The sequence below is a fragment of the Marmota monax genome, unplaced genomic scaffold (assembly GCF_021218885.2).
Source record: "Marmota monax isolate L192 unplaced genomic scaffold, Marmota_monax_Labrador192_F-V1.1 WCK01_AAM20220418_F8-fsc00033, whole genome shotgun sequence".
Classification (NCBI taxonomy): domain Eukaryota; kingdom Metazoa; phylum Chordata; class Mammalia; order Rodentia; family Sciuridae; genus Marmota; species Marmota monax.
Window position 1 is genome coordinate 5,324,401 of NW_026694282.1, and position 72,089 is coordinate 5,396,489.

A 72,089-nucleotide genomic window follows, 5' to 3' on the forward strand; every position below is an offset into this window, starting at 1 on the left:
ACATGCATTTATCCTTCTATATCCCACTCAAATAAGAGTAATGGGATAAGAGGGTAAATACAAAGATGGAATTTAGAAATAATAAAATCAAATTGTTTATTCCACGGGGTACTGGGAATTGAACTCAGGGGCACTTGACCACAGAGTCACATCCCCAGCCCTATTTTGTATTTTGTTTAGAGAAAGGTCTCACCGAGATGCTAAGTGCCTCCCTGTTTCTGAGCCTGGGTTTGAACTCGCAATCCTCCTACCTCAGCCTCCCAAACTGCTGGGATAAAATCAAATTTTTAGAAGCAGAAAAACACTAGGAAGAATAACTGACTTAGCTTACTCAACAAAGCTGAATCTTTAGCCATTAGTGGAAAAAGCCAAGTAGAAGAGTTTGACCACAGAATCCTCCTAAGGGTTCGAGAATTGACAGCATCAGTCAGGTAAAACTTGCACTATAAACAAGATAAATGATTGAAGATGTTTAAGAAGCAATTTGATTCCCTCTCCAGTTCCACATTTTGGAGGTCCAACACAATGAAAATTAGGGATTCACAATTACAACTGTCATTTTCAGGACACCAGATAATAAGAAAACTGAACAAGTTTTTAGAAAGAAAAAAAAAAGGGTCAAATACAAACAAGCAGCCATCAGACTTAGAAGCTAAAAGACATGGATTAAGGCCTCCAAGACAAGGGAGCAGATTATGTCCAATCGAATGTGAGGGTAAAAGCAAACATATTTTCAGACAGGAATGTCTTGAAATAGGTACTGCCCTCACATCCCATGACCCCACCTTGGTACTGGGGTTTGAATTTAGGAGTGCTCTACTATTTATCTACATCCTCAGCTCTTTTTGAGACAGGGTCTTGCTAAGTTGAAGAGGCTGGTCTCAAAACTTGCAATCCTCCTGCTTCAGCCTTCTAAGTGGCTGTGCTCAGCCTGCTCTCATACTTTTTATCAGGAAACTATTGGAAAACATGTTCCACCAAATAAGTTAATGAGCCAAAAGTGAGAAAGGCATGGGATCAGGGAAAAAAGGGCACCCAACTTAGAAAAGAAACCCCAGAATGACAGAGAACATTCAGAGTACCTATGCAGTAGATTCAAAAGTTCTGAAGAATTGTAACCCAGGAGGTGAAACTGAATTCGAATGTATTGAAAGATTTTTCATACACTATTTTTGCATTAACTGCAGGCTTTATTTACATTTAAAAAATCAAGGACAATTTCCAACTTTTTTCCCTGCACATATTAACTGAGTGACCTACATATAGTAGGCACCAAAAATATTTTTTGAATGACTGGAAGAATGGGATACCTACACTTGTATAGCATACAATCTGAAAAGGGTGTTATGGTAGGTATGAAGTATCCTAACTTAAGAGGCTCAATATTCTGATGGTACTGATTCATTCTCTGAATAATACCGAATGGCACTAATTCATTTATCTACATGAAGACCAAAAGTAGAACTTCATTTTTAGGAAGGCAATGTGGCCTATTGTTAGGCAACCAAACTCTGCAGCTGGACTATATGAATCCAAATTCCCTTTCATTTAAAATCTGTGTGATTTGGAGTTATTGGACTTCTCTAAGCTTTGACTTTCTAACTAAGAGTTACTTATTCACACGGTTATTGTGACCAGATTATTGTGAGGTTGGTGTTCCACACGACAGTCCCCTCGAGCTTTGGAATTCTGATTACAAAGTCTGAGATTACAGGAAAATCAAATGTGAGAAAGAAACTTGCCTGGAAGTGGGAAAAAACACTTAACTAGGAGTCAGGATGTCTCCCAGTAGATATGTACTACCATCTAGCTGTGTAGCACTGGGAAATCGTTTAATTTCTCGAAATCTCCTTCTCAACTTCACAGTTCCCATTCGCCCTGCCCAGGTGATCTGAGAAGTTAGGGCTTCACTCCACTTCAGCTGTCCGCTGCCAATGCCCACAGTACCTCTCGCTTTAAGGCGAGGTGACTGTGAGTGGAGGAGTTTCAGCCACCAGGGGGGCAGCATCCTTTCCACCGATCACAAACGTACTTCTTGCAACCCTAAACCCAGCTTAAATAGAACAAAACAGTAGCCTTGGTTTTTTCCCTTCCATTTTATATCTCCCGTCGCCCATGCTTGGTTTCATTTTACTGATGAGTTCCACCGGAGATTCCGCAAAGCGTAGGGTTCGCGCGATACCGACGCCGGAAGTGGGTGGTAGCAGGAGCGCGGAACGCTCGCGATATCTCCGCGGGAAGTGGGTGGTGGCAGGGACGCAACGTCTCCTCTCTCTGGAAGACGAGCAATTCTCTCTAGCGATTGCAGCGGTCCGCCCCAGGCGCTCTCCTCTAAGGAAGAGATACCCTACTGCAGCTTTTCCAGCCCCGAGCTCGCGCTCTCGGCTTCTCCGACTGCACATCTATACATCGGTGCGAGCGGTAGCGCAGCCTGCGGAGCTCCCTCCCCAACCCTTCCTCGGTGCTGCAGTTAGGCCGCGCCCTCAGGCCCAGTCCGCGGCGGCTCCGGCGGGTGATGCCAAATACAGCCATGAAGAAAAAGGTGCTGTTGATGGGGAAAAGCGGGTCGGGGAAGACCAGCATGAGGTCCATTATCTTTGCAAATTATATCGCTCGCGATACCAGGCGCCTGGGTGCCACCATTGATGTGGAGCACTCTCACGTCCGATTCCTGGGGAATCTGGTGCTGAACCTGTGGGACTGTGGCGGTCAGGACACCTTTATGGAAAATTACTTCACCAGCCAGCGAGATAACATCTTTCGTAATGTCGAGGTTTTGATTTACGTGTTTGATGTAGAGAGCCGCGAACTGGAAAAGGACATGCATTATTATCAGTCATGTCTGGAGGCCATCCTCCAGAACTCACCTGATGCCAAAATCTTCTGCCTGGTGCACAAAATGGATCTAGTTCAGGAGGATCAGCGTGACCTGATTTTTAAAGAGCGAGAGGAAGACCTGAGGCGTTTATCTCGCCCACTGGAGTGCGCTTGTTTTCGAACATCCATCTGGGATGAAACGCTCTACAAAGCCTGGTCCAGTATCGTCTATCAGCTTATTCCCAACGTTCAGCAGCTGGAAATGAACCTAAGGAATTTTGCCCAAATTATTGAGGCTGATGAAGTTCTGCTGTTCGAGAGAGCTACGTTCTTGGTGATTTCCCATTATCAGTGCAAAGAGCAGCGTGACGTCCACCGGTTTGAGAAGATCAGCAACATCATTAAGCAGTTCAAGCTAAGCTGCAGTAAATTGGCCGCGTCTTTCCAGAGCATGGAAGTTAGGAATTCTAACTTCGCTGCTTTCATCGACATCTTCACATCGAATACATATGTGATGGTGGTTATGTCGGATCCATCCATCCCCTCTGCAGCTACTCTGATCAACATTCGCAATGCCAGGAAACACTTTGAGAAGCTAGAGAGAGTGGATGGCCCCAAGCACAGTCTCCTCATGCGTTGAATATTGCCAAATGCTCTTTATGAAAATGCTGAATTACTTTTTTTTTTTGCATCCTTTGTTGTTAATATTCATAATGTCGTGTGCTTAAAAGTGGGCTTTGAAATGTGTGCTGCTTACTACTTCATCTCTTCCCTGTTCCCTAGTCTTGAAACATTGGACACTATTTACTCAGCTATCCAGTAGAGCTTCAAGATGGCCTTTATGAAAAGTTGGTACAGTGTAACACTAAAGTAGGTGGTTTGTGTATGTTCTGATACCTGGTTATAATAGATAAGCCCATCAAAGCCTTTACCAATATTCTCCTGTATTATCAGATTGCAAAGATGGAATGTTCCTATTTTATCAGCAAGGTATTAAAATGCATTTATAAATTCTTCTTGGCTTCAATCATGAATAAACATTAACTTAGCAATTTAAAACATGGTCTTATTTGAAATAATTTGAAAGTGTGTAGAAACTAAAGATTCTGATTGCCCTCAAGTATTGCTTAACTGGAAAACTTAATTTTGTGAGATTAACCCCTATTGTTTACTGAATATGGACTCTGGAGCTAAAACACTTGAATTAGAATTCAGGGCCTTTCACATACTAACTCTAAGAACTTAAGAGAGAGCCATAATTTCACTGTGCTTGTTTCTTCATTTATGAAATGTAGACAATACCACTTTTATAGGAAAGGATTGAATTAACAAAACATTCAGAATGATGCCTAACATACTCAGTATTATTGTGTTAGCTACCATTACTATCTACTAGGCTAATTCCTCCCAAAACACTCTGAAATCTAGCTGAATATTTGAGCCTAAATGCCAGGTATTAATATTTGATGGGCATTTATCTTAACCTCACAGTCTATGAGGTATTACTGTTATCCAATTTCTAGATAAATTCAAATGTGAATAGTTTTGATCAGCCAGTAAAACTATTCCTTGAAAGAAGTCACTTAAGCATGTAAATTGAGAATTATATGAAGTAATAATCACCTAAAAGCAAGGATGTTTAACTTCTGTCCAAATGGTGGGGTATAATGGTTGGGTGGGGGGCTGGGAGACCTTGATTAAGATCATAACAGCTTTCTCATCTACTAAAATTGAGATGATATTCAAAGATTCTTAGATTGCCTGCTTTCAAGGAAAAATAGAAGTTACTAATTTGAATAAGCAATATGTTCTACTGAAATCGAAAACAGACCTAAAATGTCCCACTACAGTTTAGTAATGGCTGTTTTGTAGATTATTTTATATTAAATCTTAAGTATTTTAGAGCCAAAAGACCACTGATAACTCCAAGCTGCCTTGTTTTACATGAGGCAATAGCTTCATAAAGAATAAATATAAGTGATAGGGCTTTAGAATTTTCAAGACTTTATAAAGTTAATTAACATGTATTAAACCCTGTAGTACCAGATGTGATGACAGGGTTCTTACCCATGAAGAGTAAAAAGTGAAGATCTAGGATATAAAAATCACCTAATTACAGCCATTGGCAATAACAAAGATCTCATGAGAAAACTTAAAATCATTTTAAAATACTGCTGGGATTATAGCCATGTGCCACCATGTGCCCAGCAGCTCAGGAGGCTGAGGCAGGAGGGTCAAAAATTTGGAGCCAGCCTCAGCAACTTAGACCCTAGCTCATAATTTTTAAAAAAATTAGAAGAGTTGGGAATGTGGCTCAGTGGTTAAGCACTCCTGGGTTCAATCCCTGGTACCCTCCTCCCCCCCCAAAAAAACTTTATGTAATAAGTCTAGTCATTAAAACAACAAAATATTCTTTTAACCTGAATCACTCACTCTATGTTGCTGATCAAGTTGTTAATGTTACTTTTGTACATAATCATTTTACAGTTTGCAAGGCATGGTTCTTTTTGATATTATACAGGAAATTCCAGACAGATAGTATAATATTTAATATTTATTAAAAGATAACAGTGTATTGAACATATTTACAAGTAGTCTCACACAGGACTCACAAACAGTCTTGTCTTAGGATATGGATTTGCCAGTTTACAATAAGGAAAAAGGTTATCTTTAGAGCAACTATGTAGCTGAATTTTGTGCAAAAAAGAATTCAACTTTAGCAAATACGTTTACGTAGAAGAAAATGTCCATAAACATTTTTTATTTTAGTACATTCAGAGTAAGGAAAAAACAGGATTTTCTTTCATATAAGTCTCAAGAATTCCCACTTTTTCTTTAGAAAAAAACTGACTTCATATTTTATGGATAAGAAAAAAGTTTGAAAATAACTTTTTGTTTTGTTTTCAGCTAAATTCTTCTTCAATTATTCTTTATTCTGCTTGATAACTTTTTCATGTTCAGCAACTTTACAGGTTCGTCCTTTTTAAACATTTAAAGTAGTTAGGGGCTAATGGTGTAGGTTCAGTGGTACAGTGCATGGTTAGCATGTGCAAGGACCTGGGTTTGAACCCCAGGTCCACACACACAAACAGTAATAATTAGTACATATTACATTATCTAAAGATTAAACTTGATGTAGAAATCAATTTACATACCTTTATGTCTTGCAGAGAGTGAACAGGTACATTCTATGTAAGCTAATAATAAGAAAAAATACAGCTAAAGCCATAAGCCCTCTTTAACATTACTTTTATTCCTTTGAGTAAGAGGCAAACAATTTTAATACTTACAATTGTTAATGACAAAACATGGTCCTTGGGGTATTATGTATGCTTGTGGATGCATACACACACACATCTACGTATAGGTATGTATGTGTATAGATATAATTGTTATAATGAGCACATACAACCACAAAAAAGGTAATATACAATTAAATGAAATACTAAACAAATAACAAGATAAACCATAGATTTCAGAGAAGGGGGATAGGCATGTAGGTTTGGAAAGGACAAATTAAGCCTTCAAGGTGGAAATAAGATTTGTTCTGAACCTTAAGAGAGCTATAGCAATAATAGGCTACAACACAGCTATAGAAGGGGAAGGTAAGATACTCCAACTGCAGAATAATTGTGAATCAAAATTGCTAAAGACCAATGCTCACACATCTCAGTAAAAAAAATGGGAGATTACAGTGGAATGGGGACTAGAGGAAATTTATGTAAGAAATCTTATATGCCCTTAAATTTGAATTCATCTAGAATTAGCAATGCACTATTAATGGGCTCTTAAGCAAGGAAATGATGTAACCAAAGCAGTTCCTCATGATCAAAAGGAGAAAATGGATAGTAAAGAAGCTGAAGGCAAAAAGCTACAAGCAAGTACAATGATTTTAAAGAAATTAAAGATTTGAGCTTTTGTCATGTTGTTGGCACAGCAAGGACAAGGAGGTCAAACACTTTCAGCTTATCACAGGTAAAACTCAATATGATTTGATAAGTCCACAACATCCAGAAACATTTCATCTTTTGATTCTCAGTAATTAAGGATATCCTGCACTTTATTGGTGAACTCCAGCTTTCTGATCAGTTAGCTATCTTTACAGCAGTATATACACACTAGTGTGCCTGCTTCTTAAAGGTACTTCAGAGCTAAATATGACAATTTCTTAGCAGAGGTTCTCAAGTTTTTTACTGAACCTGTGAATTACCAGAGGAGCATATTTAAATTGCAGTTTCGAATTCCTGTTTTAGACCTGAATTACTTAAAATGTATCTGATTCCCAACACAGCTGGTCCTCAAATCCCATCTCAGACAAGTCATTTAAGCTTCCTGGCTTCAGCATAATTATCTGTAAAATAGGCATAATTGCTATCTTACACAGTTACAAAAATTAAATGAAATAACATATTAAGTGTCTAGCAATGGCCCTGGCACTTGGCAGATGCTAATATAATAGTCCTAACTTCTCCCTAATTTAGGATGCTAATTTAGGAAGTGCAGATACAGGATTTTCTCAAAGCAGACTACAGAATGGTCATGTCAGGTCCTTGTCATTTCCTTACTCAAAAAAACCATTAAGCCAGGAATGGTGATGCACACCTATAATCCCAGCAGCTCCGGAGGCTGAAGCAGGAGCCAGCCTCAGCAATTTAATGAGGAAGATGAAACTATTCAGTGGCTATTATATTAAACCACCCAGTGAAAGCACATCAAAACACATAACTTAGAGAGATCCTGTTTCAAAATAAAAGATAAAAACAGGCTGGGGATGTGGCACAGTGGCCCCTAGATTCAATACCCCATACCCAAAAAAAAAAAAAAAAAAAAAAATCAACAGGTCACTGATAATTTTTTAACAAAGTTCAAATTTAAAGGCATAGATCTCCTACATAATTTCCTTTAGTCTTCCACTATGATCTCTCATTTTTAACTAGATCTGCAGAGTTCCTAGTTTGTTATATTAACTAATAAAGACAGCACCTTGGAGGAGCTTTCCTTTCTCTTATCCACTATAAAGAAAGTACTTTTAGGGGCTGGAGATGTGGCTCAAGTGGTAGCACGCTCGCCTGGCATGCGTGAGGCCCGGGTTCGATCCTCAGCACCACATACAAACAAAGATGTTGTGTCTGCCAAAAACTAAAAATAAATAAATAAATATTAAAAAAAAAAAAAAGAAAGTACTTTTATATATGCTTTTTCCTTTTTTTTTTCCTCACAAAAAGACTGATCTTCAAACTGCGATAAGACAAAGAAAAGAGCAGTCCAAGATAAACTATTAAATAGCCCATATACTTTCAGAACTCTTCCTGTCAACTTTTCTCCTATCAATTACTTGGGGGCTGGTGGACAAAATTTTGATGGTTATGTGTCAGAATTCTACAGAAAGTACTGAAGATGATTGCCTTTCCAGTGTCTGTTCCATTCCTTCTGGTTCATGAGGTGAAGGCATGTATTCACTTGGAGGCCAGAGACAAGATCATTTCTAGGTGATGTGATCTGACAAAGTGAGGCAGAAGACTGAATGGAGTTACCAGTTACTTAAAGACAAGTTCTGTTTTCTCAGGTTATTTTGGAACTACTTTGCAGGCAGTAGGGGACTTTAATGATTTTTGAGCAATAAAGTAAAATAATCAATACTAATACAAAATAGTACCTCCCTTTCCTCCCCCCAGAAAAACCAACAATAAAACAAACTAATGAATTTTTAACTTATATTTTTGTTAAAATATAAACTAAGATTAAATTCTCAGTCTAAATTAGACTAAATATAGACTAAATATAAATACAACCCACTGAATGGATTTATAATCCACTTAAGTATTCCTTAAGTGTCCAGTCATTTTCTATTTTCTTCCATCTTCTTCCTTTTTTCTAAATATATTCTGCCCATTCTTCACTTATCATATGTAATTGATTCCATCAAACATCATTTCTCAGGATCAACCTACTTGAATAATCATGAAGCCTGCTTAGAGTTTTTGAAATCTTAAAACTTATCATCTTCACTACACATCCCAAGGCACTATTTTTATCACTTTTGGGGGGAGGGGGGTAGTACCAGAATGTTTCATAAAGAATCAAAAAAGTGGCTTATTTCCATAAAAAGGAAGATGAATATATTCAGTGGCTATTATATTAAACCACCCAGTGAAAGCACATCAAAAACTACTCATCCTTATGTTAATTAACAAAATTATAACAATAAATTCAATTACTACTTTTATCATTCACTTAATGCATACAGGATTCAAGCAATCAGAATGGCTTTCCATATTTGACATCTGCTTTCCAAACACTTCACATTTCAATCTTACATCCCTACAAAGAAATCCAAACGTATTTTCCTTACCTAAAAACACTATAAAAGACTAAAAGGCATTTAGAATTTTTTTAGACCTTGAAAAAGAGTGTTACATTTCCAACCTGTATTTATGTATTTAAGTTATAAGTTATTTTGTGACACAGCTTCAATTAAGTACATCATTGTTCAATTATCTGAATACTGCTTCATCTTGTCAAGTCAAATTCCTTCACATCAAGGCTCTTATTCAAGATTTCTTCTTCTGCAAAATTGATTTTTAAAAAAGAAAAGGGATAAACAAACATTATAAAGAAAAAGAAATTGGGAAGATTTCAAGTAGTAGCAAATTTGGGGTTTGTTGTTGTTGTTGTTCTTTTTCTTTTTCAATATTGGGGACTGAACCCAGGGGCACTTAACTACTGAGCCACATCCTCAACCCTTTTTGTTTTGAGACAGCATCCTGGAAGTTGCTTAGGGCCTCAGGAAGTTGCTGAGGCTGACTTTGAACTTGCAATTCTCCTGCCTCAGTCTCCAGAACCTCTGGGATTATAGGCATGCACCACTGTGCTTGGCTCACAAATTCCTTAATTTAACAAAGGTTTATATTTATGAAAATACTCAAACTATGATAAAATTATCTTTTTTTTTTTTCCATTAAAACACCTTACTTCCAGAAATCAATACATTTCTCCTAGGATACTCTTCAAAATACTAGTATTTAAATATCAGGAGCAAATCAGAGTGATGTGTAAATTAATCTTTATCATCAGATTCCAATCCGTCCCAACACGGTATAAGAGCAATATTTAACAATCACAAGTGAAGAGAATTATGATTAATCCAACATTATCTTCTACCAAGCTTCAATAATGATTAATGCTAACCATTATGGGTTGAATTATGTCCCCCAAAAGGTATGTGAAATTCAAACCCAACTAACTTCAGAATGTGACATTTGCAAAAAAAAAAAAACAGTCTTTAGAGATAAAATTAGCTAAGGTGAGTTCACACTGGAGTAGGGTGGGCCCTAAATTAACTGAAATGACAATGTCGATATAAAATGAGACAGACATGTAATCCCAGGGGCCAGCTTCAACAATTTAGCAAGGCCCTAAGCAACTCAAGTGAGACCCTGTCTCTAAATAAAATACAAAACAGATGTTTTTTGTATTGAGTGCCCCTAAGTTAAATCCCCAGTGCAAAAAAAAAAAAGAGAGAGAGAGAGACAGACACATAAGGGAATAAAGCTATGAAAAGATAGAGACAGTGACAGTGGCACAGGCCTATAATCCCAACAACATGGGAGGGTGAGGCAAGAGGACTACAAATTCAAGGCCAGCCTTAGCAATTTAACAAACTCTAATAGCAACTTAGATTGGGTCTCAAAATAAAAAATAAACTGCATGTAGTGATACACACCTGTAATCCCAGAGGCTTAGGGAAGCTGAGGCAGGAGGATTACAAATTCAAAGCCAGCCTCAGCAATTCAGCAAGACCCTAAGCAACTCAGTGAGATCCCCCTCTCTAAAGTAAATATTTTGAAAAGGAGGCTAGGGATGTGACTCAGTGGTTAAGCGCCCTTGGATCGAATCTCCATTTAAAAAAAGTGTTTCTAGACATTTTTAAATCCACTTTCCAGCTGGGTGCGGTGACATGTGCCTATAATCCCTGCAGCTCAGGAGGCTAAGGCAGAAGGATCACAAGTTCAAAGCCAGTCTCAGCAAATTAGTGAGGCCCTAAGAAACTTAGGAAGACCCTGTCTCAAAAAATAAAAAGGGCTAAAAAATAAAAATAAAAAGGGGCTGGTATGTAGCTCAGTGATAAAGAGCCTCTGGGTTCAATTCCAGATACAAAAATAAATAAATAAAATAAAACCATTTACAATTAGACAAGAAGATTTCAAAGAGATTTACTTTCAATAGTTTGTATTACAAAAACAGTTAAGTTTCGGGAGTTGTGAATTTTTTTCCTACCTCTGACCCTAACCAGTTGTAAACCACATATGCATAAATAGATTCTGAAAGTACCTGTAAAGTAAGGGTTCACTCTTTCAACCCCCAATTAAAGAAAACAGAACATATTTTATCACATTAACAACCAAGATTATGGAGCTGGGGTTGTGGCTCAGTGGTAGAACACTAGCCTAGCACGTTCGAGGCCCTGGTTCGATCCTCAGTACCACATAAAAATAAATAAATAAAATAAAGGTACTGTGTCCAACTACAACTTAAAAAAAAAAAAAAAAACCAAGATTATGCAGCATTCGATATGTATGATTTTTATAAAAAGTTGAGAGAAAACTTCAATAGGTGATGCAAAAATCTAGTTAAATCTTACCTTTTAAATTAGGTGGAAGTTCTCCAAGACCACATGGTACTGTGCTCTTCAATTTTTGCTCCACAGGAGAAAACTTAATTAGTGGTGATAGAGACTGTTTTCTTTCACCAAGGGACGTGCGTAAAGATGGTTTTGTATAATCAATGAGCAAATCATCAGTGTCCAAAAAGTTAAGCATATCATCTGCTTGCATATTTTTAGGTGAAGGACTTGATTCTGGTTTGTGTGTTTCAAGTGCTTCAGAATTAAAGAGGTAAGATTCTTCCCTTTTCTTGGAAAGAGATTTCTTTAGAGCTTCATAACTACTACTAATAGCCTGTAAATTGAAGTCTGATTCTGAAGTAGTCTGTCTTTCTCCCACATAATCTGGAAAAATGCCTCTGTACACAGGACTATTTGATTCCAGTTTAAAATTGGCCTCTGAACTACTAGAACTATTAAGACTTAGGTGACCAACCTCTTCTGGAAGAGTTTCATGTAATATGCCAAAATCTGTATCCTTAAGACTCTTGGAACTAATTTCACTTGCTATCTGAAAAGAGTTCCATAACATAGTCTTATGTATGGAAGGTTCATTATAAGAAGCTTGTGAGCAGTCCAATATTTTAATATACTTCTCTTCACTTTTACCTATCACATCTATTCTATTTCCCACAGTAGGGGAAAATCTCTCTATTTGGCTGATTGTTGAAAGCTTGGTTGGTAAAGGTGTACGTTCTAAATCTTGCTTACAAATTATTTTCTTATTTAACAAATCTGACTGATCTTCTACTGGGGATTCAGTTTTATGACTGGTCACATATTTCTCAGGCATACCCTTAATGCAACCTGAAACAACTTTCTCTTCAGCCAAATGAGATTGATCAAAATCTGAGAATAAACTGGCCATGCTGAATTCTTCTTGATTATGCAACACAGGTAGGGATCCCGACAATACTTCTCTATGTTCAGTATCCACTTGAATCGGTTCTGTACTTCTACTGTCTTCCACTTCAATTGCTTTTCTCCATGAGCTCCTAATTTCAGTTACTAATTAAAAGGGGGGAAAATACAATTTACTAATATTCTCAACATAAAGCCAGCAATTAAACACTTTATTTCTAATGCTGAAAATAAGGATACTGATTCAGTATATGTTCCATAAATATGCTGGTTGGATGCTAAAGTTCCACAAAATACCAAACCCCAACAACATCAGTTAACTCCATCTTCAGCTGATGAAACACAAGATGTGTAAGAAAAGATGTTCCTTAAATAGCATATAGTTTTTCACAATACATATGAGTTATATGCATTAAAAAGACAATTTCTCTTCCATCTAGGTCAGGGTGTAAACTTTTTCTATAAAGGGTCAAATAGTAACATTTTAAGTTTTGCAGCCATCTGATCAGTTCAAACTGTTCAACTCTGCAATTGAAAGTGGCTATAAACAGTATGTCAAGGGAGGGGGTAACAGGAAAAGTAAAGACAGTGGAATGAATCTGACATATCTTTCCCATGTACATATATGACTATACTACAGTGAATCTTTAAAAAAAAAAAAAAAAAAAATTTGTCAACAACTGAGCAAGTTGTGCTCAATAATTTTTTTTTTTTTTTAAACAGAACAAAGAGCAGGACCAGATTTGATTCACAGAATGTAGTTTGCTAACAACCAATCTAGGCTGTGGTTGAGTTGAACTTTAATTAAATCAGGCAGGAAAGAGAAATTGTATTTAATTACTCAACCAAGATGATTTGTTTTGGTTACATAAGAAAACCAGTATCAGAACTTTGCCAGCTGGCTGTGAAGGCAACATGTCTGTAATTCCTCCAGCTACTCAGAAGGCTGAGGCTGGGGGATCCCAAGTTTGAGACCAGCTTAGGTAGTACAGCAAGACTCTTATCTCAACAATAAATAAATAAATTAATGAAGAACTCTGCTTACGAATTATAGGGGAAAAAAGATCTGGTACTATTTGGGGAGAAGTAAAAATCTGTGCAGTTTTTGGCTAATATGCATGGTTGCTGACTGGGAAAATACAGCCTCTATACTTTCTAAATGTGGTCAGATCTGAATGCAGGAGACTTTTTAGAAAGTGGTTAAGTAAAATACTCTCCAGAAAAAAACCCAGGTAACACAACAAAAACAAAATTGTGGTATTATCACGGCAAATTATACCTCTGGAAAGTACATTAAAATCTCAAAATAATACTGATGAAAGACTGAATACTTCACTAAAATTCCCTTACATCACAACAAATAAAGAGCCATTGTCAACTAAGTTGAAAGATACAGAACAGAATTTTAAAATATGTTTCCAAAAGACAATAGGTCTAAGAGTGATAATATATAAGAAAGAGGAAATGAGATAGAAAGCATTATTAACTTACTTAAGTTTTCTGGAGTTCGGGGAATTTGTTTCCTTGTTAAGAAGGGGTTAGAAACTAGAGAGTCGATTAGTTCCTCTAATTTTACTTCTTTTCCTTCAGAGAGCTGTGGTGAATCAGATAAAACTGCTTGGGCAACCTAAAACAGAAAGAGAAAACTTAAAAAACAGCCAACCCCACTAGTCAAATGCAACAAAAACTTCTTAAGAATAGTAAAAGTGCAATGCCACTCCGCTGAGAAGCTGAAGCAGAAGTTCCAGGCCATCCTGGACAATTTAATGAGATCCTGTCTCAAAATAAAAAATAAAAAGGGTTGGGGTTGTCTAACGGTGGGAAAGTGCCACTGGGTTCAATCCCCAGTACTGAAAAATAAATAAACAAAAAATAAAAAAGAATAAGCACTTCACAGTCAGCAGATCCCCCCAAAGCAGATGGCAAAAAAAAAAAAACATGAGCCAGGTACCATGGCATACACCTGTAATTCCAGCTACTCAAAAGAGTCTGAGACCAAAGGATTGCAATTCAAGCCTACCAGCAGCTTAGGGAGACTGTCTCAAAATAAAAATTAAATTAAATTAAAAGGGCTGGAGAAGGATGGGGCTGTAGCTCAGTGGCAGAGCGCTTGCCTCACACGTGTGAGGTACTGGGTTGGATCTTCAGCACCAAATAAAAATAAACAAATATAATAAAGGCCTGCTGTCCATCTACAACTACGAAAAAAAAAATTTTTTTTTAAAATGGCAGGGGACTGAGGAGTTAGCTCAGTGTAGAGGGCCCCTAGTACCACACACAAAAAAACAACAATGAAACTCCAAGGTACTATGTATACATCATCTGGAGTGAAATAAAACATAAAACAATATTTTCATTATCTTAAATGGATAACCCACTAGAAAACAGTGTAGAAAAACAGATTCATACTTGGGAAGATTTATTAGTGGTATGGACAGTGATCTAAGTTACTATCTGCCACATCTTTGGATTTGACTACTCTATACCCACTCAAATGACTATTTTAAAGCAAACAGATTCTCCTTATAATCCATTTGCACAATAATATCTCTATTAACAAAAAGAATACATTCTGACAATATACTTCCTTGCCAAAAACCTCATTATCATATCCAAATTAGTGAGCAATAGGGATACATTCTAAAGTAAAGATAAGAAAGTGTATGAAATAGCACTCTATTAACTAAGTATCAACAAAAATAAAAAACAAAAAACATATGCTTAACTAAATCCAAATATTGCTAAGGTATGTTATGGAAAACATGTATTAAAAATAATATTAGTGAATGATCGACAAGTAATTTGTGTAAGCTGAGTTCTGTAGTACTGAGCAATAGAGGTATAATCTGTTCAATTACTAGTGAAAAGGAGAATAGAATTAAGGGGCAGGATTAGCTAGAAAACTGAGTTCATGAACAGCAATGTATGTAATCACTTTCAAAATATTTAGGAAACAAACCAAAAAAACCTCTAAATATTCCTTGTTTTAATATTAAAAAAAAAAGCAACATTAAAAAATATTTAAAACTATGTAATGGTTAATCCCTAAAATATGAAAGAAGTATTTTTATATTTTGGGGTTTTTGTTTGATTTGGTTTGGTTTGGTACTGGGGATTGAACCCAGGGTCACTCAACCACTGAGATACATTCCAACCCCATTTTATTTTTTGAGACAGGGCATTGCTAAGTTGCTTAGGGCCTCACTAAGTTGCTGCGGTGGCATTGAACTTGGGATCCTCCTACCTCAGCCTCCCAAGTCACTGTAATTACAGATATGTATCATCACCCTAGGATTTTTATACTTTTGGATGATATTTGTAGAATGGAGATGGAGTTCTAAAACATGGATGTAATCTTAGTACATTTATAAGCAATCTATTTCTACTTTTAGGATGGTATCAATTTTGCATTAACCAAGATTTTTATTATCTGTGATCTCCCTTCCCCCAACCAACCTCAGTTAACTGCAAATTAACTGTACTTCACTACTGATTCCAACATCATTGAGTGGCAAAAAGGTATTTAAGTATACTTATCAACAGTCTTTTTCTAACCTCTTCTACCAGATGATCTTGCTCTTTTTGGAAAGGATCACTTTTTGGGGGAGCCAGAGACCCTTCAAATGCTCTAGTCTCTGTATTCTTTGCAACATCTGATACTGAAGAATCTTCCACTTTAAATTCTGGTGTTTTCTTAGATAGTGTTTCATTTTTTTCTTTGGGAGTTCTCATCTTCATATCATAAAGAAAAAAGACATGTAATATTAAAACCTTAATCATGGCCGATCTTGAAGCTTTTTCTTTTTAATTTTTTTAATTTGTTCTTTTAAGATATATTGAAGCTTTTTTTCATTAAACATTCATGTGTAAAATCATGAACCCAAAAAATGTTAATAATGTCATAAAATTATATGTTCACTAGCAGAGTTAAATAATTCCAATAGTTCCACTTGGCAAAAAAACATATAAACAGAAATGGCATAAAATATACAAACACTGAGAAATTAGAAAACAGAAATTAAATTTAATAAAACTATTATAGCAACAAAAATAATATCATTTAGTACAGTCAGAATCAATTGTTTCAGAATATACCTTTTCAAGTAGTGTAACATTGTTTCTATCTGATGATGAAGCTGGCTGTAACAGGAAAGAGGCAGAACTAAAAGGAAAAAACAATAGCAAATTCAAGTTACAAGTAGAAAAAAATTCCATTCACTTGATGTATCTTAATATTTTTTAAAAACTGTCTGCCCCGTATCTGTCCGTTACGATTTCACTCAATTCGTCCCGGTCATCAAAAGGCAGTTTATTCTAGGGAGGTATGGTGACAAGTAGAGCAGTATTTCAGCCCAATTTGTGTATCAGCCTCCCAATTCACATTTTACTTACTTGCTATATATGTTTTAAGTCAATAGCATTTTTAAATATTTTTTAGATGGACACATATCTTTATTTTATTTACTTTTTTATTTATTTTCTATGTGGTGCTCAGGATCGAACCCAGTACCTCACAAGTGTGAGGCAAGCGCTCTACTACTGAGCTATTACCCCAGCCCCAAGTCAATAGCATTTTTTAAAAGGGCTAAATAACCTGATGAACACTCAAAAACTTGAAAAAGGCTTAAAACAGATTCAATTTATTAGAACAGCAATATTACAAGGTTTACAGGGTCCAGATCACAGAATTTCATTGTAGCAAAGTATTTAAGATTCTTTTGATAATTCATGTCTTCAAAATCAATTTCTCATGCTAAATATTGCTTAATTGCAAATATGTTACATATCAAGTCATGAGTTTATTCAGTTTTCATTCACTGTAATCTGTATGTTTATTCTTTAAACTTTTAGATCCCCTGCCCATTTGAATGAATACTAAAAAAAGTAACTTATTAAATTTTAAAACCTTAAAGGAAATGATAACTTTAAAGTAACCATTTGAGGGGGGATGGAGCCATGGCTCAGTGGTAGAATGCTTGCCTGTCATGTGTGAGGCCCTGGGTTTGATATAAATATAAATAAAAGATCCATTGATACTTAAAAAAAAAAAAAAAAACTAACCATTTGATCTTGACCTCAAAAGATCTTTTAAATTCAAAGGTCAAAAGCTTTTCTACCCTAGGTAATTTAAAAAACAGGATTACCAAAGAGACCACTGTCAACAGCAAGCATATAGTACTGAGCTTTTTCACAGCCGTAAGTACAAAATTAAGGGCTTTTGCAAGTATATTAGCCAATATGTGTGTGTGTCTGTGTGCGCACGCTTTTGCAGTGCTGAAGATTAAACCCAGGGACACAATACCTGAATTACAACCTCAACCCAAGCATGTTTATTTTTTTATTTTGAAACAAAATCTCACTAAATTGCCAGGTTGGCCTCAAACTTGAGATCCTCTAACTTTAGCCTCCCTTGTTGCTGGGATTACAGGTATGTAACACAATACCCAGATTAATTTTTCAAATGTTTTCATATATGCACTCTTGGAATCTTCTTGTATCCTCCAAACACAATTCAAAGTCACTACAATTGCTGAAGGTTCAATTTAGCATTAACAAGATATGATGAAGCTGGCTGTAACAGGAAAGAGGCAGGTATCAAAGGTAAAGGGCTATTATATTTCCCTAAATTTCACATTAAAATCATCAAAAAGCTCTCTGAAACAGGGCCAATAATTTATTGACCAATGTCATTAAGGTGCCAGATTGATTGAGACAAGGGGACAAAGGTTTACATTCTTCCCAAAAGCTATTCCCAGGTAGCATAGTTTAGTGTGAGATAGTGCAATACATACACATTAATTGTTTGATGGACTGACCAAATCAATGAGTAAATGTCATTTGAGGATAGGGTTCTTTGGGTGACAACAATTGTTTCTATTTAAATCACTCTTGTGGAGCCTTGTAATAGAGAACAATAGAAATGCATTTTATACCCTCCTCTCTCACATTTCTGAATTGGCAACATGCTATTAGATCTGCTAACATTATAACCAAAGACACTGCTAAAGCAGCCCTAGCTCATTCCTAATTCACTATCTATTTCCATGCCAAGCAAGACCCATAAAATCAAAGCATTGTAACAGACCAAAAGAAAGGGTATTGATCCCATCATGGCATTTATGCCAAAGAAAGAGCAATTCCCAAAAAAAAAAAAAAAAAAAGCAGCATTCTTTTTATAAGAATTTTTTTTCAAAGGGAGAAATAAATATAAACGTCTAAAAACAAACATAATGGTACAAAGCATTAAGTGGAAATTAGTTAACATAATGCTCATTAAAATATAGAGACAAACACAAAACTGTTTACACTATACTAATATTATATAAACTTTGTATTTTAGAACATGACAGTATCCATTCTTTGTTAGAACTAAATTTATATGATTCCATATAAACTCTAGAAAAGAAATTCAAAGGAAAAAAATGTGACAAGTGATTTCATAGAAATTTTAGGCAATTTTTTTCACTTTAATTTACTATTGTTGCTACATTATATCTAGATAGCTGAGAAATAATAGAAATTATTACAAGAAGAAAGGTGAGATTGAAATTCAATTCTAACACTAACAATGTTCAGCTGACATCTTAATATTATACTACCCTATCTTCAAAGTTAACTAAAGGAGAAAATGTAGACATTAAGGGTCAAGAACAGCATCATCATCACCACTAGAAACAACATGGAAACTTCCCCAAAACCATTGTAAAGAAAAATAGTGACCATAGTGACAGAGAAGGAATCACCAATCACTGAACTTCAGTTTTAAGTATGGTGCAGCCTCCATAAGCTCACTACGTCAAAACCAGCAATGACATTTATGGAGAAGACTGTTTTGATACGTGTAAATGATAACTGCATATGAAAGGGCCAACAACATATTCTAAATCTACATTCTTTCCAGATTTTTAATTGAATAGTTATATCAACCATATTCACATATAAATTTCCCAATAATGTAAGATGATAGTATTACAAACTTAAAATTTTGAGTAAATGCTGAACTATTCAGAAAAGGGGATTTTCTTTTCATTCAATAAGCATAGTCTATCCATATTACACATGAACAAAGTACAGGGATTGAATCCAGGAGTGATTAACCTCTGAGCTAAACCTCCAGCCCTTTTTTAATATTTTATTTAAAGACAAGATCTCAATGAATTGCTTAGTGCATCACTAAGTTGCTGAGCCTGGTTTTGAACTTGCCGTCCTCCTGTCTCAGCCTCCCAAGCCACTGGGATTTACAGGCATGAGTCACCACACGCAGCCTCACAAATACCTTTAAGAGTGAAGAATTCTAAGCAATATAATTTATTCTACATCCTAGAAACTCAACTCCTCACAGGTCTTCTGTTCTGCTAACAATACTAACTTTTCACATCCCATTAAGCATTTTACTCCTCACCATGAAAAGCCTTCCCTAGCAGAGTGTGGTGGCATATGCCTATAATGCCAGGGACTTGGGTAGCTGAGGTAGGAGAACTGCAAGTACAAAGCTAGCCTCAGCAACTAAGCGAGGCCCTGAGCAACTCAGCAAGACCCTGTCTCAAAATAAAAAGGGCTTAGGGATATAGCTCAGAACCACAGTCTGAGTTCAATCACCAGAACCAATAAGTGAAGAAAGGAAGAAAGAGAGAGAGAGAGAGAGGGAGGAATCCTTTGCCTAAACACCCTTCAATATCCCAAACCTATAATTTTTAAAAGTATCAAAGTAATTTAAAGACCCAGGAGATTAAAAGAGGAAAAATGTGAACATCAAAGAATACTTAATATGTCTCCTTTTTTCTATATTAAAAGACTACATTCGAACTACCTTTTAAGGGTTGAATGTCTATCTCCTGTATAGAATTGATAGTATATATTACTATACAATTTTCTAAAAAGGAATCAAGGTTCAATAACATTCATGAATAAAACTCAATTTATGTATTAATCTAGTACCTCCATCAATCTATAGTTCAACAAAAGACTTTAATTGAAATACTTAATTTGCCCTCTCAAAGGAAGACAAACCAAGAAAATAACTAAGATTGATAAGTACCAAATATACCCTCCTGGCATGCTATAAGAAAATTGTGACATGAGGATAAATTGGGCAAGCTAATACTCTACTATCAACACTAGATCTTCAGAGATTTTATTATTTTTCCTTAAGTATTCAGAGAATCAACAACAAATCCAAACTTAAGAAAAAAGAGATAGGGCTGGAAATATAGCTCAGTTGGTAGAGTGCTTGCCTCAAATGCACAAGGCCCTGGGTTCTATCCCAAGCACCACCAAAAAAAAAAAAAAAAAAATTCCACAACTAACACTGACCTCCTATGAACAAGAAAGTTATTACAGAGGCAACTGCAAATGGCTCAATTTCACACAAAAGTTTTGACTCTAGTTATAGTATTTCAACTTTCTAAAAATATATATAATGAAAACTACTTCATGTGAAATTTAGAATTATTTTTTTCCCCACAATAATGGAAATTGAACCCAGAGATACTCTACTCCCGATCACCATCTCCAGCCCTTTTTAATGTTATTTTGAGACAAGGTCTCTCTAACTTCCCAAGCTGGCCTGTAGTCACCGGAATTACAGATAGGTGCCAACGCACACAACTTATAGAGCTTTCTGATTTAACTTTCCTAATAATTTTATTTTCATATCTATCCCTCATCTACTTGGAGAAGGTGAACTGAAAGATACCCATTAAAGTCAAATGTCCAGGTGTGGTGGCATGCACGCCATCAGTCCCAGTGAATCAGGAGGCTGAAGCAGGAGGATCACAGGGTTGAGGCCAGCCTCTAAAACTTAGCAAGACCTAAGCAACTTAGCAAGACCTTGTCTCAAATCATAAAAAGGGCTAGAGATGTGGCTCAGTGGTTAAGCACCCCTGGATTCAATCCCCAATACCAAAAAAAAAAAAAAAACCCACAGTCATATGGCAATAAAAATAATAATAAATAATCTATTCAGTATGTCTTAATTCTATTGCTCCTTTACAATGCTTAATAATCTCAATAAAGACCAAATATATTCCACTAGTAAATTACATACACTTAGGGATTTATATATATGTAACCTGGCATCAGTTTTAAGAGCCAAAATGAGATAACAGAGAAAATGGGCAATAAAGAAAATAGGACTACTCCTGAAGGAAACTAACAAAGTAAGTTTAGGATTTTCATATGTTAAATTTGGGGGTGAGAGTAAATCAGAGTCTCCCAATATTTTCTGAAACCATAGAAAAATTTTTAGCAAGTGGTTTGTCAAAAGCCTCAGTACACAATATAGATAACTGAACAAGCTGAAATGGGAAACAGCTGAACGAACCAAAGCCTGAATTAAATTCAGTTATCAAACTAGATGATCTCAAAGATTCCCAAATTCTTGACTTCTAGTTAAGTTTTTACAGAATGTTTTCAAAAGTTCACAAGTACAAAAAAATGGCAAAATTTCCAAAACTTACATTAGATAATTTCTATATACATTTTTTTCTTTAATATCAGATTATCCCCATGAAATACAATATTTAAACTACAGATGGAGAAAAAAAATGCCCATGCATCATAAATGCTAAATCTTTTCTGAAAATGTGGGTCTACTATAAAGTATAAATACTGCCTGGTTAAGATAGGGCAGTTATATAGTAAAGTTTGGAAACTTAGTAGAAAAGTTTCGAAATTAGCTTAAGATGGGACTAAAATTACTATAGAAAATCTTTGCCACCTGCACTTCAGATAGAGCATTAATCTCCAAGATATATAAAGAACTCAAAACACTTAACACCAAAAAAATCAACTAACCCAAATCAATAAATGGGCAAAGGCATTTCACAGAATAGGCACTTCACAAAAGAGGAAATAAAATCCATCAAGAAATATAAAAAATGTTCAACATCTCTACCAATTAGAGAAATGCAAGTTAAAACTACACTGAGATCTCATCTTACTCTAGTCAGAATGACAATTATCAAGAATACAAACAATAATAAGTGTTGGCAAAGATGTGGGGGAAAAGGTACAGTCATACTTTGCTGGTGGGACTGCAAATTGGTGCAACCACTCTGGAAAGCAGTATGGAGATTCCTCAGAAAACTCGGAATGTAACCACTATTTGATCCAGTTATCCCACTCCTCGGTTTATACCTAAAGGACTGAAAATCATCAAACTACACTACTACACTGACGCAGTCACATCAATGTTTATGGCAGCTCAGTTCACAATAGCTAAGTTATGGAACCAACGTAGGTGCCCTTCAACAGAAGAATGGATAAAGAATATGGTGTATATATGTGCACAATGGAATACTACTCAGCCATGAAAAAGAATGACTTTATGTCTTTCATGGGAAAATGGATGGCCTGGAGATTATCATGCTAAGTGAAATAAGTCAATCTCCCCAAAAAACAAAGGCCAAATGTTCTCTCTGATATTCGGATGCTAACACACAAAAAGGTGTGGAGAGGGAAGAATAGAAATTCAGTGGATTAGACAAAGGACCATGAAGGGAAAAGAGAAGACAGGAATAAGAAAGACAGTAGAATGAATTGGATATAATTTTCCTATGTTTGGATATGCATATTTGACCATGTAACTCCACATCATGTACAACCACAAGAATGGGTATACTCCATGTACATATGTCAAAACATACTCTACTATCATGTAGATCTAAAAAGAACAAATCTTTTTAAAAAATATATAGAAAGTCAATATAAATATCAAATTTGTTTTACCTGTTAGCTAGATCACACACAGCTATCAAGGTATCAATGTCTGCTTTGTGATCCTTTTCTTCATTATGTTGCTTAGGTATATCTAAAGTAGAAAAAATAATTACTTATGTTCATACATGTTCAAGTATTTCTTGAAATTCTAAAACCTTTTTATTTTTTTGTACAGTTCTGGGGATTAAACCCCAGTCTTCACACCTATTAGATAAGTAGTCTCTTAGCCCCAGAACAGAAGAAATCAGAAGATAACAAACACTTAATAAGAAAAGAATTATCCAATTGTTAAGGTAAAGTGATAGGCACAAAAGTAATACAGCACATCTAAATAGTAAGCTTTTATAAAAAGATTGCTACATGTGCAAGGCTATGACCTTGATACACAGTCATGCAAAAAACAAACAAAACAGACAACTGAACCGGAAACTCATACTAAAACAAAATTTCCAAAAGCTGACAGTCCATAAATTTTCCAGTGTTATATAACTATGTTTCCTGTTTAAGTACACAAATCATGTAATAGCACATAAGCCAGCAAGGCCAAAAAGCTAGTGTTTAGCATACTTGGCACAGTTTTTATGCAGCAATCAATCTAAATATTTACTCATCATCTTATCATTGAATAACTATGTGCCACTACTGTACTAACAATGGGAAAAAGAAAGGAGAGACCATGCTTCTAGTGAGTCAGTCAAGTGATGAATGAAGTGTGATACTACTAAGTGTTAGTATACAGAAGTATGTACAAAAAGCAAGAAGTCAGAAGAGACACCTGGCCCAAACTGGGGAGAGGGAAGAGGTATGAAGGCATTGAGAGAATATGGTACTGTAGCATGGGGATTATGCCCTATAGCACTGGGTTAGGGGATATATACCACGGAGGCATAAAGGGAAATGAGACTAGTGAAGAAAGCCAGGGTTATGCTACATAGGATTTGATATTGCAGGGACTACTCCTCTTTCAACATGTTAGTTTCCAAAAGGCTTCCCTATTTGCACATGTGTCCCAAATGTCACTGTATCAGAAGCCAATGTAAATACTATGCAAAGTTTTCCTCTTAATCCATCATTATAAACATGCCATTTCTTATAACATTTTCACCTTCAGGCACCTACTAATTGTAACGAAACTGCGCTAATGCTTATAAACATCCCCAAAATAAGCACAAATACAACTCTACTACAAAACTGGTAGAAAAATCATGAACAAAAATTATTATACACCACTATAAACACCATCTATTGTAGGGAGCCAGAGTTGAAACATTTATTCTGGCATGTAAGAAAGCTTGAAAGGTAAAAATTGGTAAGCATTTCAAATTCTTCCCCCTAATGATAAGAAGCTATTAATGTGTTTTATATCAGAAAATGAAAGGGACCATATTTATGTTAAAGTAAGACCACTGACAGCCATTGTGTATATGGAACAAATTGAATATTGGAGATAGCATAACTAGACTGAATATAATTTCAAGTAAGAAATGATGTGCTGGGGGTGTAGCCCAGTGGTAAAGCTCTTGCCTAACATGCATGAGGTCCTGGGTTCAATTACTAGCACTAATATTTAAACAAAAAAAAAAGAAAGAAAGAAATGAGAACTAGATGTGAAAATAGAAAATGTGAGGATAAGACATTTGAAAGATAAAAAAATAAAACTGAACTCATAAGAGGGCAAACCAAACAGAAACAGACACTAATTGGTACCCTACCATAAGTACACTAGAACTGCTGAATTCAATTAAGAAAAATAAAGGAACTAAAAGAACAAATAAATATCAACATAAGACAGAAAGTCTGATCAGAATGGCAAGCTCAAACTAAGAAAGGGCATCTGATAAAAGCAGGCAGGCTCTAGGGTCTGGACACTGGAAAATTTATGCCTATCTGGCTAAATTCTGAAGCCACTCAAGCTGGGATCTGAAATGAGAGACTGACATAAAGCCAGGATACTGAAAGAGCTGCTCTCTAATCCTCAAAAGGGATTATAAAAATTCTGCCACCTGGACTGAAGAAGTATAAAGATTCTTGCTATACCTGAGTTGGGGGGAGGGAATGAAAGAAATTTAAAACCTTTACTACTCAAAAGGAGGTATAAAATCCAAAATTATAATGGTTACTTGTTATAGGAATCCCAAAGACATTAACTGGTCTAATTCAAAAGAAAAATCTATATCTATATAGTAACCTATAGAGGCTATTTTATAACCCAGAGCTCCCAAGAATCCTTCAGAGGTAAAGAGACTCAGTAAAGTTGAAATCATGATCACCTTTCTCATGCAAAGCAAAAAACCATGAGCACTGGCAAGCAGAACATATAGAAGCACAAATAAGCAAGACAGAAGACAGAAAAATTAAAAAGACAAAATCAGTATATTTAAAATGATTAGTAGCCAGGTGCTAGGGTACTCAACTGTAATCCCAAAAACTCAGGAGACTTAGGAGTATCTCAAGTTTGAGGCCAACCTCAGAAACTTAATGAGAGTCTAAACAACTTAGTCAAACTATCTCAAAATAAAAAGAACTGGGGCTGGGGATGTGGCTCAAGCGGTAGCGCGCTCGCCTGGCATGCGTGCGGCCCGGGTTCGATCCTCAGCACCACGTACAAACAAAGATGTTGTGTCAGCCGAGAACTAAAAAATAAATATTAAAAAATTCTCTCTCTCTCTCTCTCTCTCTAAAAAAAAAAAAAAAATAATAAAAAATAAAAAAAAATAAAAAATAAAAAGAACTGGGGATGTAGCTCAGTAGTAAAGTAAAGCAGCTCTGGGTTCAAGCTCCAGTAACAAAAAAATAAAATAATTAGCAAAAAAGAAAACAAAAGAAGCCATAATGAAAGAAGACCATAAAAAAATCAAATTTTGAAAAAGAAGCATAATAAGGCATCTAGAAATTAAGTATTCATAAAGATTAAATACTAAAAATAGGTCAAAAGGCAGATCGAGCTGGGCACAGCAGAGCAACTCAGGAAGCTGAGGAAGGAGGGATGTGAATTTAAAGCCAGCCTCAGCAACTTAGCAAGACAGTGTCTCAACATAAAAAGAAAAAAGGTTGGGGATGTGACTCGGAGGTCAAGTGCCTCTGAGTTCCATCCCCTGGTACCAAAAAAAAAAAAAGCAGATCAAATATATATCTAAAAGATAACTAGCGAACTATAAAAGGAATTTTTAAGGCTAGGCACAGTGGAACATGCATGTTGTACCAGCTATTTGGTAGGCTGAGGCACGATCACCTGAACCCAGGAATCAAAAGACAGGCTGGGCAACACAGCAAGGCCCTGTCTCAAAAAAACAAAAAAGGAAAAAGAAAATAAGGACTGATACCCACGTTCATCAAAATGGACGAACCTTGTAAACATTGTATGTAAAGTGAAAAACTGTGTAAGCAACAGATTAAAAAAAAAAACTTTGGGCTGGGGTTGTGGCTCAGTGGTAGAGCACTTGCCTAGCACGCAGGAGACACTGGGTTTGATCCCCAGCACCACATAAAAAACTACATGAACAAGCCTCACATGCATAAGGCCCTGGGTTCAATAAAAATAAACTACCTGAGCAAAAAATAAAGGTATTGTACCCATCTACAACTTAAAAAAAAACAACTCATATTGTATGATTTTTATTGTATGAAATATTCAAAATAGGAAAATCTATAGCAACAGGAAGTATAGTGCCATAGAGTGGAAGAGGAGAAAATAGGGAGCAACTTCTTAATGGGTAAGAGATTTCCTTTTAAGACAATGAAAATGTTCTGGAACTAGAGAGTGATGATGATTGCGCAACTATAAATTGACTAAATGTTACCATGTTGTACACTGTGCAATGAATGAAATGGTAAATTTTATGTTATGTTCATTTCACCACAATAAAAAACAAATGGAGAACAAAAGCAATAAATATAAAGAAACATTATAATAATAATAATGACAGAATGAGGATTAAAAGAGAAAAAGATAAATAACCAACCTGGTAGTGAAGCAGGATACTGAAAAAGAATACTCCTTGCATATACTTCCTCTGACACAGGATCAAACGAAAGCGGAGACATAGGTGGTAAAAGATCCACAGCCTTTAAATACAGAATTCACAATTTTGAAGTAAACATGCTAATTACTACAATAACAATGATAATATACAAATGATTCTTTTCCAAGCAAAACTAGAATTACAAAGTATATATCCCATACTGTTTCTAAACCAAAGAGTACAATATTACAAACAAGGGGATCACTTTGTCCTCCAACTATGTCTCAGATATCATGGTATCTCACATGCAGTTTTTCTGGGGTTGTTTTCGTGTTAGTTTTCTGAGACAGGGTAAACCAGGCTGGCCTTGAACTTGCAATCCTCTTGCCTCTGCCTCCCAAGTATCTGGGATTACAGGCATACCACCCCACCCACCTTCATTTTCTTTTTAATACAACCCTCTGAATTTAAAAAAATTAACTATAAACGACAACATTAGCTTAATGAAAAGTCTATCACATATTTTAAAAAATTACAGAAATCAAAACTTGAACTTTAGACTCAGAGTCAGAGATGATAACACACATAGGGTTTCAAGGACATTTGTAACATGGTAAATCAAAAAGTTACCAAAACTAAACTACTCTCCAAAGGGCAAATCAATGTTACTTACTGGAGTCCAATCTTTAATTAGATTGAAAGGAGACAAACCAAGAAACTCTTCCCATTTTTTACACCACTCTCCTTGCTTTCTAATAATAGAATGTCTTATAGTTGTGAGATCTTCTTTTATTTTACACCTATGATAGCATAAAAAAAACTATTCAAACATGAATATACAAAAAAAAAATGGAGTGAAATTTAAGAAAACAGCAACACTAGTAGGTAAGGAGAAAGTTTAACCAATATAACACAAAATCAATCAAATAAGCTCTCAAATGAATATTCAGAGTTTAAAATACCCTTTCTCCTTTTAAAACCAGACAGCAATCAAACATCTATTCCATGTACCTTAAAAATACAATTTTTCTTCTTCAGGGGGAATTCTACGCCCATGCTCTGTTCCTAAATGCAGTCTATAACTACCAGTCTTTCTTTTCAAATATAAAAATTTTTCAGGCTGCGGTTGTAACTCAGTGGTAGAGTGCTTGCCTAGCACACTGAGGCACTGGGTTTGATCCTCAGTACCACATAAAAATAAATAAAGGTATTGTGTCCATTTACAACTAAAAAAAAAAAAAAAAATTTTCTGGCCAGGCGCAGTGGTACATGCCTATAATCCCAGCAGCTTCAAAGGCTTAGGCAAGAGGATGGCAAGTTAGAGGCCATCCTTAACAATTTAGTGAGGCCTTAAGCAACTTAGTGAGACCTTATCTCAAAATAAAAAATAAAAAGGGCTGGGGATATAACTTAGTGGTAAAGAGCCTTGGGGTTAAATCTCCAGTATAAAAAAAAAAACCTTTGCTGAAGTTCAGTTTTATTATTATATGACATATATATGCGCACACATACACAAAAGGAGAAAAGTTAAAATTATTTCATAAATTATCAGTGAAAAATAATGTATTCCATATAAAGAAGAAAAAACTGCATTAACTTTCTACTTCATGGGTCTGGGTTGATTACAAAGTTACATTAAAAATTTCACACTTGTTTGACAAAGCTGAACAGGCATTATCTATACAAGAATTTTGCTGAGAAAGCCAGTCTATTCCTCTCATACTAAAATTTTAAAAAAAGATCTTTCTAGTGTACCTCATATGCTTCAGATCTGATAATCTTTCCCTCTGCAATTTGGTCTCTTTTTCAAGGTAGTGAAGGTCTATTGTCAATCTTGCTTGGTCAGCCTGACAACGTTCATATTTCATTATTTTCAGGACTTCATTTAACAACTGAATTACTGTTAAGAGATTCAATTTTCCAGCCTCATAAACACTTCCTATATGCATCTAAAGAATCAAAGGGGGAAAAAAAGTAAAAAACTATAGGTTCCTCAGATAATAAATTGTTACATAAATATATCTATCTTTTTACTGTTACATAAAAAGCTCACCCTAACACAAAACTTTATAAATAATTTCAATCTAACTAATATACCATCATGCTACATTTTTATATGTTGCAAAGGTTGAAAACCAGAGTAAAAGAAATCAAACAGATGGAAAGAAAAAAATCAAGATTTAGAAGAAAGAGCAGTTTGGCAAAGAGATCAGGAGTTCATTTTTTAATCAAAAGTTAAAATCTGGGCTGGGGGTATAGCTTTGCACTTGCCTAACATGTGCAAAGCCCTGGGCTCAATCCCCAGTACTAAAACAAATTTTTTTTAAAAAAAGAGTTACAAACTGATGACTCCTAAAAGCTGCTTCCAAAATTGGGTCATGTCCATTTGGCCTGCACAGCTAGACCCTGGGCAAGAACCCAGGGTCTCTTGCATACTATGAAGTAGTCTATCAATGAACTATACCCCAGTCCCTAGTTACCAGTATTTTTTAAATCATAAATTTCACCACGAATATTACAGTAATTTTCTCCAAGACCTCATCGCTTCCTATCTTCTCCCTATTGTTATAAATAATTAATGTACTCCATACCTATTGCCTGTATTCTCTACAGAAATCTAAGTTTATGCATCTTGGTTTTTATGTACTTTGAATTTGATGGGCCTATCATGCTACCTATTAAAGCTTTCCAGAGTCACAACCATATTTAATCTTTGTAATCCCTGTGTTAGAATCAATACCATGTATATAGTAGATACTAAATAAGTCATGATTACTATAAGAAAATAAACTATCCAGATGGAATTTAGTTGAAGGGCAGAAACTAGAAATATCAACTTGGTAATATTATTGTAAGAAAAACCATGGAATTGTTAAGAAAATACAAGTAGATCTGTAATGAGGGGAAAAGAAAAACAGGCATCAAAGGAACCATGGAAAACCTTTTCATTTAAAAGCTTAGATAGAGATGGGCACACCTGTATTCCCAGCAATTCAGGAGGCTGAGGCAAAAAGATCACAACTTTGAGGTCAACCTCAATTCAGCAAGGCCCTCAGCAATTTAGAGAAACTAAGTCCCAAAATAAAAAAGATTGGGAATGTAGCTCAGTGGTAAAAAGCCCTTGAGTTCAATCTCCAGAATGAATGAATAAATAAATAAATAACAAGCAAGCGAGCTAGACAGAGAAAAATGAACCATTAAAAAAAAAAAAAAACACTAAGATCAGCAGTCTAAAAAAAAGGAAAAAAAAACAGACACTGGATATCACAACACTAAAAGAAATCTTAACTGGGTGCAACAGTGTACTACATGGAAGGCTGAGATAGGAAGATCACAAGTTCAGGCCAGCTTCTGCAACTTAATGAAACTCTTATTAAATAAAACCTTATTTTACCAAAATAAAAACCAAAAAGGGCTAGAAATGTAGCTCAGAGGTAGGAGACCCCCGAGTTCAATCCCCAGTACCATGAGAGGAGGAAAAAATAAATAAAATGGAATGTTTGACAGATAAAAAATAAAACAGTATGAAGACTTTTTAGAGATAACTTTTCTCTTTGAGAATTTATTAAGAACTAGTACAGTACTATCTACCTACTAAATAATCCTGTCCTCTCTATACCGTGTGATGTATAAGGTATAGACAAATAATAAAAGTTGACAGTAATAAATACATACCCCTTTAAAAGTACCCTCTTTATGAAGATTTTACTACATATATTCACAAAATTAAAATTTTGAAAACAGTAGAAAAATATTTCTAGAAAATCAAACTTAACATATAAAATCACTGCATGGAGCTTTTCCAAAAGCTTTTTAGAAAATATTAATGCTTACCTGACACACTTGTTTCTCTATTTTGTCAAGTAAGAGCCTTGGAATATTAATAATGACATTAGATCCATCTAAAGCATACTGGTTAACAAGACTAAGGACTGAACTAACAACTTCTCTCTCTTTTTCCAAAAACATGAGTGTTTCATTGACTGAAGTCCACAAAGACCGAACCTTTAAAAAGAAACAAATGAAATATCAAAGTCTACATATAGTTTATACATACAGTAAGTCAGGCACCGTAGTGCACACCTATAATCCCAGTGGCTCAAGAGGCTGAAGCAGGAGGATCCCAAGTCAAAGCCAGCCTCAACAATTTAGCAAGGCCCTAAGCAGCTTAGCGAGACTCTGTCTCAAAGTAGAAAAATGGCTGGGCACAGTGGCACATGTCTGTAATCCCAGTGGCGGGGAGGCTGAAACAGAAGGACCGCAAATTCAAAGCCAGCCTCAGCAACTGCAAGGCGCTAAGCAACTCAGTGAGATCCTGTCTCTAAATACAAAATTTGGCTAGGGATGCGGCTCAGTGGGGAAGTGTCCCTCAGATGTTCAATCTCTGGTACCAAAAAATAATAATAATAATAATTATACATATATTAAAGAAATGTAAGCATAAATATTTGCTCACTGCTAGTTAATAAGTAAATTTCCTGGGATGAATTCCAGTGAGAAAATTAAACTACTAATTCTAATAGTTTAAAAGCATTGATATTACTTTTAAAGGGCTTGAAAATGAAATAATTTCTCAGAAGAATCTAGATCAATTATAACTTTCAAAAAAAAATCTTTATACCAAGATACAATTAGTATTTTCTGTATTCTAAAAATGTCATTAATCTTAATGGAGAATTTTCAAGAAAAATAATAAAAAAAGTTTTCAAGAGAAAAGAAATACTACTAAACATTTATCTTAAGTCATTCAGATTCCAGAAAAGTTAAAATATAATTATGCTTCTCTAAAAGCAGAAACTCTCAGGCCTATATTAACCTATGTTCACTGAAATGTTTGTGCAAGGGCTGGGGTTTTAACTCAGTGGTAGAGTGCTTGCCTAGCATGTTGAGGCACTGAGTTCGATCCTCTGCACAGCATATAAATAATAAAATAAAGATCCATCAACAAAAAAAAGAAAAAACAATTTAAAAAAGAAATACATATACAAGAATTTTCATAGTATATTTATAAAAGTTTCAAATAGACTAGAGAAAAAAGTTTTAATGGATTATTGCACTGCATGGTGACCAGTTATTAACAATACATATTTCAAAACTGCTAATAGATTTTAACATTCCCATGTCAAAAAAAAATGATAAATTGGTAAGGTAATCAATGTTACTCACTTGACTAAATCTTTTAAATTTTAAATCTTTTAAATTTACATAAAGATCAACATATCGCATTGTACCCCTAAAAAAGCATTATCATTATTTATATCAATTAAAATAAGAATATTAACAAAAACATTCTAGAACTTTTATTTGTAATAGTTAAAACTGGAAACAAAGGTTCATCTAGATTGAAGATTTGACAGGCTATATATTATGATTTGCACATTTTTTGTATTTAGGTTATTCATTATCTTATCTGAATCATGAGAAGACTACACTAACATGGGTGTAGTCATGTTTACCGTATTCTTCTTACTTGGAAAAATCTGTTGAAGTATATCTCTAATTAAAGTGCTGCATAACAAGGTAAAGTTGTCCCCAAACATAGACTTGGTTGGTGGCCTGTTGGTCTCACAGGATGGGATTCCCTCCTAATTCATAATCATCCAGTATCCAGTTCTCAATTTTTACAAGTCTAGAATTTTGTCTATTAATGACTCAAAGCTGATGGACTCAGGGGAAATGAATACTAACCATATTCAGGACAGAACGATGTAAAATATTAATAGGTTTCATACCAACCTATTAAATTTATCATCAGTGATATTGCATTCAATAGTAAGAATGTTCCTATTCACAAAATTGAAAGATCCATAACGAAAGTAACTTTGGCTGTTTCTTCATTATTGTAGTCCAAATATCTAGAAGATGCCTGGCACATAGAAGGCAATCAATAAATACTCACTGTCCTACACAATAGCATACACCTGTAATCCCAGCAACTCGGGAGGCTGAGGCAGAAGGATCACAAGTTCAAAGATAACCACAACAATTTAGTGAGACCCTACACAACTTAGTGAGACCCTGACTCAAAATAAAAAATAAAAATGCTTGTGGATCAGGGGTAAAGAACCTCAGTACCAAAAAAATAAAGAAACACTCTCTGAATGATTAACTATTTCCTGAAGCAGGCACTCACCTTTTCCAGCTAAAAGGTACATAAGAAGTCCAATGAATACCCAAAGCAGCTTGAAAATCACAGAATCACAATAAAGAGCTTGAAAGAGATTCCATACAAACAAAAAGAAAACACTTTGAGCCCATATCAAAGCCAACCTCTGGTTTTTGCCTTAGATACTTTACATTTTCCAGATTCCTCTCTACTGCCACGTAATCCTCAATTTGACTTCTCATATTTTCCTAAATTTACCATCTCCCTTCAGCTAATTTATTTTATTTAGCTAAATTAATACCAGGAATTAAGTTATAATCAAGCAGAATTTTTCTTGCTGGAATAAAGATTTTAAATTCATCATTTAAAACAAATTTTGCATGTGTACTTAATCATATAAATTATAAACCACTATTTTTATTATATTCAAAGTTTTACTAGCATCTTATTGATATTGTCTTATATATCATCTAAAAAGAGCATAAAGAAAAAAAAAAGTAGTATTACTACAAAAAGAAACTGCAAAAAGAAAATAGAATACAGTTGCCAGGTATGGTGGCACATGTCCATCATTCCAGCTACTCTGGAGACTGAGGCAAGAGGATCACTGACTCCCAGGAATTCAGTGCCAGCCTGGGCAACAAAGTGAAACCCTATCTCTTTGAATGAATGAATAAATAAATAAATAAATAAATAAGTGTGTGTGTGTAGATATATATTAAAAAATAGTCCAATTAAGCAATTATCGCATATCACAAAAGTCAAAAAGACTCAATATGTCCCTTCAAAGTTGTCTCACCTTTTGAATTTTCTCTTGTATGTTACTTTCATCGTCACAGGGTTCCATTCTAGCAAAAATTAAATAATCTAATTAGTCATAAGAAAATTACACAGTGATTTAATATCCAAATTGGTCCACAAACCCACCTACTAATAGTCATTCCAATTAAAAAATTATAATAAAAATAAAATTCAAGCTCAAAGCAACAATAATTTTTAAGACTGGATTAGAAATCAGAGCTATGCTCTAATCCTATCATCATCTAGCTACTGACATATTATTTTAATTAATGTTTCTGAGAATCTGTTTCTTCAAACAAATAAAATGCAACTTCTATAGAATACATATAAGCCAATTCCAGCTCTAAAAGTCACTTACTTTTTTATTTGGTTTTGCAGTTCTATACATTCTGATCTCAAATTTCGTACTTGCTTAACTGATAATCTGGAAAACATATAAAATGTCAACTATAATTCCATTACAATTAGCCATCAAACCCCATTTAAATATATTCCCTTTTTATATCCTTGCTTCTAGAGACACCCAATAGTCAACCAAGACTCTGGACTCCCTTCAGTAGTTACATGAGGATGTAACATATAAGGTACTACTGAGATGAACAACAATTTGTAGGCTAATATTCTGAATTCATTGAGTAGAATGGTGGAGGTCAATAAGATTACTCTCTTATCCTTATCTCATATATCTAGAGGGTAAACTTAAATATTATAAAATATAGTCAGGCAACATTTCCATTTTAAGGTAATTTCAAAGGATTCTGTAGCATTATTAGTAACGATCATTTGAAAAATTATCTTAAGGGAGCTAGGGATATAGCTCAGTGGTGGAATGCCTGCCTCACATGCACAAGGCCCTATGTTTAATTCCTAGCAATGCAAAAAAAAAAAGAAAGTTAAATATGGAATATCTACTTAAAGAAGCATTTACTTAATAAAATATCTACTCAAAAAACTAATAAATACACATTGAAAGTAATACATTAATTGCGCTTGGTGGAGCCCGTCTATAATCCCAGTGTCTTGGAGACTGAGGCACTTCAAAGCCAGCCTTACCGGATTAGTGAGGCTCTGTCTCTAAATAAAATATTTTAAAATGGGCTGGGGAGGTAGCTCTGTGATTAAGTGCCCCTGGGTTCAATCCCTGGTACAAAAAAAAGTAATAATGTAAAAATTTATAGAATGAAATATCAAGTCCAAAAAGGATACAAAATAGAATGACCACAATTTCAGCGTAAAAAATATATTTCATAAAAAAAGAAAAAGCACATAAGAAATTAAATTTTTTAACTAAAGTGACTTTATCCTTTTCTCTAAACTTTCATTTACAATATGCCTAGAGCTTAAAAATACTTTATTCACAAGTTATCTGATTTCAAAATGTAAACAAAGGGCTGGGAGTGTAGTTCACTGTAGCTCAGTGGAAGAGCTCTTGCCTACTATGTGTGAGGCCCTAAGATCAATCCCTAGACTACAAAACAAATAGTAAATGCAATTTCATATTTCTACTGAAGTCACATTTGATGACATGTGTTCACAAAGAAAGGAAATATTTTCTATCAAAATACTACTTACTGTGCATTTTCCTGATATTGTTGGGTAACATAATCTTCTCTTTGCAAAATTTGTAAAAATCTGTTACGTGAAACATGCCATCTGGCCATGCACTTGTGCATATCTTGTGGCTTTACATTAAATGTTTCTGTAAAATGTAGAGAAGAATCTACATGGAAGACAATATAAGAAAACAGACTTATAAGCTAATAAATATGAAAAGTGTTCAATTTTTACCAGGTGCAGTGGTGTACATTTGTAGTCTCAGCATTCACAAGGTTGAGGAAGAAGGATCACATAAGCCTAGGAGTTCAAGGCCAGCTGGGCAACCCAGCAAAACCCCTTCTCAAAAAAATAAAAATTTAATTTTAAGAAATAAACATCATGTAACTAACAATTCCTTAAAAGCTATTATACCACACACATAATACATAAAAAGATAAAACTAAATGTTAATGAAACCAAGATAACCTTTTTTAAAACTAGTTTAACTAAAAAGGTTATCAAAAGCGAAGTTTTTTTAATATAATTATCTGGCAGAGATTCTCTGAACAAACACATTGTTATATATATGAGCTATTAGGCTTTTTAACAAGATCTTTTAACAGCAAAGAAAGGAAAGTTAACTAAAAGAGATAAGCTAAGGCTAGGGACGTAGGTCAGAGCAGAGTATTAACCTAACATACTCAAGGCCCAGAGTTTAATCCCCAGCATGGCAGAGAGAGAGAGAGAGAGAGAGAGAAAGAGAGAGAGAGATAAAAAGAGATGAGGAGCCAGGCACAGTGCCCCATGACTATAAAGCCAGCAACTCAGGAGGCTAAAGCAGGAGGATTGCATGTTCAAGACCAACCTCAGCAATTTAGCAAAGCCCTGAAGAGATTCTATGTCAAAATATAAGGGCTGGAGATATAATAGTTGGTAGAGTGCTTGCCTTGCATGCACAAGGCCCTGGGTTCAATCCCTAGCACCACAATAAAATAAAACAAAACAAAACAAAACAACAAAAAAGGGCCAAGCAGATGGCACATGCCTGTAATCCCAGCAATTCATGATGCTGAAGCAGGAGGATCACAAATTCAAAACTAGCCTCAGTAATTTAGCAAGGCCCTAAACAACTTAACAAGACCCTGTCTCACAATAAAATATAAAAAGGGCTGGGGATGTGGCTCAGTGTTGAAGCACCTCTGGGTTCAATCAGGGATATCAAAAGAAGGGGGGCGGGGGATGCTGGGGATGTGGTTCAGTGGTTAAGAAACCCTGGGTTCAAAAAAAAAGAAACCCTGGGTTCAATCTCTGGTACCCAAAATAGGAGATGAGGTATAACCAAGCTGGTGGCACACACACACATAATCCTAGCAATTTGGGAGTCTGAAGTAGCAAGATCACAAGTAGCCTCAGAAATTCAGTGAGACTGTCACTGTCAACAACATAAAAAAAAGTTACAGTGCAAACATTACACATATATCAGCGTATGTATTCAAATATGTATACATACATCATACTGGTAAATTAATCAAATCCATTCAAAACAGAAATTTCCAACACATTACTAGGAACAAAAATAAATCTCTAACTCATTCAACACTATGTATTAGAGATCAAAAATTATAACCTGCAAGCCTAATTTGGCCCACCTGCTATTTTTGACAGCCCAATAAGGTAAGAATGGTTTCTACATTTAAGGGTTGTAAAAACAAAACAAAGAGATATTCAACAGAGACTCTAGGTGGCTCATAATGTTTATTATCTGGCTTCTACGGAAAGCCAAACTCCTATATTAAAACATAATAACATATATAAAATAATGTAAATAGTAACCAAGATTCACTTTGAGATTTCAACATATAATTCCAGTAAAATATGAACTATTTGATTTTTGAGGTAAATTAATATTTTAACTTATCTTGCTTTATTAAAAACCTCTTGATTTTAAAACTGTGAAGAATAGTAACAATTTAAGAATCACACTAGGCACAATGGCACATGCCTGTAATCTCAGTGACTCAGGAAGCTGAGACAGGAGAATCCCAAGTTCAAGGATGGCCTCAACAACTTAACTTAGTGGTAAAGCACTCCTGGATTAAATTCCCAGTACCACAAAAAAAAAGAAAAAAAATTAAGAATCAAAACCAAACAAGCCAGGCACGGGGCATCCACCTGTAATCCTCACGCTCAGGAGGGTGAGGTAGAAGGATCTCGAGTTCAAAGCCAGCCTCAGCAACAGCGAGGTGCTTGGAAACTCAGTGAGACCCTGTCTCTAAATAAAATACAAAAGATAGGGTTGGGGATGTGGCTTAGTGTCGAGTGCCCCTGATTTCAATCCCTGGTATCAAAACAACAACAACAACAAAAAAAATCCTACTATAAGATTTACTTACTTTTAGAATTGGTTTTAATATATTTTAATGCAACAAATCTTGCAAAATGATACATCAGATGAATAAACTTAGGACCACCAGGAGACAAAAACAATGAACCAACAACTTGAGGAAAGCTATTTCCACATTCAGCCTATGAAGAAAAGAGACAAGATGAGTTGAAAACCTTATCAACAATAATTCTCATATTTATATCAAGTATTTTTTTTTAAAGAGTGACAATCTTGAAAATGGCTATATATGAGGAGCACTTTACTTTAAGGGAAAGCTCAATCATCAGTACTAATCATTAGCAACCCCTCCTCGTAGCATAAGGCTTGAATAAATCCAAGTCCATTGCAAAGTGGAAAATGGGCATAGAGGGCCAATCACCACCCCAACCCACTCCCTCCTCACATCATACTATTTTTGAAGCATAAAAAAATTTACCAGGATTATTCTGTTTGAACCACACATTGTTTGGTTTTTCTAAACTCTACATGTATTTGGTCAAAAAGATAATTATAATTAAATAAGCTCTAACCACTGATGTTATTTAAAGAAACATACTGAAATAATCTTGGCCAAAAAATATTTTACGTAGGGGCTGGGGTTGTAGCTCATGGTACAACACTTGCCTAGCACATGTGAGGCACTGGGTTCAATCCTCAGCACCACATAAAAAATAAATACATAAAATAAAAGTATTGTGTCCATCTACAACTAGAAACATTAAAAATATCTCTCTCTCTCTCTCTCTCTCTCTCTCTCTCTCTCCAGGCATAGTGATGCACACCTATAATCCTAGTGACTCAGGAGGCAGAGGCAGGAGGATCTTAAGTCCAAGGACAGCCATGGCAATTTATTAAGACCCTATCTCAAAATAGAAAATAAAAAGAACTGGAAGCCAGAAGTAGTCATGCACATGTGTAATCCCAGTGGCTTGGAAGGCTAAGGCTAGAGGATTGTGAGTTCAAAGGCAGCCTCAGCAACTTAGCAAGGCCCTAAGCAACTTCAAGAGACCCTGTCTCAAATAAAATATAAAAAGGGCTGGGAATGTGGCTCAGTGGTTAAACACCCATGGGTTCAATTTCCAGCCAAGAAAAAAAAAAGAACTGGGGACGAAACTCAGTAGTAGAATACTCAATACCAATGAAAAAGATTTACATCCAAAACGTTAATGCAGTTTTTTTAAATTTTTTTTAATACCTTCATTTTATTTATTTTTATGTGGTGCTAAGGATCGAACCCAGTGCCTCATAAGTGCAAGGCAAGCACTCTATCACTGAGCCACAACCTCAGCTCCAGATGTAGTTTTTAACAGCTTTTAATTTCTTAAAGTCTTCATCTTCCAAAAAGAGAATACTTACAGAAATCTTTTTTAACCACTCACAGCAGTGTTTCCGGAATTCACTGTCACTTTTTTGATCAAATGGAGGCCAGCAAAATCTTTAAAAATAATAATAGCATTACACTCATATACTCAAAAAAATCAAACTCAGCAAAATTTAAAATCACATCAAATTTATTTCCTATACTAAGAACATTAAAGCAAAACAGATTAAATGTAACATTCTTAGGGGCTGGGGTTGTGGCTCAGTGGTAGGGCACTCGCCTAGCACACATGAGGCACTGGGTTCCATCCTCAGCACCATATAAAAATGAAATAAAGATATTGTGTCCACCTACAACTAAAAAAAAAATATTTATTTTAAAAAATGTAAAGTTCTTACATTTCACCTAGATAGATACCAATCTAAGAAATTGGGTATTTTTATCTATAGGGTTGAGATTAGTGCAATTAAGGAATATATATATGAATAACTAATGAATAAATTTAATACATATACATACAAATAATTAAGAAGCAGGTATTTAAAAGTACTGAAAATAAAAGACAAAGCTCTCAATGGATTCACTTGACCAAGGCATAAAGATGGTATAAACTAGTATATTAAAGGGAGAAGATATTTTTTTTTTAAGAGAGAGAGAGAGAGAGAAAGAGAGAGAATTTTAATATTTATTTTTTAGTTTTCGACAGACACAACATCTTTGTTTGTATGTGGTGCTGAGGATCGAACCCGGGCCGCACACATGCCAGGCGAGCGTGTTACTGCTTGAGCCACATCCCCAGCCCAAAAGGGAGAAGATATTAAAGGAAAAAAATTTAATGTATCTACATGATGAGCGAAGGAGAAGGACTGCATGAGAGTATGATTGCTAGAGATTTATTTATTCTAATTTATTTGTGGTTTCTATGTAAAATGTTTGACAGCACAATATAAATATTAACACAATCTGAACATTATTTCAGACAGAAAAAACTCAAAATTACATACAAAATAACTTAGAACTTAGACTACTGGGTGTTTACATTTTTACAATCATCTTAAACTTAGCACAGGCTAAACTTAACAGCAATGATTTTTGCCTATAACAACTGACACTTTAGAACATATCACTGAACAAAATATTAAGGATTTACAGAGCACTGGAAAGTTAAAATAGACAAAATAAATAACACTGCCTATAGAAGTAGTAAGGCTTGGGGTAATTAACTTAAAAAATAGGACAAGCTGGGTGCAGCAGCACATGTGATTGGAGAGGCTGTGGCAGTAGGATCGTGAGTTCAAAGCCAGCCTCAGTAACTTAGCAAGGCCCTAAGCAATTCAGCAAGATCCTATCTCTAAATGAAATATTGAAAAGGGATGGGGATGTGGCTCAGTGGTTAAGAGCCCTGGGTTCAATCCTCTGTACCAAAAGGGGATGGGGGGCAAAATTAAATTTATAAACAGACTGGTATCAGTTAATTATTTTGCTAATTAAGACCATGAAGATTGTTAGGAACTAATTTTATGAAACAAAACCTATATTACCTATGAAATACATAATGATTTTAAGGTAAGTACCCAAAACAATCACCCATATATATAAAAGTTAAACATTGCCGTATGTGGCACACATGGCTGGTAGTCCCAGCAACTCAGGAGGCAAGGCAGGAGGATTGCAATTTCAAGGCCACCATTGGCAACATATAAAAATAAACATAAGGAATATGTTTGACAAATAAATCCAGGGTTCGGACATTACATTCATTTTGTATAATTTACTATTAACCTTTTACCTTCATTTATAAGTTTTAAGTGTCCAGAAAAGCGGGTATATTTGAAACACTTCTTTGAAATCCCTATCATTACGGTATAGGGCTTTGCCAAATAAAAATACATTTTCAAAAATTTTACCGATTAAAACCTTATGGCTTGTTTTAAGCATTTCAAGAAATACTAGAAAAGGTAAGGAAGTATATCTAATTCCTAAACCCACCAATCTGACAGTATCACTGTTGACATTTCATCCTTTGTCTTTTTCCCCTACGTATACTTAATTTTTCTATGAATATATTATATGTTATAAAAAATAAAAAAGGGCTGGGCATATAGCTCAAGTGGTAAAGCATCTCTAGGTTCAACCATCAGTACCACACACACACACACACACAAAGTTAAGCACTAAATTTCTAAGACTCAAACCTGAATTTTGCAATATCCATTCAAAACAATAGTTAATCTTCAACAAGTTAAAATTCTGGCTTACATCAAGAAAATAAAATGAAATAAATAATTTTTCCTTACTTAAAAACTTCTTTGGTGAGTGACTGGTCCAGCGTTTGAAACAAAAAATAAGAAACTATTTGAAAGGCATCTCGGTTCAGTTTATCAAACATATTCCTAGTGGTTTAAAATTAAAAAGAAGTAGGAAGAGAAAAAGGAAATGATTAATAAAACAGCATCAAAAGCTGTGTAAGAGTTTGACACAAGTTAATATTTTTTCATTCTCTTCAAGAGGTCAAGGCAAATTAATTTTTCAGTCATGTACATTTTATAACCGATTCAGAACATACAAATTTTTATTCCTGATTCTGAAAACACAAATCCAATAGAAGAAAACCGGCCTTGCTTTATTGCAGTGAAAACATTCTACAGAAAGGGAAGGAAAACCTTGATATGAAGACAATACCAACCAACAATCAATAAATAACATAAAAAATAGATAATTTTTTTTAATATTTCATTTTTCTCAGGCATTATTTTAAGCCTTTTACAGGTAGTAATTCATCTAATTTTCACTAGCACATAAGGTTAAGTCTTATGCTGTTAGCTTTAACATGCATTATTTTATTTAATCCTAATGGTAATAGATAGTAGTTTAACCTCATTACACAGTGGAGGAACTTAAATTTAGAGAAATTAATATACTTGTTCAAAACTAACCAGCCCAGCCAGGCGCAGTGGCACTTGCCTGTAATCCCAGTGGCTTGGGAGGCTGAGACAAGAGAATTGTGAGTCTAAAGACAGCCTCAGCAACCACAAGGTGCTAAGCAACTCAGTGAGACCCTGTCTCTGATATACGAAATAGGGCTGGGGATGTGGCTCAGTGGCCCCTGAATTCAATCCCCGGTACCAAAAAAAAAAAAAACATAATCAGCCCAGCGCAGCAGTGCACTCCTATAATTCCAGCAGCTTGGGGGGTTGAAGCAGAAGAATTGAGAGTTCAAAGCCAGCCTCAGCAACATAGCAAGGCCCTCAGCAACTTAGGGAGACCCTGTTTCTAAATAAAATTTATATATATATAAACAAACTGGGGACGTGGCTCAGTGGTTAAGCACACCTGGGCTCAATCCCAGGTACCAAATAAGGAAAAGAAAAAATAAATATGTGTGTGTGTGTGTGTGTGTGTGTGTGTAGGAAAGTACTGACTTGAATATGTCCATGACCCAAAACCCAAATCTAGGGTCTCTCTCTCTCTCTCTCTCTTTTTTTTTTTTTTTTTTTTGTGGTGTTGGGGATTGAACTCAGGGCCTTGTGCATGCCAGACTTATCCCCAGCTCCCCAAGTCCAGGGTTTTTACAACTAGATTTTATTCCCAGAACCATCCTTATGATATAATGCTAGCAAATCCACTAAGTTTTTATTGTTCCAGTTTCCCTAATTAATCAAAACAAAGCATAAAACACACACACACATATGAAAAAAAACAAAAACGAAAGACCCACTAAACCCATAAGAAATGTCACACAGCTATAAGAAATCAAGAGTTAATATAAAAGCTGAAGGTATAGTTCAGTGATAGAACTGTTGCTTAACATATAGAAGGCTCCAGGTTTTATCTACTACAACACCACCAAAAAAAAAAAAAAAGTTAACACGAAAAGCAAAGCATCAAATATATTTCCAAGGAATCAAATCAAGTAAATTTTTAACTTAGTATTACTATTTTCGTGCTTAACTTCCCATTCCTATCCATATGTCAAACTCTTTTGTCTCTAGAAGGTCTGTATTCCTCAAGCAATACAAATGAAGCTCCATCTATTCTACTTCCTTATCATCTCCGAAATCTGTTATTTTTCTCACAGAAGACACTGTTCTTGTCTGTGACACTTACCGTAATCTCTAATAAGACATTTATTGTAGATTTATTCACTCAACTAGACTTAAAATTTATTAAGAAAAGTTTACATCTATTCTCTTCACCACTGTACACCCAGGTCCAATATCATATCAAATTCAATAAATATCTGTTGATATTTATTTATGGTGGCTCATGCCTGTGATCTACTCTGGAGGCTGAGGCAGGAAGGTTGCAAGTTTAGGCCAGCCCTAACAACTTAGCAAGACACAGTCTCAATTTTTTTTTTTTTTTTTTTTTTAAGAGGGCTGAGAATGTAGATCAGTGTTAAAGCACTCAGCTAGCCTGCAGGGCTCCCTGGGTTTGATTCCCAAAAAAATAATGAATGAAAAAAATTAATTGAACCTGTTGAATGAACAAAAATTATCTCACTTCTTTCCATTCCCACTGCCACCTTAGTTCAGGCCTAGATAGGTAACTATGAAGCCCAACTTCTCTCTCTAACCCAGTCTCTGTAAAGCAACAAGCATGATCTTTTCAAAATGCAAATACTATGCAATGGAACTGCTGGGTCATATATTAATACCATGTTTAACTTTATAAGGAAATGGTTAAGCAACTATATGCTCACCCAACTAGAATCTTACAGAATTGCAAACCAAAAAGAATTTTGCCATATAAGCAAATAAAAAAATTAAAACATTTTTAAAGTAAATGTGATGCTACATTCATGTTTAAACTATTTTACAGGAGACATCTGTTACACAATGACAGATCCCCTCCAATAACAGACAAAAACAACTCTAATAACGTAGGGGAAAAAAACATCTGTGTTGAGAGGGAAAAATAAAAACTGCCATCACTGGACCAGAACCTGACATTTTTTAAATTTTTCAAAGGCAGAATGCAATTGCATTGATGGATAAACCAAAGAGAAAATTAAGACGGCCAAAACACTGGAAAGAAGGATAACAAAAGCCATTCTCAGTGATGGAACCCCTGAAGAAGCTTCAAGTGCCTCTGCCAGTTCAGAAAAAAATGAGACTGTGTTATAGGGCATCAAATCATATGAAATAAATGAAGTATTTATTAATAAAGACACTATCATAACCTGATAAATACTACCTATTAACAGTTTTTAGAATAGATTTCTATTCAAAGCCCTTCATTTATGTTAATAGCATTAACTTCTAACTTCTAAACAGTAACCAAACAAAACTTAATTACAGCTCTACACTTTGATAGCAAAAGTCAAAATACAACTGAAAAAAAAAAGTCAAGAAGGGGAAGGCAGAAAAGGAAGATGGAAAGATAAACGAACCAATTATTTTATAAATAACAGCTACATTCATTTTGAAATTACATAGTTGAGAATCATAGATTTTTGAGATTGATGAATCAAATCTAAGCACATTATTAAAACATGGCAACTAGATGAATTGAAATCATTTACAATTATCAAAAAGATTGTGAAGGGTAAGAGATGGCCAATGTGTCCCAAATTCTTGGCCTTCAGCGGGGAAGATAACAGATACTGTCTAAAATTACTAAGACAAAGACATAGAAACAAAGTATTTACTGTCATGGTCATAACCATAACAAAACTGGCAAAAGTAAAGGAAGGGAATTATATTGTTTATTTTAATGCCCATTTCTACTGTGTGGGGTTTTTGTTGTTGTTGTTCGTTTGTTTTTTTGCCAACTGTGGCATGCCTTAGCTTCCTAATTCAAAAAGCAAAAGTTACAAAGTTAACTACCGTCAAAGGCTCCCTTGAGTACTAGAGACCTTTGCATGCCCATTTCCCACACCTTTCCACTACCAATTCGCCCCTCCTCCCACCATTTCACAGACCATCCACCTCCACCATCCAGAGAGGGTTACCCCAACTTCAGACTACCTTTCTACAAAGCCACTGGTAGATAACTGATAGTGTCAGTCTCTGCCACCAGCCGGCAGAAATCGGAAGCGGGGGCTTGTTAGCCAGTGCCAGGCACATAGTAACCGCTCAACCGCCTCGGATTCATCGATCCGGGGGTTTGGGGAAAAGCGGGCCACCCATAAGTCTCCCGGCTCAGGCTCCCTCAGCCCCTTGGGTCCCCGCCTCCTTACACTCCGAGGTGTGTGTGCGACTCGATCTTTCCGCAGGCGATGGTAGCCGGGCCCGGCTCGAATCCGAGCGCCAGCAGATACATCCAGAGATGCTGCCTCTCAAAAGAAGCGCTCCAGGCAGAGCTCATCCTCACGGTAGTTACAGTGACTTCAAAGGAAGAAAAGGCCGGCTCAAGCGACTGTGAGGGCCCTCAATATCCCTCCCTACCCTCAGCCTGATGTAGTGAGGTCCCCTCCATTGCCACCGCCCGCTGCTTTCCAGCCCGGAGCCATTTCGTCTCAAATGGCCGAAAGGACTCTGAAAAAACGAGCGTCGAAAGACAGCGCGGCCACCGCGGCCTAAGTGAAGACACCACAAACTACGACTCCAGCGCTTCAGGAAGAGCGGAGTGCGCCGACTCCGCCTAACTTCCGGGGGAGGAGGGACTTCCTTGGAGAACTGTATCTCCCGCCGTGCAACGCGCCCTATTCCCGGCCTTTCCGTTCACTCCCAGCGGGAAACTACAAGGCCCACAATGCGTCGCGGGTAGGGACTGTCCCCGTGCCCGCGCCTTTCCAGTCCTTGATGTTTGGGATTCCTACTACTTGTGTATGATTATTAAATAGTCAGACAGAAAGGCACAGACGGAGTACTGCGGCTCGATGTAGTGAGAAAAGCACCAAGCGTTTGACCCTGAACAAGTCACCTAACTTCTAAGCCTCAGTTCTATCATTAGCAAAATCTTTACCATCAAATGCTAACTCTTCCCTTCACCTTCTTTCTGTAATTGAAATCTGACGCTCTCCTAAGCATACTGTATCCCCTGCAGCATTCTCAATGTTTAACTGTTCTCTTTGGTAAACCCCCTATAAAACAGGCCTGGAGCTGGGATGGCTTATCCTCCTTATTTCAAGTTGCCATCCCTGGCAATTATTGCCTCCTGCCTCACTAAAACCAGCTCCTCCGAAGTTTATTCTCTTCTTATAGAGGTCATCTACATGATCTTTGAATCACTGGACCTCAGCCTGAGATTTACAACTTAATTCCCTGTCTCACCAGCATTGTTAGTGAGAGATTTTGGTGATATCAGTATCCATGTAGGTGACCTTTTCAATACCCTAGCCTCTCAATTAATTAGCCTGCTTTCCAATAACTTTGTCTTCCATTCTATCAGGTCGGTGGCGATGACTTAGAACAAAGCAGCCCATAGGGAAAGAAACATCAATCATGTGCCAACAGAAACGTCTGCCAATCAGCAACATCTGCTGACTAATGCCTGTCAATCAGCAGAACTCCCTGGCCAATCCTGGAGTTCAACCAGCTCCCCTGACCAACTCCAGCTAGACAAGGGACCCTAAAAACACCTTTTCCTGTCCCAAGCCCTTCCCTTCCTGCCGTAAGTCCCAAAAAAGCCCAGTCCGGTCAAGCTCCCACTGGGTTTCTCCTCAGAGCCTTCTCCTGTCCACTCTGTCGGTCTGATGGAGCTCTACTGGGGAGTGAGTCTCAAATAAAGCCTCCTTCAGCGGCCTTTTTAAATCTGCCTCCTTTGGTCGCTGCCCGCCTTGCCTGATCTTACACATTCCACCCACTCTATTGGAATATAACTATAAAATCTGCCACTATCAACTACTGCAACACCTCCATAACTTCAATTTCAACCTCCATTTTCTAACTTTCCAGCTCAATCCCTCCAAATCTTATTCCAACAGTCCTCGGATCACTAGAATTTATAATCCTTTTGTCTCTACATTGTCTCTTACTCTGTTGATAACATTATAATCATTACCTTGAAGACATCATTAGCTCTCTGGCATCTTTCTCTGCCAGATTTATTTAGCAAAACCCAAACCCCTATTAAATCCAGCCCTCTATTTACTCTACACCTGCACTTAGCAGATAAACACTTATTTTGTCTGTTCTCACCCAAAATTTGTAACTCAAGTGAGCTCTTAAGCCTACCCACTGAACACTACTATTTTTCCCAAAGCTTACATGTACATATGCACTCGCACACACACATAATTATGAACTCACAAATTTAAACTTACTTAAGGAGTTCAATCTATTATATTTATTATCCATGTAGAGATTCAAATTGTCTTATATTTGGCCAACTGGAACCTCTTCAACTTGGTATTCAAGAAGTTTAGACTCATTTTGTACATTTCTTGCCTCAGACCTGGAATTAGTCATTTCTCCAAGAAAACCTGATTTCTTTTAGTGATAAATGATATTTTGTGACTATAAAGGCACTAGGGATGTTCATAGCTTCTGGGTTGGCCAATGCTTCTACCATTTACTTAAGTAACTAATATCTATTGCTGTTTTGTGCCAGGGATTGCTCCACACTTTTAAAAAATGTTAACTACGAAATCTCACCTTATAGATGAGAAAATTGAGGCACAGAAAACTGAAGTAACTTGCTCAGGTCACACAGTAAGTGGCACAGTAAGTTTAGAAACTGGAGTCTGAGCCTTTATCCATCATGCTTTACTTGTTCCCAGTTGACCTGCGTTTATTCACATGCCCATCCCTTAGTTAAGGGAAAGCAAAAACCCTTGACCAGCAGACTCATAGAGATACCAAAAGAAGCAGAAATGAAAATGAATCCTGAAAGATCCAAAAAACAAGTGTCCAGTTTAAAAAAAAAAAAAAACTGGGTAATTGTGTTCAATGGTGCATAACCTACAATCCCAGCAACTCAGGAGGTGGAGACAGAAACACAAGTTTGAGACCAGTCTCTGCAATTTAGTGAGACACTATCTTAAAATTAAAAAAAAAAAAAAATTTAAAGGCTGGGAAAGTAGCTCAGTGGTAGAGGGCCCTAGGGTTCAATTACCAGTACCAAAAGAAAAAAGAAGAAAAGAAGACATCCAAGCTTACACAGCTCAATTTTTATTATAGGCATTTCAGAAATTAAACTTTGAAGAGTTATATAAAATGATATATGACACATAACAAGATCTCAAAAGTTTAGGTCAAAGTTTTCTTGCAATTAAGATCAAGCAACCAAAAACTACATTAACACCCTTCAAAAACCACAGGAATAAACACACGAGCAAAGATGTATTTTACTGTGATACAAATTGCATATCCAGCCAAAAGGAATTTTTATTTTTTGGTTAATTATTCCCTGAGAGTTCAGGACCATTAGCGTGTGAATGATTTGCTCCATCCTCCTCTTCCAAAGCTATAATATCTGGAATTTCATCAGTCTCTGATGTCAAGTCTATGATAGTGAAATCAATCACCTGTAAAAGAAGAATCTTGGATATTAAAATGATCACTAATTAAGTGAACTGTTAGGTTCACATGAGGTCTTAGAAACATTATGGTTCTGGGTTGTTTTTTGGTTTGTTTTTTGTTTGTTTTCATAGGGGATTGAACCGAGGGTTGCTTTACCACTGAGCTACATCCCCAGTCCTCTTTTTTTATTTTTATTTTTATTTTTTTTTGAGACAAGTTCTCACTAAGTTGCTGAGAGTCTTGCTAAGTTGCTGAGGCTGGCTTTGAATTTGTGATGCTCCTGCCTTACCTCCCCAGTCACTGGGATTACACACATGCATCACCAGGCTGTCCTCAAACTCCTGGGCTTAAGTGCTCCTCCTGCTTCAGCCTCCCAAGTAGCTGGGAACACAGGCACACACCATCATGCACAACTCCTTAAGTTATTAAATATTCCATGGAGTTGAATTTTGATTCTTTCAAAGCTGTACTTTTAAAAAAGATGTTTGTCCACTCATATTATAAAAGCACTAAGAAAACTTTTCTTTAAAAGAAACTAGAGGTAAAATCTATTAGGTACTTTTTTGAAAATACCAGATATAAAGCATTCCTGGGGGCTGGGATGTAGCTCAGTGGCAAAGTATCTGCCTTGCATTCTCAAAGCCCCTGGTTCAACCCCCAGTTCCAAAAAAGACAAAAAAAAAAAAAAAAAACATTTCTGGTTACCTATTAATTTATTATTCCCTTCAAAATAATAGTATTGTACTTTTCTGTAATTTTGAATTAAAGTACAAAATCCTTTTGGAAATGCCTAGGAACTGCAAAAGCAAATAGTCTTTTTAAAAGTTTAAATAGCCATCACAAGAGGCTGGTAGCTCAGTGGCAAAATGCATGCTTAGTATACCCAAGGCCCTGAGTTCCATTCCCAGCAATGAAAGGGAAAAAAAAAAGAGAGGAAGGAAGAGAAGATTAGTAAAGTATAATATTACTATAGGTTGCAATCTTGATAGCACAGAGAGAAAAGTATCTGCCTAACAGAGGTAAAATCACTAAAAAAAATTATCTATCGTCAGACACGGTGGCACATGCCTGTGATCCCAGCAACTCTAGGGGCTAAGGCAAGAGGATCTGAAGTTGTAAGCCAGCCTCAACACCTTATCAAGGCCATAAGCAATTAAGCAAGATCCTGTCTCTAAATAAAATATTAAAAAGGAATGGGGAGGGCTGGGATTGTGGCTCACACTTGCCTAACACGTGTGAGGCATTGGGTTCAATCCTCAGCACCACATAAAAATAAATAAAATCAAGATATTGTGTTCAACTAAAAAAAAATTAAAAGTGGGGGGCTGGGGATGTGTCTCAGTGGTTAAGTACCCCTGGATTCAATCCCCAGAACCAAAAAAATAAATAAAAGACAAAAAAGGGATGGGGATGTGGTTCAGGTTAAGTACCACTGGGTTCAATCCCCAGTAACAGGAAAACAAAAAAAGTATCTCAAAAAATACACAAGAAAGGGGGATCATGAACTGAACGATTTCATACATGTATGAGTTTGTCAGGCTGAACCTAACTACTATGTATAACCATAAAACTCTAATAAAAAATAATTTAAAAAAAAAAGAACAGGGCACAGTGGTGCACACCTGTAATCCCAGCGGCTTGAGTTCAAAGCCAGACTCAGCAATTTAGCAAGCCCCTAAGCAACTTAGCAAAACTCTGTCTCAAAATAAAAAAGGGTTAATGGCTGGGGACTTAGCTCAGTTGATAGAGTACCTGCTTCTCATGCACAAGACCCTGGATTCAATCCCCAGCACCCCCCCCCCCAAAAAAAGGACTGGAGATTGCCTCCTCATTGAGCACTTCTGGGCTCAACACCTGGTATCAAAACAAACAAACCACACAGAAGAGAAGAAAGGGACTTAGAAACTAACATTTAAAGTTAATATTTAACTTTAACTTTATAGAATAAGAAGGTACAGAATTTATTCTTGAATGACATAAGATTCTGTAAATAAATAGTGATAATGTCTATACAAAATTGTGAATATACTTTTTTGTGTGGTGCTGGGAATTAAATCTAAGACCTTTTACATGCAGAATACTTAATGCCAGTGAATTGTACACTTAAAAATTCCTGAGATGGTAAATTTGATTTATGTAGATTTTACCATCACCACAACAAAATAATTTTTAAAAAGACAAGAATATTGATTTGTTCTTCAGGTCCTTCATTTGGCTGGTTGAGGTCCCCACTATAATTTTCCCTACAATTCAGGTGCTCAGAGAACTGTGTGGTCTAAGATATAACTTTCACCATTTTGTTCCTGAGGCTTTCTATTTGGGAAAAACAAATTGTATTATAGCTCTCCACACGTTTACTTTGCAAAGGTTACGTCCAACTTGACATCCTCAAAAGCCAGCAATGAGTCCTGTGCTGTGCATGCCCATAATCCCAGCTATTCAGATGGTTGAGGCAGAAGGATCACAAGTTTGAAGCCAGTGTTGTCAATTTAGCAAGACTTTGTCTCAAAACAAAAAATAAAAATGTTTGAACATGCCAGGTACTGTGGCGCTTGCCTGTAATTCCAGCAGCTCAGCAGGCTGAGGCAGAAGAATTAATAGTACAAAGCCAGACTCAGCAAAAGTGAGGCGCTAGGCAACCCAGTGAGAACCTGTCTCTAAATAAAATACAAAATAGGGCTGGGGATGTGGCTCAGTGGTAAGTGCCTCTGAGTTCATTCACCAGTACCAAAAAAGAAAAAAAATGTCTGAAGATGTAGTTCTGTGGTAGAGTATTTTCCCAGCATGCACAAGCCCCTGGGTTCAATCCCCCATGGATAGCAAAAAGAAAAAAAAAATCCAGTAATGCTTATACAAATTGGTTCAGTGCATCAGCCAGAAAACTATTTTAATTTTAGACTTTTTAGTTTAAGATATGCTTGCTTAGATTTCTCTCTCAATTATTTCTATTTCTTGTATATGTTAACATCCAATGAAATACTTATTTTCAATATGTTTTAATTTTTATCTATCTTACTATCATATTACTAAATTGTATCTACTTAATTTTGCTTTGTTTTTATTAAAACAATGGAACAGGAAATGGCAACACTGAGGACATAAGCAGAGGGATTTTCTAAGCAAGAGGCAGCTTTCTCCTATCAGAGGACTAGAGTGCTAGAATGGAAAAAAAAAATGCACTTGGACATCAGTAGACACTGGCAAAGTCCCTGCCTTTTCACTTAACCTCCTCCCTCCTAGTTAACCTCTTTCACCTGTTTCCTCATCTCTCAAGTGAGAAAAATACCTAATTGATTTGGTTGTGAGAAATAAAAGTAGTATGAGCCTTGCTTTTGAAAGGTGCTCAATAAACAATAGTTTTTTAAATAGTAACATAACACGCATGCACTCACATGCACACACACATACAAATTCACCTATGTACATGGTAACAGTTGGGCTAAAGTAGATTTCTTTGCAGAATAGTACAAGTTCTACATTCAGAGTTTTAGTCCCCACAACCACAATCCAAAAAAGTACCTATGGTACCCAAGATGGCTTGAGAGAACCATATGAATAATTTGCTTTCCATATGTTCAGAATGATTTAGTGTCCAATTTCCATTAGACTATCACCAATGTCTGGTTGTCATCAGACCCTACTGTGAAGCTTGGGCTGTAAAGGAAATAGGGAAGGGTGGGAAGCTAAGAGGTTATCAAGTTTTCACAGTAAGTTTAATTTACAATGTGGTGGTTTTGCCTGACCATCTTCACTGGGTTTTTAGAAACTATTTCATAGATTTAAAAAATCCCTGTTTCATTGACATAAACAGTACAGTTATGGACTCTCAAAGCAGGAATGTACACAGTGTCTTGCTCTGAATGCCTATCAGAGATAGAGGCCAAAATCAAAATTGGATGCAAATGTGACGGTAATAAGGAAACCACAGACTCTATTGCAAGAATAGAAAGCCAGTAATACATTTTTTTAAAAATATATTATTTTGGGGCTGGGGATGTGGCTCAAGCGCTAATGTGCTCTCCTGGCGTGCGCGGGGCACTGGGTTCGATCCTCAGCACCAAATAAAAAATAAAATAAAGATGTTGGGTCCACTGAAAACTGAAAATTAAATTGTTGAGAGCCACAGTTTAGTCGGAATGACGCCTGGCATTTTGCTAGAGGGAATGGTTGAAAGGTGACCCTGCTCGGGAATAGGGAGACTCTGGGATTAGGGCGGATCCTGCTGGGAATAGGGCAGCTCTGGGATTAGGGCAGATCCTGCTACCTCGGGCGCCCGCTACTTTGGAGTTCCCGTTGGGGTTCTGGGAGAATTGGCACACGGCCTGGTGGAGGGAGTGTATTCCCTGGAAGTGTGTGTAGAGTGCCGGTGAGAGTTCGGGAATAAAGAGTTGCTGTTTGAACCTACAAGACTTTGTGGCGGCTCGGTTATTTTGTGCCCAGACTGCGGCAATAAATATTAAAAAAAAAAAAAAAATTTAAAATATTATTTTAGTTATAGATGGACACAATACCTTTATTTTGTTTATTTAGTTTATGTGGTGCTGGGGAACGAACCAGGTGCCTCATGCATGTTAGGCAAGCACTCTACCACTGGGCCAAAACCTCAGCCCTGGTAACACATTATTTAAAAAAAAAAAAAAAAAAAAGTTGTTCATCATGCAACCTGTAGAGGGCACCTCTCATATAATAAACTTCATAGATCCACATATTTATTATGACAAATTTTCATTAGATGGCACTAAACACTTTGAGGATGGGGAGCCTTTTTCTAATTTTCATAAAGCTGATCTAGTCATGGCCCTGAGCCCTGGATACATGAGGCTATAACAAGAATAGAAACCCCACCACTAGGGATTTAACTTGCCTGTACAGGTAGGGGTATATACAATGCTGATAAATGTGACACAGGATCAGGAAATATAATTTATTTTTAAATACAAATAATAAATTGGGAAAGGCCCTAAATTTTAATATTTTAGGCTAAAAAAGGATTGTGCAAAAGGCAAAGTGAGCTAAATAACACCAAATATGTGAAGACTAACCTTGTTCAGAGTTCAGTTTTTACAGAAACCTCTCACCACCCATAACATTTGCTTATACAGCTTGATTGTATACTTTCAAGTTAAGGACCAGGAGCATCTTAGTTTTTGCTCAACTCTATCTGCCATTTACTGGACAATTTGGAAGAGCTGAGTGGGCTGGTGCACATCTCCTAAAGTAGGATGCTTTGCTTTTGTCTAATAAGTCTGAGGATGATTTGAACTCAGGCTAGGGTGCAGGTTAGCACTGATAACAAAATCATCTATTGTACAGGTTCAATGTTAATCTCTGTGTATTTGATTCATTTGAGCAGGGTTTCTTTATTTTTGGTTTGGCAGTGCTGGGCATGGAACCCCGGACCTCACACATGCAAATCAAGTACTCTGCCACTGAGTTACACCTCAGCCCTTTTTAATTAATTGCTGAGGTTGGCCTCAAACTCTCAATTCTCCTGCCTCAGCCTCCAGAGTTGCTGGAATTATTGGTGCATGCCACCACACCTGGCTCAGGGTGCTCTTTAAAAGTGCAGAAGCAGGACTGGGATTGTGGCTTAGTGGTAGAGCACTCACCTAGCACATGTGAGGCCCTGGGTTTGTTCCTCAGCACCACATATAACAAAATAAAGGTATTGTGTCCAACTAGAACTAAAAAAGTAAATAAATGTTTTTTTGGTTTAAAACATTTGTTTTTTAAAGTGCAGAAGCTTGGTTCTACCTCCATATCTACCAACCAGAATTCTCTGGGGGTGAGACCCAGGATCTGCATTTTATCAGTCTCCCCAGTTGATAATTCCTGGCATACACAAGGAAGGCAGTGGGAGGTTGCTGAAAGATGATGGAGTTTTATACATGCTGAGCTCTAATTTAACCCATTTTACACAAGGCTGTTAGACTTACAGATAGATATATTAGCTATCTCCTTAGTTGGTTGAGTGTTCCTGTGATCTAGCTGTGTAGACAATGAAAAAAATTTTAAGCAAACTAAGTATATAAGAAGAATTCAGGCAATTCTGTCTGCCCTGCTCCCAACCACTTTCCTTTCACTCTGCCTTCAGGTCACTTCACATTGTCATCTCACTGCCAATCTTAACAAAAGATGCATTGTGTTAATCATCAATCTCATCTGACAAATTCAACAGGGCATAATCTGCCTGCCTCTCACCACCTCACCACCAACTGAGGGTGTGATTGTTCCAATTTAACATTTTCCTCCTAAGTTCTTCCCCACTTCTCCCAACTCAGCTCCAAGTGGACAGTAAATTAAAAGGCCTCAACTCACTGAAAATATGACTTGAGTCCACCCCAGTGAGGATTCAGTCAGTAACTTCAAAAACATAAGGTGAGGGAGTGACATCAAATCTCAAAAGTAAGTGAAGGGCTGGGCACAGTGGTGCTTGCCTATAATCCCAGCTGCTTGGGAGGCTAAGACAAAACGATCAGGAGATCAAAGCCAGCTCAGCAAAAGTGAGGGGCTAAGCAACTCAGTAAGTTGCTTATACAATTACAAATATAAATACAAAATAGGGCTGGGGTTGTAGCTCAGTAGTCAAGTGCCCAGAGTTCAATCCCTGGTATTCCCCCCCTCTCCGAAAAGAGATATTTGTTTGGGGCAGGGGTGGTGGCTCAGTGGTAGAGTGCTCACATAGCACGCGAGAGGCACTGGGCTCGATCCTCAGCACCACATAAACTAAATAATGGTATTGTCTCCATCTACAACTAAAAAAATTAAAAAAAAAAAAAAGTAAGCGAAGGGAGGAAGAAGGATGCCATAAAACATGTCTTCAGTCTAAGTAGACCTCAAGCCCTGGAGAAAGACTTCTTCCCAGGCATGGTGGCACATGCCCATAATTCCAGGAGGCTGAGATGGGAGCATTTCGAGTTCATAGCCAACCTCAGCAACTTAGTGAGGCCCTAAGCAACTCAGGAGCAGGGATATGGATCAGTGGTTAAGTGCCCCTGAGTTCATTTTTACAAAAAGGGAGGGAAGGAGGGAGAGAGGAAGGAAGAAAGACTTCTTATCCTACTCATTCCTCTGAACAGTCCAATGCTTGCCAGTCTCACCATCTTTTAGATGAATAGGCTGCTACAGGTTATCCTGGTCATTTAGATACTCAATGGTGGAATTATTCAGCATATTTCTTTCCAAGCAGTTATTACAAAATATTATAGGATAACCTATGGTACAGGATACCTATTGGACAGATGGACACAAAGGTGTTGCACCTTAAGATACAAAGAATAAATAACTTGGCTTACAGGGCAAGGATATCTCACAGGACCATCACACATACAAGCCTCAATACTGGCTCATTTCCGAAGCTCAATCAGATCAGAAACCTAGCTAGCCTGATCCCAAACCCACAAGAACCAACAATGCTTTACCACCAAACCATATCTTCAGTCCTTTTTTATTTTTGAGGGAGGATCTCACTAAATCACTTAGGGTCTCACAAAGTTGCTGAGACTGGCCTCGAACTTGTGATCCTCCTGCCTCAACCTCCAGAGTTGCTGGGATAACAGGGGTGTGCCACCACACCTGGCTTTTTTTCTTCTCACTTCATTAGTTCTTTAACACTTTGAATGCTTTATCAAAGATGTATTTTCTTAATCATGACCTAGGTATTATGTACTCACACCCTAACTGGTAAGTTAAAGACACTACATGTTACTTCTAAAAATGATGTTCTCATACCTGTACTGCAAATCAGAAAGATATCTTATAGCTGGGGGCAGGGGCACATACTGTAGTCCCAGATACTTGAGAAGCAGAGACTGGAAGACTGCTTAAGCCCAAGAGTTTGAGACCAACCTGGGCAACATAGCAAGACCTTGACTCTTAAAAACAAAAAGAAGCCAGGCCCAATTGTGCACACCTATAATCCCAGTGACTCAAGAGGCTAAGGCATGAGGATAGCAAGTTCAAAGCCAGCCTCAGCAACTTAGCAAGATCCTGTCTCAAAAATAAAAAGGGCTGGGGATGAGGTTAGCGGTTTAGGACCCCTGTACTTTTGGTACAGTCCCCAGGATCAAAAAACAAAACCAAAAGCACAATATTCTTGGGCTGGGGTTGTGGCTCAGTGGTAGAGCACTTGCCTCTCATGTGTGAAGCACTGGTTTGATTCTTAGCACCACATATAAATAAATGAATAAAATAAAGGTCCGTCAACAACTAAAAAAATAAAAATAGTAAAAAAAAAAAAAAAAAAACACTCTATCCTCAATATTTCACTTCCAACCATGAAGGAATCATTCATGTTACCTAAGATCTGTAGAAGATAAGAAAACTAAGGCTCAGAGTACACCATATTCCTTTGAGTTTTTGCCCAGGACTAGAGTGCACATCAACATTGCAGGCAAAGGAAAAAAACATCCATCAACCTTCAGGCACACCATGACAGACTTTACCCAGCTAAGGATTTGCTAACTTACTATGGTTAGATACTATATTAGCCTTTATCAGTTTTTTCCTCTCAAATGAATTGGCCTCCTTGGAAAAAAGTCTGTTAAAACTAAAATTTTCTGCTACTTCATGTAACAATAAAGCTATAAGACTCAAGGACACCACACATTTTGCAACATACAGTGACAAGTGAATGAAATGCATGTTTACACAAACTTGGGACACAAAAGACAGAGCCACACCTACGGATAACTCATGGCAAAAGCAGGGACTGCTGGTGTTTTGAAAGTTGAACGTAAAAGGACATGGTAGTGCACACCTAGGCTGAAGCAGGAGGATGAAAAGTTTGAGGCCCGTCTGGGCATTCAAAATAAAAAATGTGTTAGGGTAGCTCAGTGGAATACCACCCCTGGCCTCAATCCACAGAGCTGGAAAACAGAAGGAGTCCCTGCCCTACAGCTCAACTCACCTGTTCATTGATTCCTGTAGTTACGTGGAGAAAATATTTGTAACTTGATAAAAAGCTTTGATAGACTCATTGACAAAGTAAAAAAAAAAAAAGAGGAGACAAATTTGACTTAAACTCAGCTCTACTGAAAGCCAGCTCCACTCACCTTTAGCAGGAACAGAAATATGTGATTTTATTTCACAAGTTCCATAATTTTGTTTTTGTGATTATTTTGTGGTAGGAGATTCATGATCAGTCCTAAATTACTAACCAGCACTAAAGGGCTAGAAAACCCTAGAAAGGAGGTAAAAAGATTCCTTTTTCCATGGAACCCAAAGTCTTTTACTTCTAATTATTCTCACATGATTTTCTATATGCAACTCACCAACAATTGAGGTTAGTGACATTCTCTCAAAGTCAGAACATAGTAAGTTAAATCCAGAGAGTGGACACTGCACTGTCACACTTTATGGCTCACACTCTAGCTCCTCAGCAAGAAAAACCTACCGTCTTTGTGAAACTGATGCAAATACAGTCATATCCTTGCAGTTTTGATTCCTTTTCAGCAAGGCTATCAGTCATGACTGGCTTTATTTTTTGATACCAGGAACTGAACCCAGTAGTGCTTAACCTCTGAGTCACATCTCCAGACCTTTTTTATATTTTATTTAGAGACAGGATCTTGCTGAGTTGCTTAGCTTCTCACTAAATTGCTGAGGCTGGTTTTGAACTCGCCGTCTTCCTGCCTCAGCTTCCCAAGCTGCTGGGATTACAGATGTGCACCAACATGCCCTATATGATCTTTCAACTGGCTTAAAAATCCACTCTTAGGAGTCCAGTTAATCAGAAAATGAACTGAACAACTATCACCTAGTAAAAATTCTCATGTGCACATCAGCTTTTCACTTTATTTCTTTCTTGGAAATGGAGTTTCACTATGTTGCCCAGACTGATCTCAAAACACCTGGGTTAAGTGATACTCCCCCCTCAGCCTCCCTAGGAGCTAGGACTACAGGGGTACCTCTGTGTGATTGGCCTCACATTAGCTTTTAATTTGTTTGAAATCTGTTATCGAATTCCATTTGTAACATTAATCTTCCAATGCTATAGTTCTATCAAAATTCCCCAAAAGGCTAATTGGAATTCATGTATGTAAGTTATTAACCCTGTCACGCAAATCAGGCAACTCTATGAAAGCAACACACAAAGCACATGGAACAAACAGCATAAAACTGATCTATTCTACTATGAATTTTATTGAATTTAAAGATGGTATTCCTTTAATTAAAAAAAAAAGAAACTAAAATTAAGTTGAACAAGCATAAGAGATAAAGCAATGATGAGGCCTGCTCAGACTATACTGGAGCAGACACTAGTTTATACCAGAGCCCACACGAGGGTGTTTTTATACAATACAGACAGACATTAACAGTAGCAACATAATGGCCATAGAATGAGACCCTAAGTGCACATAAACTTTGTGAGTTCTAGTGAAGCTCTGTCAAGCCTACCATTCTTTTCTTACCAGCCAGGTAACTCAAGTCTCCTAATGCCAGAAACTTTAAGGCTCTTACCAGCTGTAAATGACTACAACTGAAGGCCTTTTTCCTAATTGGCTGCTTTTCCAGTTTAGAGTTATCTAGCAGGTTAATTTTAACATGACAAATGATGTCATCTATATAGCTACAACATGCACTGGTGACAAGAAAGGTTTAATGAGTTTTGTGCTGAGACTGCTGGACCTTCTGGCTGGTCTTGAATGGTCCTGAGCATTCTGAGACTCAGTCAGCTGAGGATAAAAGGGACCTACCAGCCAGTTGAGGGGGGTGTTGTTAACAAGATAATCCATCACATCATCTAAAGATTCCTTCATTTTCTGTAGCTGCCCCTTGCTAGAAGTGAGGAAGCCATCAGACACTTCTTTAAAGGAGGCAGCATTGCGGAATACTGAGTAGATGTCGCCTGCCATCACCCCCAAGTGCTTGGCCTGATCTTGGATGTTCTGTGGTAACCCTTGAACGCTGGACAGGAGGGTGTGGCATGTGGTCTGGAGCTGCTGAGTCAGGTTTCGGGCAACAGCAAGAGTATGTGACTCGATGTGCTAAAAATAAGACCAAGTTAAGAATTAGCAGTGGATTCAACAGTATTATGTGTGAACTAGTTTAATCACAGTAAACTAGTTATGTGTCCACCATAAATGCAGACTCTGATATTTTAAAAATCCTCGTAACAATAGCTATGAACATAAGCTTAGGGTTTAAGTAACTTGCCCTAATTAACAGTTGGAAAATAGCTGAGTGGGGCATATGAACTAGTGCATGAGTCTCCAAAATTCCTCACCTTAAACTGAAGAAATATAACAGGCAGAGGAGACCAGAATAAAAACACAATCCATGCTAGTAGTATATTTAAATAACTCCTCCTCAAATAAGTTGACATAAACAGTCACTACTGATTTCAAGGCAAACACACATTAGCTTTCGAGACACAAAGAACCATTTTCTAGAACTCCAACACTAGTTTCTTCTTTCTGGAGCATTAGTCCCCTTTCTGGCCTTTAACCTAGTTTATTTACCCTTTAGTTCTCAGCTTTGCATTCATCTTTGACTCAACCACCCCACTCCAGGGCTGTAGTAGACAGCCTTCCTATATACTCTCATAGCACCTAGGTTTATCCTGGCAAAAAACACTACGTGTCTATATTCCCCATCAGTCTGTACCCATGTTTCCCATTTGGGGGGCAACATGTCAATCTGCAAGTTGTAAGATAAAGTTACTCTCTGCCCAGTTTTGTTTCTCTGCCACATAACAATCTATATAGACAATATTGTTCAAACTTTTGACAAGTAATAGTATTCTAAGAGAGTTGAAGGAATACTGTAATGAAAAGTCTAATAAGAACTTCACAAACTGTTGTAAAAACTATCCCAGTCCACTTACCTCAGCACAGTGGGATTCATCTGTATCATCATGGCCGATGCTCCTCTTCCAGTCTACCCATGAGAGATAGAGTTTATCCTGAGCACCCTGAATTTTCTGGTTGGCACTATGCACATTCTTTCTGGCAAATTCAATCTGGAACACAACAAAATAAGAAAAGGGAATATACTGGTCAAACATTTTTGTCAGCTTGTTTGCAGCTCCATGATATGAATCAGATAACATAAAAACCAAGAACCATAAGATTCTATCCTGATATCACTGTTATTTATTATCAATGTGTTAGTCAACCAAGCACAAGTAGCTCTTTCCTGCCCCTCTTTAACTATTAAACGACTGACTCCAAATGCACCTCTAGTTTAGCACACATAAGACAACTAAAATTCAGTTTGTATGTATGAAGGATAATTAGAACTATAAAAAGGGAAACCAACCTTCCTCTCCCCTTTTGCCAGCAACCTATTTCCTCTTCCAAGAAGAAATGGTTTTTCTACCATTGTACAGTACATACTGTTCTATAATTTGGCAGTCTTTAATAGCTACACAATAGTCTATTGTGGAGTACTAATTTAATTAGTCCCCTATGGTTGATGCGTACTGTTACAATGTCTTATGACTCTAAACAAATATATGTAGGATAATCAGAAGAGAAACTCCTAATACTGGTACAGGTGTGTTATAACTTTACCAGAACAATTCTTTGACTCTGTCCCATTTTGAATCTTCTAGAAGTGCACAGTATTGTTCTTTTTCTACATCACTACCAACAGCATCAAATTTTGCTAGTGTGACGGAACAAAAAAGGTATCTGTGCCTGACATCTGAGTAAAATTACCATTCGTATTTTCAGCTATTTATACTTCCTTTTCTGTGAATTGTCTGTATCCCTTTGCCCATTTTTTGCGGGGGCAGGGAAGGACACTGGGGCTTGAACTCAGGGGCACTCAACCACTAGGCCACATCCCCAGCCCTATTTTGTATTTTATTTAGAGACAGGTTCTCACCTAGTTGCTTAGTGCCTTGCTTTTGCTGAGGCTGGCTTTGAATTCTCAATCCTCCTGCCTCAGCCTCCCGAACCCCTGGGATTACAGACGTGCACCACAGCGCCGGCTGCCCATATTTTTATTAGATTTTCATAAGGTAAGATTAAATTCTAGGATTTCATGGGCTGAGGTTGTGGCTCAGCAGTAGAGCTCTCACCTAGCATGTGCAAGGCGCTAGTTCGAGCCTCAGCACTACATAAAAATAAATAAAATAAAAGGTATTGTTTCCGACTACAACAACAACAACAAAAAATTCTAGAATTTCTTGACTATACCTACTCTTATTCCATGAGATGAATGAGCTTATTTTGGATATCACAAAGGAAGCTTTACTCACCAGGTGAACAGTAGAATGAAGCTGAGAAATAGTCTCTTGGCTCATTTGCTTAGCTTCTTTAACCCTGTTGAGTGCCTGCTGGTAGGCCCGAGCGCGGAGCTTGGTAGACAGAGACCCCAGTCTCACATAATAACTTGGTTTCTGAACTTCATCAAACCCTTCAACTTTTTTTGCTTCTTTTTCTGAAGTTGGAAAGAAGGGACAATTATCAGTACCAATGTCTAAACTATAACCTGGGTCTTCTCTGCCCACCCACGTAGCAAGTACAATCTCATTTTCCCAAGACTGCTCAAGCCTTCAGCTGGGCTTGATCACCTGAATCTATTACTGTATCTAATACATGTTACATATCTACCCATGCTTCCTCCCACTAGAAATAACTTGAGCAATGAAGTACCTGGCACACCATAGATACTAATGTGCCTTTGTTAGCGATGATTCATTCTAATAATGATTCTGTAAAGCAGCCCACTAAAGACAACCCATGGCACAATTATGTATGCCAGTAATCTCAACATTACAGGAGATGGAGACAGGAGGATCCCAAGTTCAAAGGCAGCCTCAGAAACTTAGCAAGGACCTAAGCAAATGAGTGAGACCCTGTCTCAAAATAAAAAATAAAAAAAGGACCAGAGATATAGCTCAATGGTAAATTGCCCCGGTTTAAATCCTCCCCCCCCCCAAAAAAAAAAAAAAAAGGACAACCCATTTATAGAAAATTTTTTTCAAGGCAAATTTCTCCTGAAGCTTTAAAACTTAGTATGTTGGGGCGGGGGGTGAGGGATGGGGGTGGTTATCATTAAAAAGTTTTTTTAAAAAACCTTAGGTATAATTCAGTATGAAACTTCAGATTGCTTTAAGTAGGAAATTTATAAAGAAAGATGAGTGGTTATGTGGGGAAGGAACAAAGGACTGACTACAAACAGGCGTGAAGTATCTTTTGGGGACATAGGTCTGTTCTAAGCAATTGAATGAGATCCTGTCTCAAAATAAAAACATAAAAAGCACTGGAGATTTAGCTGTGTAGTAAAGCCCCCTGAATTCAATCCCTAGAACCAAACAAAACAAAAGTTCTTAAACTGGACAGTGATAATGGCTATACAACTCTAAATTTAGACTGAAAACAGGTAAATGTTTTTGGTATATAAACTCTACCTCAATAAAGGTAATCTTTTTAAAAGACAATCTTTATAGTTCTTTTTAAAAGACTAGTTTAAGGTATAAAACATTATTTTAAGACAAAATTCCCAATTACCTATTTCTTCTTCAGTGAGAGGAAGGTACTGATCTACCAGCATCTCGGATTTGCTGATTGCATTTTCTACTCCACTGCTCACAAACTGCACCATCCGACTTTCCAAAATTGTGTTAATGCCGCCATTGACCACAGACTTGGTCTTCTCCACCCCGCCAGTCACTGCTCCTTTGGTCTTGTCCATCACCCCTGTGATCGTGCTGGCTACAGAATCCTTGGCCCCAGTCATAGTAGTCATCACAGCATCTCTCGCCCCAGTCACAGCCCCTTTGGCACTGGCAACAACCTGAATGTGGAAAAGCAGATCAACTGGCAAATAAGGAATATGGGCACAAACCCACTGTAAGGTCTTACAGAGGAAGCATCATTTAAGAGTTAAAAAGGATTCTGGTCCTTTTGCTGCCTAATTTTAGGTCTTGGCTAAGTCACTAGTATTCAATTAACCTTAATTTCTTTGTCAGGTCTATTTGTCCTACCTAGCCACTCCTCAAGGATTGTTCACAGGTACAAATGAGGGAAACAAATATGAAGTTTGTTCATTTGTCAAGGCAAGTTGTTGTGGGACTTTTCTGTTTTATATTGTTTTGTTTTTCTGGGTTTTCTGTTGTTGTTTTTGGTGGAAGTTTTTTGTTTTTGTTTTTAACTAAATAAACCTTTGGTACAAAAAGTACTCTAGGGAAGAATGGCATGCTTATACTGAGAACAGCTCATGCTTGCCTAAAAACATAGCCATAGGTACGCCATGCACATGCTGCCCTTTGTACCCACAGCCCCAGAAGGTCAATCCACAGACAGTTCTCCATCCTGCTAGGAGTGCTTTAGATAGCTATCATTCATACAGGACCCTCTAAATCACCAGCCTGCCCATGCTCCACTCATGAGACCCTAACTCGTGGGAAAGCCTAGCTCACTATCTCATTTTGTTACTGTGGAGAAGATGCAGCTGGGTGTGGTGGTGCACACCTCCAACCCCAGCAGTTTGGGAGGCTGAAGCAGGAGGATTGCGAGTTCAAAGCCAGCCTCAGCAACTTGGCAAGACCCTAAGCAACTCAGAGAGACCCTGTCTCTAAATAATAACATAAAGTGGGCTGGAGATGTGGCTCAGAGGTTAAGTACCCCTGGGTTCAATTCCTGATATTAAAAAAACAAACAAACAAAGAAGGAGCTTTTCTAAGTTGGAGTCAGGGGAGGGAAAGGAAAAGACATGAAAGATTCCCTTCAGGCACATCTCAGGCATAGAACATAAAGTTCCAAAGTGATTTCATAAACTGGCGATTTGTCCAAGATGTACATGAAAGGTGGACTAAAAACCTAGATCCTGGCTTATTCCAGCGTCCCCCTCTTTTTTTTTTTTTTAAACTGGGGATTGAACCCAGAAGCGCTTTATCAGTGAGTTAATTCCCTAGTTACTTTTTATTTTTTGAGACAGGGTCTTACTAAATTGCAGACACTAGTCTCTAACTTGAGATCTTTCTACCTCAGCCTCCTGAGTAACTGAGATTATAAGCATGTGTCACCACACCCAGCTTCAGTGCCACTTTTAATATGAGAAGAATAAATTATAAGAAATATCATGAAAGTGGTAAAGGCTGGGAATTGAGACAGGGATCACAACACCATAACCCTTTCACCTGAAAACAGAATTACAAGAACATCTGTAGCTCCATAATTATAGTTATGTGATTAAATGTGAGGAAACAAAACTTTCTTTTCTCAAAACCAGGCTTCCAGCATGCTAAGGCAAACATTCTATCCCCTGAGTTATATTCCCAGCCTTTAAATGAACTATTTGACTTTAAGATATTTTCAACTTGATGAATTTATTGACATAACTGTCAAAAGTCAAGGTGCATCTGTATTACATACATGATAGAATAGATATGGTAATTTAAGATACATTGGATTCAGCTGGGTGCAATAGTACACACCTATAGTCCTACTTAGGCCACAGGCTAAGGCAGGAGGATCATTTGAGCTTAGGAGTATGAGACCAGCCTGGGAAAAACAGCCTGACTTCATCTCTTAAAGAATAAAAAACTAAAAAAAAAAAAAAAAAAATAGGGCTGGGGTATAGCTCAGTGGTAGAGCACTTGCCTGGCCTGCATAGGCTCTGTGCTCCATCCCCAGTATCACACAAAATAAGAAAGATTAAAAAGTTAAATAAGGCAGATTTTGCTAGTAAGTTCACCTGGAACTTAATTACATGGGCTTATTATTAAGGACCTCCACCCAAGATAAATGCGAACTCCTAGTCCTATAAACAGAAGTTATCTGCTTTAATAATTATACTAGAAATAACTAGCCCCATTGATTCCACTGCTTTGCTCATTTTAGTGCAAACTGAGATACACAAAATATCTCTTAAGTAAAAGGCAGTTACATAGGCCTTTAATCAAAGCACACAAAAGAAAAAAGTATGTAGTTGTTAAATCAAATTCAAATAATTTCAAAAGATTTATAAATCTTTTAGAATCTTTAGACTTATCTACTAATAGCTTATCATAAAAAAAAAAAAACTAGATGCCTTTGACTGGGGGTTTAGCTCAGTGGCTGATCTCTTATCTAGCCAAGTTTGAGAACCTGGGTTTAATCCACAGCATGGCAAAAAGCAAACAAAAAACTAGACATCCACAGGGCTGGGGGTGTAGTTCTATGGTAGAGCATGTGCTTTGCATGTGCAAGGGCCTGGGTTCAATCACCAACAAGCTACCACCCCAAATAAAAACAAACACACTAAACATCTAGTTCATGCTTCAAATGTCACATTTGCATGAGGATATGGTTAAAGGGGGAAAAAGGATCAAGAATAAAGGTGGTAATTTGTTACCTGTTAGTAAGGTTATATAGCTCAGGTCACATAAATCCAGCAAGGAAACTAAAGATCAAACTAAATTTGACATTCAATGTATTAGCATACAGAGCTGTCTAATTCAAGGAGAAGACATGGAAAGAGACAGGAGAGATGATGAGGGAGTATACAGACACTTGAAAACCTACCCTAAATTACTTGTTATTTATTAATATCTCAGGGGAAGAACTTTTTTATTTTAATTTTTTAATGTTTTTCCTCCAGTGCTGCAGATTGAACCCAGGGCCTCATGCATGCTAGGCAAGCGCTCTACCACTGAGATATATATGTATGTATGTGGGTATATATACACATACACACATACATAAACATATACATACACCAAGGCATTGGAAATGTCTTGATTTACTAGAGCTTTAGGCTTCCAACAACCCAATCTAATTCCTTTTAAATAAAGGAAACTGGCTGGGGATGTGGCTCAAGCGGTAGCACGCTTGCCTGGCATGCGTGGGGCCCGGGTTCGAACCTCAGTACCACATACAAACAAAGATGTGTGTCTGCTGAGAACTAAAAAATAAATTAATTTAAAAAATTAAATAAAGGAAACTGATTTTTAGTATTATACACAAATCACCAAAATTTAAATATCCAAAATGGAAAATAATTCATCAACAGATGAGTATGAAGCAACATTAGTGAAATTGTTAAGTAGATGTACATGTAATTAATTCTAAAGGCTATACACTAAACTTATCTACTTAAATTATGAAAGACAAAAGACAAAGGCTGGAGATTTAGCTCAGTGGTACAGCACTGGTCTTCCATGTGTTAAAGCCTTAAGTTCACTCCATACTTAGCACAGTAGGGGTGATTTAATCATGAAAAACAGAGACAGATTTCTCACTAATTGGTATCATTTTATGTATTTTTAATCTGAAAGAAACTTTCAGTACCTTATCTGAACCAAAGTATCACTGGGGTGGATAAGCCTATCATTTCTGTCAACATGGGCTTGCTGTCCTTATGCATGGTAGTCCCTATCAGCAATGCACCAAGTAAGAAAATCTTCCATATACCACTTCTGAATGTATCCAGCACCACACTGGAATCACTTATTTGAGACCCATTTCATCTACAAGGGCAAAGTCACAAATTGATAAGCTAAAAGTACTCTACCCAAAGCTGGCTAGTTCTCTGCTTCTTGAACACAACCTAACAAAAGTTCAGAAAGAAAGTTAGTGGCCAACGTCTTTCAAAAATACATCCAGTTCCAGGGTAAGGGAACAAACAAGTGTTTTCTTGTTTATGGCATGCACAGTCTGTGCTAAACAGTAGAATGTGAAAACATGTGCAGTAGCAGACCTCATTACTTTTGTCCCAAGCTCACCTGTGATGTTGGCTGATTCAGAATAGGCAATTTCTCCTCAATCCTGTCCAGCCCCTTGCAGGCATAGGTATTAGCAACTGCAACTGGAAGAATCACAAATGTTGCTGAGATTATATAGTGAAACTAAATAATGCCAATGTAACGTGTTATAGAATGAGCCCACACTACTGTACCTCAGGTCTTTAACCTTTTTATAACAAAACAACCAAAATGTTTAATGTTTCACCACAATATGCATTATCTGGCTTCTCTAGATCAGACAGAAAGAAGCTTGGTAGGTTGCTGGAAACTTTTTTCCACCAAGAGGTAAATAAGAGGGTGTAAAGGAGGTGTACACAGAGGCAACATCATGTCAGTAGGAAGTTGGCTAAGAAACTTCTTCCTCAACAGCTGACCCCTAATGTTAGTGCCAAGAGTAGCAAGGCTTTCCCTGAACCCTTATTCAAAGAATAAAGTGTCCAGAAACTCTCTCAAAATTAGCATTTCCATTTTAGTTTAATCCCTACTTAATTCATGTACCTAATTTAGTAGATGGCAGTACATTTTGGGTTCTCACCAGGAAACAGTACGCTAACAGCACTCTGGAGTTCCCTAATAAGGTACAGATTTCAGTCCAAAGCTTCCCCTAAGGTTGACCAAGCCAAGTACTCATACCAAATTCATTTGGAAATTGGCATTTAAAGGTTCCTTACAATCCTGCAAATTCATGACTTAACCCCCATTTCGGGAATGATTTAAGATTTTTATTAAAAGAAATTCATGCATACTGTGGAGAAAATAGAAAACTTCCCACTTTGTTGTGGGAATGTAAAGTGTTGCAGCCACTTTGGAAAACAGTCTGGTTGTTCCTCAAAAGCTTAAACACAATTATTATGTGATTCATGAATTCCATTCCTAAGTATGTACCCTAGAAAATTAAATTACGTCCATACAAAAACTTGTACATAGATATTCACAGAAATATCATCTACAAAATGTAGAAGCAACCCAAGTGTCCATCAACTGATGAATAAACAAAAACATGTCTAAGTACACAATGAGGTATTTTTCCACAATAAAAAGGGACGAAGGGCTGATATGATACAATAAAATGGATCAACTATGAAAACATGCTAAGTGAGCCAGGCATGGTGGCACACACCTGAAATTCCAACATCTCAGGAGGATGAGGAAAATCACAAGTTCAAGCCCAGTCTCACAGCAATCTAGCAAAGCCCTAAGCAATTTAGTGAGGCACTGTCTCAAAAAATAAAGAAAGAAAAATAATAAAAAGGAATGGGAATGTGGTTCACTGGTAAAGCACCCCAGTACTAAAGGAAAAAAAAACATGCTAGATAACCAACATTTTATGATTCTATTTTTCCAGTTCTGATGATTAAATCCTGGGGGACTTTACCACTGAGCCTTTTCTCTATTTTCATTTTGAAGACAGCATCTACTAAATTGTCCACACTGGCCTCAAACTTAGGATCCTGACTCAGCCTCCAGAGTAGTTGGGATTATAGGTATGCGCCACTATGTCCGCCACTATGTCCACTCACTTTGTGGCTCTAGCTTCTGGATGATAGGAAGAGCACTTGTCACCGCTACAGAGGTCATGGTCTTCACACCCTTCTCTGCCATCTCACACACAGACTTCAAGTAGGGATACTGATCCTTTGTACTGACATAAGCCGAGGACACCAGGTCATACGTGGAGCTCACCAAGGGCAGGTTGGCCACCCTAGTCACCACACTCTGTAACCAAAGAGGAGTAGATGTTAAGTTATAGAAACACGTCAGGAGAGGAAGGAGTCAAGAAAACGGCTATTTAAAATTCATACCGGTTGAGGATCAACTGCAACAGATGCCATTTTCTTCCTTGAGGAGGAAAAAAACAAACCTGTGGAAGAGAAACTGGATTTCAGGACACTGGGATGACTCCCAGATTAGTTCCCCAATCCAAGAAAACGCTTGCTCCTTTCAAGTGAAAAAAATTCAAGAGGTGCTAAGTGTGGTCTCCCATGCTTCTTCCCATCCTCTGAGTCCTCTCCTGGGCAAACACCCCTTAAGGTAGTTTTGGGAGCTTAAGTTTAAACTTAGAAAAGAGGCACAGCAGGGAAAGTCAAAGTTGTTGACATAGTTGTCTTGCTTCACCACCAGGAAGCTAGAAATGCCCATCCTTAACTGGGGATTTAAGGGATTCCACGTTAGGCTAAACTCTACCACTAAGGTAAACCACAAACCCTTTTTGAAGACATGGTGTTCCTAAGTTGCTGAAGCTGGCTTCAAACTTGCTATCCTCCTGCCTCAGCTTCCTGAGTCGCTGGGATTATAGGTGAGACCCACTATGCCCAGCTTCACAAATGCTTTTTTTTTGCTCACAAATTGCTAACCAGATTAAAATCCATGTTGAGACTAAAGAAAAGTTTCAATAGAAGATATTTTAGTCAACACTCCTTTGAGAAATCAAAGGATCAGGACAATAAAGTTGGAGCACTTTTATGGGGGCTTATTTTTAACTCCCTTCTAAAAGGACTGAAACTACTTTATGAGCAACCAAGCTTAAGAGGAAGGAGGTGCTCACAGGAATTGAAAAACATTTCAGGATGTGTTACGTGTATATTTTTGTAGCCCCAAGGACCCATACCCACACAAAACTGCCGCCCTGACAATCAGCTGACCTGGAAGCAAAGAACCGGCCAAGCCGGCTGCCCACCACTTCTGGGCTTGTCAGCCCAAGTCTCCCACCACCAAGGTGTGACCCTACAAGACCCTACAACTGTGACGTTCTACAAGAAATGAGTAAGAGCCAGCCGCGGTGGCACACACTGGTAATCCCAGCGTCTAGGAAGGCTGAAAGCAGGAGGATCTGAGTTCAAGACAGCTTCAGCAATTTAGCAAGACCCTGTCTCTAGATAAAATACAAAATAGGGCTCACTGGTAAAGCGCCCCTGGATTCAATCCTTGGTACCGAGACAGGTCGAGAGAGAAAAAAACAGAAACCTGGAGAAGTATTGATAGCCTTATTGTTACTGTATACCCCCCCAAAACTCTTGCCTTACAACAATTTCCTAACTCCTTCCCCACAACCTTCCTTGCACACCAAGAGATACTTGATAACAGCACAGAAGCTATTAGGAGAAAAGCCTCCATCAACAAAAGCGCCGATGGAGCACGGACGACGGAAAGCAGGCGTCCCGGAGCCCACCCGCTCCCAGCCAGGCCCCGGGACCACCGTCCTCGGCGGTCCAGTTTAGAACCCCGCTGGGAGCACAGCAGCAGCCCTCAAAACCCGAGGATCCCTCCCATCTCGGCATTGCGGGGTGGCCCGGGGCAGCTCGCTGGTGCACGGTGGCTGGGGGGTGCGCACCCACCGACAGACCGCAGCGAAGAGGGGAAGAGGCGGACGAATCTCAGGAGTCTCGCAGGCCGTAGAGCAACCCCGACACGCTCACACAGCGCGGCTCCAGGGCGCCCCCGCTATATATATGCCCCACCTCGGCCGCCCCGCCCCGCGTCTCTGCAACACGTGATGGAGGCCAGGGACGAGCAACACCTCAGGTCAAAGAACGGGTGTCGCTTTCAGTTGCCTGCCTGCGCCTCCTCCCACCGCCGCGGGCCAGCGGTATGACCAATCAGGGAGAGACGTGAGAGGGGCTGCCAGTGGGTAGGGACCTCCGCCAGGTTCAAGGGCCCTGGAAGGAGGGGGCGGCTGGAGGGAGGGGGGGGGCACCTGCCTGGGGGAGGGGATCTTAGCCTGATCCGGGCCTAAGGAGAGACAAAAGAGGAGGAGCATATATAGCGGGGGCGCCCGGAGCCGCGCTGTGAGCACGTGGGGGTTGCCGTATAGGTCTGCGGGATTCGCCTGTCGCTTCCCTCTTTGCCTCGGTGTCAGTCGGTGGGGAGCACGTGTTTTCCCGTTTTAGGGGCCCAGCGAGGTCGGTGGCAAATGGCGGAAGGAGCCCAGGTGGCCTTTGGGGTTTTGAAAAACGCAAATGAACTCTTAAGTAGTAGAGCACGCAGGAGCGAGGCCCTGGGTTCTAGCTCCAGACCAGGAAGGTAATTAATCCTTAGAGTGAATCCTCAGAATGGAATTCTTAAAAAAGGGCAACCTTGGCTGCTTCTAGGATATTTTTAGCAAACAAGTAACATTTAAAGTTTATGAAATTCTAACCCAACAATGTGCTTGTGGAAAGTTCTTCCACTGCTCTTTTGACTGTTTAGACAATTTGTCAAACACTTTTCTAATTTAAAGATGAATGGAAATTTTCAAAAAGAGCCCTAGCATGAGCGTCTTCTGTTGTCTTTCCTTCTTCTCTTCCTCTTTTTCCTTTTCCTCAAAAGACTTCATTACAAGTGATTTCCTAATGATATGGCCTGTGCTTATGCAAGGTGGCCAACTTTCATTTTTTCTTTTTTTAAATCTTTATTTACTTTTCACCTGGTGCTGAGGATCGAACCCAGTGCCTCACATGTGGTAGGCGAGCGCTCAACAGCTGAGCCACAACCCCAGCCCCAACTCTTTTCTTCTAATTCATAGTTTAAAAAAAAATTTTTTTTCTCCCTGGTACTGTTAAAGAGCTGGGGCCTTCTGAAACACTGAGGTAGTGTTAAAATACACCTTTCAAACCTAGATTTGGGTGATGAAGTCAGATTTCAGACATGCCACGCAGAGTAACAGGAATGAATTTATTGAAGGGACAGGAGAAAGGAGGCCCTCTCAAAAGAGAGAGTGGGTCGTCTCCGAGAGGAGAGAAACAATGTGCCTCTCTTTTACTCTAGTGTTATTGGGAATCCCAGAGAAGTTCCCAAAGAATCCTGCTCAGGTCCACCCTCTTTACTTTTGACTGACAGCAAGATGACATCAGACT

General features: G+C 37.4%; 3 protein-coding genes and 1 non-coding gene across 6 annotated transcripts; 1 reads left to right on the forward strand and 3 right to left on the reverse strand.

Moving 5' to 3' along the window:
• The first annotated feature begins 2,238 nt into the window (after nt 1-2,238).
• On the forward strand, nt 2,239-3,876 carry Rraga (Ras related GTP binding A). The gene has a single exon (XM_046467346.2). It carries the CDS (start codon nt 2,516-2,518, stop codon nt 3,455-3,457), a length of 942 nt encoding a protein of 313 aa, XP_046323302.1. The 5' UTR covers nt 2,239-2,515; the 3' UTR covers nt 3,458-3,876.
• Nucleotides 3,877-5,356: 1,480 nt separating this feature from the next.
• Nucleotides 5,357-45,745, reverse strand: Haus6 (HAUS augmin like complex subunit 6). 3 transcript variants are annotated; one of them, XM_046467355.2, is made up of 17 exons: nt 45,353-45,745; nt 41,469-41,564; nt 39,207-39,285; nt 37,858-37,990; nt 35,501-35,648; nt 34,287-34,352; nt 33,927-33,975; nt 30,856-31,026; nt 28,777-28,970; nt 27,695-27,821; nt 27,022-27,124; nt 23,069-23,150; nt 16,436-16,502; nt 15,896-16,072; nt 13,832-13,967; nt 11,459-12,487; nt 5,357-8,316 (listed from the first exon to the last, which is right to left on the reverse strand). In XM_046467355.2, the coding sequence occupies exons 1-17, from the start codon at nt 45,478-45,480 to the stop codon at nt 8,303-8,305; spliced, it is 2,799 nt and encodes a 932-aa protein (XP_046323311.1). In that variant the 5' UTR covers nt 45,481-45,745; the 3' UTR covers nt 5,357-8,302. The 3 variants fall into 3 exon arrangements, with proteins under 3 accessions (XP_046323311.1, XP_046323310.1, XP_058442358.1); XM_046467354.2 differs by having other exon boundaries at nt 5,357-9,383; XM_058586375.1 differs by lacking the exons at nt 27,695-27,821; nt 28,777-28,970 and having other exon boundaries at nt 5,357-9,383.
• On the reverse strand, nt 16,585-16,715 carry LOC124108877 (small Cajal body-specific RNA 8). Its single transcript, XR_006856807.1, has one exon. It is a non-coding gene; the product is annotated as a small Cajal body-specific RNA 8 (non-coding RNA).
• A 12,956-nt stretch (nt 45,746-58,701) lies between the features above and the next one.
• Nucleotides 58,702-70,725, reverse strand: Plin2 (perilipin 2). The gene is given in 9 exon segments (XM_046467349.2): nt 58,702-59,224; nt 59,227-59,566; nt 60,406-60,540; nt 61,786-61,967; nt 63,041-63,326; nt 67,237-67,319; nt 68,778-68,973; nt 69,060-69,118; nt 70,593-70,725. Coding segments are annotated over 8 exon segments (1,299 nt in total). The 5' UTR covers nt 69,090-69,118; nt 70,593-70,725; the 3' UTR covers nt 58,702-59,177.
• Between the last annotated feature and the right edge of the window lie 1,364 nt (nt 70,726-72,089).

Excerpts from the sequence above, each read along its gene's own strand:
- Rraga (XM_046467346.2), top strand. The coding sequence starts at position 2,516 with ATGCCAAATACAGCCATGAAGAAAAAGGTGCTGTTGATGGGGAAAAGC.
- Haus6 (XM_046467354.2), bottom strand. The coding sequence starts at position 45,480 with ATGAGCTCTGCCTGGAGCGCTTCTTTTGAGAGGCAGCATCTCTGGATG. Across the intron at positions 28,971-30,855 it reads TAGAGAAACAAGTGTGTCAG|ATGCATATAGGAAGTGTTTA; the intron begins GTAAGCATTAAT and ends TTGATTCTTTAG. Across the intron at positions 9,384-11,458 it reads ACTTCCACCTAATTTAAAAG|AAGAAGAAATCTTGAATAAG; the intron begins GTAAGATTTAAC and ends TCAATTTTGCAG.